General features: G+C 34.2%; 2 protein-coding genes and 1 non-coding gene across 3 annotated transcripts; 2 read left to right on the top strand and 1 right to left on the bottom strand.

The window, feature by feature from the left end:
- The first annotated feature begins 3,228 nt into the window (after window positions 1–3,228).
- Window positions 3,229–3,335, top strand: LOC145077299 (small nucleolar RNA R71). Its single transcript, XR_013693080.1, has one exon. It is a non-coding gene; the product is annotated as a small nucleolar RNA R71 (small nucleolar RNA).
- Window positions 3,336–17,782: 14,447 nt separating this feature from the next.
- Window positions 17,783–20,084, bottom strand: LOC145073294 (tryptophan aminotransferase-related protein 3-like). The gene is made up of 5 exons (XM_079019844.1): window positions 19,564–20,084; window positions 19,055–19,358; window positions 18,688–18,974; window positions 18,271–18,551; window positions 17,783–18,182 (listed from the first exon to the last, which is right to left on the bottom strand). The coding sequence occupies exons 1-5, from the start codon at window positions 19,890–19,892 to the stop codon at window positions 17,968–17,970; spliced, it is 1,416 nt and encodes a 471-aa protein (XP_078875970.1). The 5' UTR covers window positions 19,893–20,084; the 3' UTR covers window positions 17,783–17,967.
- Window positions 20,085–32,461: 12,377 nt separating this feature from the next.
- LOC145075663 (uncharacterized) lies at window positions 32,462–33,913 on the top strand. Its single transcript, XM_079021823.1, has 2 exons — window positions 32,462–33,388; window positions 33,515–33,913. Exons 1-2 carry the CDS (start codon window positions 32,462–32,464, stop codon window positions 33,911–33,913), a joined length of 1,326 nt encoding a protein of 441 aa, XP_078877949.1.
- Window positions 33,914–52,207: the final 18,294 nt, after the last annotated feature.

Genomic DNA, 52,207 nt, shown 5'->3' on the forward strand with positions numbered 1-52,207 from the left:
GTCCACTTGAGCTGTGACCCCTGTGAAACATTGTCCCTGCAAAACAAAGAACACAAAACCCAGAAAACATAGAAAATCATCAAAACGGATTACACCTGGGTCCCCGACTGGACTTGTCGAGTCCATGAACGACTCGGCGAGTCGTATGAACTGCGCGAGTCAGTCGACGAGTCGATCAAAATTCGACCATGAAATCTCAAAATTTCTTCAAGGGTTTTGTCCAGGGACATTACTAAGATGTATTAGGGCAAGAATAATCATCCAAAACAACATAATTGATGTAAAATCAAAACCCTAAAAATCCACTAAAACCCAAAATCGGGTATTCTATGAAATGGACACCCTAGATCATCTAAAAATCATGGATTTAACAGAATTAAGGAAGAAATTAAGTACCTTTGGTGATGGAAATCGAAAATCTTGAAGAAAGAGTGAAGAGGTTGATGAATGCTTGAGAGAGAGCACAAATGGAGGCGCACGGCGAGTGAAGGGGAAAAACTGATTTTATTAGGGTTAAAAACCCTAGTTACCGGTTGTAAAAATAATTAATAATTAATTTCTTTTTCTGTAAATAAAACCGACTCGTCGAGTCAGGGTCAGACTCGGCGAGTCTAGTCGCAATTTTTAAACTCATCTGGAATCTGAATCGACTCGTCGAGTCAAGGTCAGACTCGGCGAGTCAATTGCAAACAATTCAAAATTTATATAATTGTGCCATTCATTTAGAAAAGAAAATTCATTCCACCCCACACTTAGTCCATACGCACTCTCAAGCATTCATGTCTGACGATTTGGAAGATTAAAATCCTAAAAACGAAAATCAAACAAAACTAAAAAGATGAAAGAAAGCAAACTCTAATAAAAAACGGGTTGCCTCCCGCCAAGCGCTTCTTTTTAAGGAGTCGTTAGCTGGACTCCTTCCCATCTACGTTTCTTCATCTTCCTGCATCGGGAATGTACGCCTAATCTTTTGCGGTTTGTACTTCGTCTTGTAAGCGTGAATTTTCTTCTTGTAAGCTCATCTCAAGTCTTCTTTCTTCTTCCTTATAGCATCATCCTCAGCTGCATTAAATTTTCTTTTCTTCATCCTTTTCTTCTTCACCCCATTCTTTTGCACCTCCTCTTGCACTTCCTTTTCCTTAAACTTAATTACTTCATATTTGGTGAAAACTCGTGCTCTAGGTTTGGTAATGAATGGTTGATCAGCATCATCTCTCCTATCCCTTGCCTTTTCCTCTTCTCTAGAGCTTGCCTCATCTTCAAGTGGAATATCTTCTTTTTCTTGTATAATCATATCAAGGCATGCTACATGAGCGTGTTGAAATTCACCATCTACTTCTCCTTTTGCTGCTTGTTCTTCTAAAGAATGAGGGAAAATCTTCATGTCCAGAACATACAGGGAGCTGGTAACAAGCAGATCAAAATTGTCCAAGTTGCTGGTAATGTCGACTGGACTCGTTGAGTCTGGGAAAGCGACTCGGCAACTCGGATCGTATTCCACACTTCCCATTGTGTTTTCCGAGTCGGCTCCTTTCAACAGCTTTTCTATCTCCTCCAAGTCTTTGTCAAAATCTTCATTACCTCCAGAAGGTAGCAACAACTTGCTTGGATCTTCTTCTTGCAAAAGTGCAAGTTCTTTTTGTAGTATCTCATCATCCAAATCAATGAATGGGATCTTTTCTTTTCTTTCTTCTTCTTGCTTGATCTCTGGTAAAGCTTTAAACACCGCTGACTCGTCTTCGACCCTCAACGTTAGTGTGGATTCACATACATCAATTAATGCACATGCGGTGTTCAAAAATGATCTCCCCAAAATAATTGGAATTTCAGGGTCTCCTTCCATATCAAGCACCACAAATTCTACGGGAAAAATAAAATTGTCGACCTTAATGAGAAGATCTTCACAAACGCCTCTTGGATGAATTGTCGTCTTGTCCGCCAAATGGATCTTCATGTTAACTGGTCTTGGCTCCGGTAAATTCAGCTTCTTGAAGAAAGATAAGGGCATTAAGTTGATACTTGCACCCGAATCGGTCAACGCTTGAGTGGCAAGTACATTTCCAAATTGGCATGGAATTATGATGCTCCCCAGATCGCCCTTCTTTTCTGGTAGCTCACTCAATACTATCTCCGCGACTTCAGCTAAATCTTTCCTAGCCGCAAAGAGACCCTTCAGCAAGTTAAAGTACTTGGGTGTTTGAAACATTGTTTCCACAAACGGAATGTTGAATTGAAGGGCTCGAACATGCTCCATGAAAGCTTTATACGCTCTAACTTTTTCACTAGGCATGGCTCTGATTGGGAATGGCAAAGGGGGACTGTAAGGCTTAACTGTTTTGTCATCTGCGCATAGACTCGTCGAGTCCATTAAAGGGACTCGGCGAGTCTGGTCGGGTTTAGCTAGAGCTGACTTTTCTGCCTTTTCTGTGTTCACCTTGGAGATCTTCTGTGCAGGTGTGAGAATTTCTTCATAGCTGGAAGTCACAACGTTCAAATTCTCCATTCTCGGATTATTTTCGGTGTTACTTGGAAGTTGACCCGGTCTTCGCTCGTTCACTTGATGTGCAAGTTGTCCTAGCTGTTTCTCAATGTTGAGAATAGATGCTAGCTGATTCCTTAGCATATTTCTGGTCTCTTGTATAGCAGCATCATGATCATTGTGCCTTTTTTCGGACGCGGCTATGAATCTAGTGAACATTTCTTCTAAATCGGCCTTCTTTTCCATAACTGGTTCTTCCTTTTGATAAAATCCCCTTTCTTTCTGCTTGTATTTCTCCTCCTTAGCCTTCTTGTATTCTTCATATGGGAGCCATTTCTTCTTTGGTTTCTGCCAATTCTCGTCGTATCGATCGCCGCTTGAGTAGAACACTTGAGCTTTCTTGTTTCCATTTTCATCCAAGGCATAATCCTTTGTGAGATGGGGCCCTCTACAATTCTCGCATCTAACTCGAATAGCATGGATTGTTTGATCCATTTTTGTCATCCTTCTATCTAGACTATCGAGCTTAGCTATCACCGCCGCCATGCCATCATTTGTCGAGTTCACTACCCCCTCGACTTACTTCATTTCTTGGATTGTGGTATTCTCTAGAATGCTTAGAGAAGTATTCAATTAACTCCTTGATTACCGGGGGTGCCTTCTTCGTGAGCGGGCCTTGTGAATCGAGCAATTGCCTTGTGGTGACATTGACTCCATCATAGAAAATGGAGACCTCTTATTAGCTATTGAGGTCATGGTGTGGGCAATTTCTAAGAAGACCTTTGTACCTTTCCCAAGCTTCATAAAGAGACTCCCCGGGTTGTAGCTCGAAGTTGGTGATGGCTTTATTCAACTTAGCTATTTTGGAAGGCGGGCAAAAGTGGTCTATGAACTCTTCTTTCATCTTGACCCATGTGCTGACCGATCCGGGAGGAAGTGACTTGAGCCAATACTTTGCAGCACCTTTGAATGTGACTGGAAGCATACGAAGTAGCTGGGTCTCACATGGCACATTCGGTACATTGAAGTAGTCAGTCACATCATTTACTTCGTCCAAGTGCTTGTAGGCGTCTTCGTGGTCTTTTCCATAGAAAGGAATCTCCTTGAGTTGAGCGAGAATATGACCCTTTAGATCGAAAGTAGCGGTAGCGGGAATTGCGGGCTGCACAAGTCCCGTGCCAGTGTCATCGCGCATTCTCTTCTTCCATTCCCCCATGGGGACTTCATCGATATTAGCCATAGTGATAGCTAAATCGTCTTTAAAATCGGATTCGTGCTCGTATGTGGGTTCTTCTTCTTCCTCGGTCTCGTACTCGGTGTCTTCTTTAATTGGGTCTTAGATTGTCAAAGAGGCACTGGATGCTCCTGATTTGCTGCTCCTCTTCTTGCTGAAAACAGATTTGAGGTTCTTTAGTGGCGAATTCTTTGAAGAAGCGGATTCTCCAACGGCTTTTCCTTTGCTCCTCCGTAATGCGGATTCCGGGTCTTCGAGAGGAGAAACCGAAGGTGTATCAGATCCTCGGGTCATGAAACAACTGTAAGCAAAACAAGAAATGTGTAAAAAGAACAAAAAATAAATAAAAATTAAACCTGTGAATCAGCGATGAACTTGCCGAGTTGGCACGAGTGCACTCGGCGAGTTGAAGGCAAAAACAGAAAAAATTTCAAATTACTTTAAAAAAAACGGATTTTTATTAAAACTTATTCTAATTACTAAATTACCTAAGAATTAACTTTGTGTAAGATAAATCCCACACAAAGGATCTATTAAACTAGAATTTAATGTTAATTTTAGAACCGTTCCCCGGCAACGGCGCCAAAAACTTGATGTGTGTAAACTCACTTAGTTTTAAACCTACTTTTAATTAAAAAATAAACACACAAAGGCAGTGGACCTGTCAATTGTGGTAAAACTAAATAAGTAGGGTATCGAACACAGGGAACGGTAAATTAAAACTAAAAACTAATTCTATCTAAATTAATTAATAAGTAGGGGTTTTCTCTAGTTTTACAAGACTAGAAACTTACTAACTATCACGTAATTTAAAAAACTAGAAAAGCAAAGAATTAACTAGATTCAATAATGGGAAGGACTTATGTTTAGTTCAACTCAATTGATCCTATGGTTGATATTATGGTATTAGTGCAATGGATTAACTCTTTTGTTGGTTACCGATTCAAGTGATTAGATTCGCGTTCACTACACTAATCCTTAGTGAATAAACTAACTCAAACAGTGACCAGTTGTCTAATTTAATTAAATTCACTAGATTAATTATTCGGGTTAATTTAGACTTGCAATAGTTAACTAATTTGGTCCTTTAGTTAACTTCTTGTTGATGGTCATCACACAAGCTCACACATGAATTTACCTAATTTTCTTATTAATTCTAGTTTCATGTTCATTAATCTTAGACATGTGATAAAGTGGTCACATAGACATATGAGGTTGATAATCAAAAAATGTTCATACTATTTAATTACCTTCCTATTAACAGAAAATTAATTATCATTCACACACAAGGTTCTTTAGCAAGCTAAAACTAACAAAAATCACCAACATTGAATTAATCCTGCCAATAATCAAACCATAGTCTCAATTTTGTATCCCCAAACAGAAGTTTAAGAGTTTTAGCTCATGATTAAAGTAAATAACAGCAAATAAACGAATTCTAATTGTCTAGCCATAATGGAAAACAAAAGATTAAGTAGAATGATGAAGTTTGCCTCAAATCTCCTTCGGAATTGGATTCTAGGTTGTATCTTCGTTCTCTAGGGTTCTTCTGGCTCTTCAATCGCAACTAATCTCTCCAGAAGGGTTCCAATTCTCTCCATGTCGATCTGAGAAGTTATCTTTATATTTGCGAAACGACTCGTCGAGTCAGGTGCCGACTCGCCGAGTCCATCTCTCAATCCCCATATGCGATAAGTCTCTGGGTCTTTGACTCTTTATCTTCTCGGACTTGCCGAGTAGACGACCCTACTCGCCGAGTAGGTGTTGTTTTTGGTGTTTTTTTCTTTGTTCAATTCCCGAGCTCCCAACCGCTTCTCCTGCTTTCTTTTGCTTCCGAGCTTCACTTTTGGACTGAAAACATAATTCAAACACTTTTAAGTACCTTTTGTCCATGATATGCAATAATTTAGCTAATAAATGATAAAAAAAATTTATACTTAATATGAACTAAATATGCAAATATCAACCCTTATCCAAGATTAGTGGGTAGGATATTTTAGGTAGAGTGTTGACTTTGCCTTAGTGTATGACACAAGCAACCACCCCATACCCACTCTATGACCAGCCCTTGTCCCTCCATCATACCTGGTCATTTCATTGTCCTTTTCCCACCATTTTTCTAGCCACACTCTTGGTCAAAGGCTGGAAAACTCTTATCTCTCCTCACATTTCTCTCATTCTCCACCAAAAGAACAAACTCCATTTCTCTCACTTCTCTCTCGAAATTTGGAGATTCCAAGACTGATTTCCAAGCTCTTCATCTACTTTTGGTGAGTATTATCCTTCATATGATTATTCCACCTCTTTCTACTCAAATCATAGGTTTCTTATACAAACTTCATCATATTTGTGTTAGATCTTCGAATCTTCAAGCAATCTTCTAAGTGTTCTTGAGTTGAACACTTTCCTTCTTCAACATCCATCCATTGAAACCCACAATGTGAGTTCATACCCCTAACTTTTCACGTTTTTCTTAAGTTTTATGGGGGGAGGGGGGGAATACAAGTTAAAACACCAAGAAAACAACTAAACTCTTCCAACAACTTTCATACTAAAAGTTTAACTCCAATCACGGATTGTTTTGGTCAACTTAAACCTTTTAGTTTTCAAAAATGTATTAGGTGCAAGTAGTTCAGGTTCATACCTTTAAAATGACTACTTGCACATCTCCATACGATTTTTCTACAATTTATGGTGATTTTTACAAAACTGCCTATCATTTCAAGAGCAAATCCGGACCAGTCTGAGAATATGGACATTTGTACACAAGTTAAAGGTATTTAAAAATCATAATAAAAATTAGGAACAAACTAGAAACATTTTCCAAACTCTCAGAATTTACTTCTGATTTCGACTTCAAATGATTTTTCTATGATTTTTGTAAGAACAGGAACAAAAAGGTTAAAACTAGAAAAGGGTTAACAAATTCATTTCCACCTTGTAGCTTGTTGAGAAAGGTGTGTATTATTATATATACACATGTTGTTGATAGTACTTATTATTTACCCTAGTTTAAAGGTACGAATCATATGTAAGGGGTTACTACCACTACAAATAATATTAATAAATTATAATATGTATAGTTAAGCATATTATACACCACAAATAGATATGCTAAACTCTAATAGGTATAGTTAGGTGCATATGTATTACAAACACTAGGATAAACTATAATAGGTATAGTTTATATTTCATTTACATTACATACTCACTACAAAAAGGATTTTTCATTTCATACAACCGTTTTTGATAAACTATAATATGCATAGTTCATGTTCACTACCACTACCACTATTTGATGAACTATGATATGTATAGTTTATGTTCACTACCACTACCACTATTTGATAAACTATAATATGCATAGTTCATGTTCATTACCACTACCACTATTTGATGAACTATGATATGTATAGTTTATGTTCACTACCACTACCACTATTTGATAAACTATAATATGCATAGTTCATGTTCACTACCACTACTACTATTTGATGAACTATGATATGTATAGTTTATGTTCACTACCATCACCACTATTTGATAAACTATAATATGCATATTTCATGTTCACTACCACTACCACTATTTGATGAACTATGATATTTATAGTTTATGTTCACTACTACCACCACCACTATTTGATAAACTATAATATGCATAGTTCATGTTCACTACCACTACCACTATTTGATGAACTATGATATGTATAGTTTATGTTCACTACCACCACCACTATTTGATAAACTATCATATGCATAGTTCATGTTCACTACCACTACCACTATTTGATGAACTATGATATGTATAGTTTATGTTCACTACCACTACCACTACTTCATGAACTATGATAGGCATAGTCTCGGTCTTTGGTTTTTAAGACTACGTTCTATCTATAATTGTTAGTTTTCAGCCATAATTACTAAGTGTATATGCTAGAGTTATATATAATTTAGTCGTGATCGACTTAGAATTGGTAGGTCCGCTTTATTTCCTGTTCCTTGTTTGGTTATGGGCCTAGGGCAAACTCATTACATTCGACGGTCTATTTAACTTTAATTTTATATAACTTATATACACTTAGAAATTATAGAAGGAAACTATAGGAAATTCTAGGATGCACTATTTTATAATATAGAAATTTAGAAATTCACTCTTTAAGGAAAATATCGGATTTTCTGGGATAACTTTATCGCTTTTACAAGGAAAACAGTTTCTTTTCAAAATAAAACTCTTATGAACTCACCAACTTAATAGTTGACACTCTTTCAAAACTACTTGTGTTCTCAGGAAATCAATAAACAGACAATCAAGTGCTTTTAAGGATAGGACGTTAAGGTGTCAAACATTTCATTTTTGTCAACATAATGTAATTGATTTGGAAACATGCAAACTTATACTATGGTGTAACCTTTTCAATTATATTTATGTTGGTTGTGTTTACTTTGATCACTATTGCAATTGTTGTCATGATACTTTACATGAAATCCTCCACCCCCGGACGTTTCCGCCATCCTTGGTTTGGGGGTGTGACATACACAGTCAATCCTCATATATTTAATTAGTCTCTTTTGATCACAAAACTAATTCCAAATCAATACTAATCAAATAATATGATTTCATATTAATATATTAGAACTTATAATACATTAATAAATCATAAATATCCTCTTCTCAAAATTCCATCCTTACAAAGTGTTCCGGTGCCATGCAACCCAAATGGACCATGCTACTCTCGGGTCAAGTACATACTAATTATAGTTATGGGCTTAGACACTAAATCCAACAAATAAGGGGATCATTTCACGATGCAGTGGCTTGGCAACCCTCTTATATTTGAACATAAGTTATGATCCTTAAGGTTTATAAAATTTTCATTTTATCTAAAATTGGGATCTTACCCCATAAATTACATAAGGTTTATAACATCTTCATGTAATCACATGTTGGGATCTTACCCCAGAAAATACACACGGATCATAACATTTTCATGTTATCATAAGTAGGGATCTTTCCCATGAAATATGTCACAAGTTGGGATCCTCCCCAGTATATAACATTAACATGTTATCGATTGAATTTATAGTGTTACCCAAGAATTTTGTCAAGGTTCATAACCTAAACAGGTTATCCTAAGAAGGGAATTTCCCCGTATGATCTTATGATTAAGGATCCTCATCATTAAGGATCCCCATCAGTAAGAATCTTATCATCAGAAGTCAAAAGCGATCCTAACTTCTTTCCTAAGTTGAGATTTATCCTCATTAAATTCTAAGATTGAAGAACTTATGAAGCTTAAGGAAAAACTCGAAGACAATTAGGTTCCATCTTGCCTTGTTCTTAACTTTGAAATTTTTTAAGTAAAATTAAGGATCTTAAACTTTTCAAGATACTAAACCAATTGTTGATTTATAAACTTTCATCACTTCGAAGTCATTTATTATTTTAAATTGATATCTTTAAAGAAGTTTTAAAGCACTTAGATTTACCAAAATTAGTTCTTAACAAATTCTTCTATACTTGTTTTATTATAAAAATTATTTGAAACTCTTAAGTATTACAAGTCAGTTATCAAAATTTTAAAGAAACTTTTAACATTTTAAATTGCTTAACAAAGCCAGTTCTTATTATTCTAAGTTATTACTTTTAGTTCTTTAACTAATTCAATCCTTATCAAATCATTTTATCTATTATTTTCTAAAAGAACTTTATCTTGAAAATTATTCACTATTTTCAGGATCCTAACTACTTAAAAATCCTAGTACTATATTTGACACGCAGATTAAACAGGACAAGGAAATAAAGATAAATAAAAGGGAAATACTACCATGTCCTTTGAAAAGTTGCACACCAACCTACTAAGGCAAAAGCTAAATGTCTTAAATAAAGCAAAACTACTTAATTTATCTTCTTGCAGGCCTAGACCTTATTCTGATCATCATTGGCCCCATCTTTCTCTCCTCCCTCCAACAGTTGCGACGTAGGATCCCTAATGACAGGAGCAGGCTTGCTAGTCAGCTGGGCTAATGCCTCATGCCAACCAACCACATTCCAGGATCCTGGGTTTTTAAGATCTTCAGCAAGCCTGGTCTTAGCTTCCCAAATAGCTATTGCATCGCTACTCTTCACCTTAGCAATCACCTCCTCAATCTCCGTAGCATGCTCATGCTCTTTCTCAGATTTCTCTTTACTCAAAAGTTCCACTCGTTTCAGAAGATCCTCATTGGTTGCCTTCCACATCTTTTCCTGTTCCTGAATAGCATGTTCAACTCTCTCATCCTGCAGCCTCAAATCGGAAGATATATGGTCGGAAACCTGAAAAAGATCAAATGACAATAAGAAATAGAAAAATAACAAAGAATGAAAGAAAAACTACATCGGAAGGAAAAGCCCCAATGGCTTTCAACGATTCCATATCCTCATCATCGAAGGAGCAAACCTCATCATAAGATAAGATTGCTTGATCACTAAAGTCATTCTCGGGAGAAGTAACAACACTAGATCGAGAACGACTAGTTTTCTTAACCATGCCGAGGAAAATCGGAGGAACAGAAGAGAACAAGTAAGAGGAAAATTTACCTTCACAATAAGACGATGACGACTGAAGAGAGCAAAGAAGAAATTACCGGAAGCCCACATTTATTGCAAAGAAGAGATAAGAAAGATGATTTGACTGCTTCTCTGTTACCTCGAGATAGATAAAACTTATCCATTAAAGGACAATTTTTAAACTCTTCTTTATCTCCTCTTTTTAATTTATTTTTAAGTTATTCCTTTAATATTCTCGAAATTAACTCCTATATTTTCATGAATAACTTGGGGGCAATTGTTAGGGCTAAGATCCTCAAAGCATTCAGGAGGATCCTCAGACCTCATCAGATATTCAAGATCCTCAACTATCTCAGGATCTCGACTATTACAGTTATTATTATTTACTAACATTTATAACGATTATATTTTGTACTTAATTAACACATGTGCATAAATAGTCAAGAGAAGACTTATTCTCAACAGCGAGTCGTCTCAACTACGCTAAAGACTCGGAATACCAAGTCAAACAACGTTCACAAAGCTGGTCATAGAAGATCCTAGGAATATCGGACATCTTGTTAGCTAGTTTAGACTATAAATTGACACATGTCTCTCGCACACGACACACTCTACTTACTCTTAGCTTACTATACGAACTTTTTCACTTATTCTTACTGAAATATTCTCTGTAATCATCATTTTACATTAATAAAATCATCAAGGCAGGTGATCATTATTAGGCCTGGCAATCATGTCGTGTTCGGGTTGGCGTGTCGCGGGTTGGCGGGTTGACGGGTCAAAATATGCCAACCCAAACACGACCCATTTAAATATACAGGTCACGGGTTGGCGGGTTTGGAACATAAACCCATATATGACCCGCCAACCCATTTATTTATACGGGTTCACAGGTTGGCGGGTTCGTGGGTCAGATTTGGGTTTGTGGGTCCAAATTTTAGACATTTAAGTCTTAAATATCCAAATGAAAATTAAAAACATTCATAGAAACATGTTACAGACTTAGCCTTATAGGTTACGACTTACGACCTTAGACCATCCTCCACGAGTCAAAATGTCAAAACAGTCAAATGGTCTATGAATCAATGGTATATATTATATAATACTTATTAAATATTAATACTTGATACATAAATACATTTAAAAATAAAATAATTTTTTATTATGAATATAAACGGGTTGGCGGGTCAACCCGTTTATTTTTTGAGAAACCCATATATGACCCGTTTAATAAACGGGTTAACGGGTTGGCGGGTTGAAAAACTCAACCCAAACCCATTTATTTCATGCCGTGTCGCGTGTCGTGTCGAGAATTGCCAGCCCTAATCATTATCACCTCCCAAGGTTGTGTCGGAGATCCTAGCAAGAATCAAGGGTTTTCCCTGTAAGCAACGTTTCATTCTCTTTACCTTCTTTTATTGCACAATTCGAACATCACAGCCTCTCATTCAATTTGGTTGATTTATACTTGTGTAATTTTAGATCAAAACACTTACTTGCCTCATTATTAGGCTAGGGCTTAGAGAATTACTTGTAGTCTAATTGGGCAATGACAATTAGGATTCGATTTTTGCTACTCACTTAACAATGCAGCCAACAAAAGAAGATGAGAATTAATCGGCGATGCAGGCAACAAGAAGAGAAATCGACTATTGACAGGAAGCAAGCAACGATAAGCGAACATAGGAGGTCACATACCTCGTTTTTTCTTTTCTTTTATGCTTCTATCGAATTAGTGAGCCAATTTGATCAATAGATCCAATTATCCAAATATCATTGGTCTATTTTCCCCATTTCTTATTTTTTTTTTTGGGGGGGGGGGGGGGGGGGGGGCAAAAATTAATAGGATTAAAGTTAAAAGCATTGGGCTTGGTTAATCCAATATGTCAACATGTTTTCTATATAGTTGTGGAGTTTTTTTTCGTTGTTGCCAGTTTTTTTATGTAGTGGCACAATATGTAAAAAAAATCGAAAAAATTTCCACTACATACATGAGTTTTAGGTATTGTCAGTGCCACACCGGGCAACTCTTTAAAACCACCCTTTAGAATATGAGATTCCAAAAAAAATAGCATAACTAGTTTTTATTACTATAATCTAATAACTTTTCATATTTTTATTTCTAACAAAGACTTGATATAGTTATATTTTATTTTTATTTTTGTTTAGAAATGGAATATGAATGTTTAAAAAAAATAAATGGTGGATTTTTATATGTAACACCTGTTTCCCAGAATGGATCAATGGATGGTATAAGGGAGTCAAATGCATGGTTTTGAGGAAAACCATGTGCCACGACGTGACATACAAGATGGAGAATGCGTGTTTTGGGTATGCGTCACGACGTAGCGAGCACTGTAGCCCAAACCAATGGATTTTTAGGGTTTTCTCCATATTTAAGCACCTTAAGTTCAAGTTAGGTCATTCTTTTCAGCCTCCAACCTCTCCATTTCGAAAACCCTAGCCCCTTTGAGTGTTCTTGGTGTTCTTGGCCATTTGAAGACTCATTTCTCATATTTTGATGTGGAGCTTGAAGATCAAGTTTCTTGCAAAGTGTTTTGGTGAAGAGTTCAAGTGTAGATCTAGCAAAAGGACTTCATTTATGGACCATTGTGAATAAAACGCTTCCATCTTGATCTTTAGTTTTCTATATCTTATAGTTTGATCATGTATGTCCCTTTTTGGTCGTTGTGAGCTTGTGCTTTGGAGTTGAGTGAACTCTAGCACCTTTTGAGCTTATTTTATTATCTCATAATCTTGTTGGATTGGGAAAGTTTGCATCTTGATCTTGTTCTTGAAGCCATGCATGTTTTGAGGAAGGTTTTATGCTATTAAGGACTTAAGCTTGCACATCTAGTTTTGGGAAGGATTCCTCATGGATAAAGTTGGAAACTTTATCCATTAAGCCAGTAAAAAGAACTAGATATGAAATTATGGACCTGGTATGAAGGAATTAAGCACTTAATGGAGATTTTAGCATTCTGCCAGAAGGCAGAAGCCACGGCGTTTCCTAGGGTTTTCCATGATGCGGCGATGCTCGACATCGCAATTGTTTCGTCCTGGCATAGACACGACATGACCAAGGAGGGCCCACGACATGGCAATGTCCTGCATGTTGACCGTTTGACCTTGCATTCCCACGACGTGGCCAATGAGGGCCTATGATGTAACGTTGTCTTTGACCAAGTTGATCATTGACTTTGTGGACCTTTGACCGTTAAGTTTTGACCAATTTGTCTTAGGGTCATACTTAGAGGATTTGGGTTGTTGATTGAGGATTCATCTCTTTTGGCGATTAGTAGGTGCGCGGGATTGAATGACACAAGGTTTGAAGGAGTTGCTTTGCTTATTCATTTCTTCAGTTCAGGTGAGTTTCTCACTATGCTACGTATCCCATTGTATATCCTTTGCATGTTAGGATAGCGGTGTTGTTAGAGCACAAGTCTGTTAGAAGTAAATATAACTCCTTTGCATATATATATATATATATATATATATATATATATATATATATATATATATATATATATATATATATATATATATATGTGCAATATGGGACACTTAGTGTCATTGTATGCTAGACTGGTAGGGTCTTGCATGTTGATCGTATGGTACGATTAGGGTTTATGTTTGGTTAGCGTAACTGGGGTAGACCAATTTTCAGGATTATACATGAATGGACAACGAAGGACTTAATTGAGAAGTGACCAATGACAGGGGAACTAGGGAAGACTAGTTGCTAAAGGTATGGACATACTAGTATTTGTTATGTGCTTATGTTACATGTTTATGTGATTGTGATAGCTTGGGTTCTATGTATTTTAAGTTGGATAACCTGATAACTCTTGGTATAATACCTAATTGTGATGTTCTTGTCTGATTGTTCGCTCTTAGGTGGGTCATTTGTTCGACTGCCTATCTGATCCTTGACTACATATGACTTTATGAACTGATAGGAAAGACTATGGTTGGATCACAACACTGATAGGAAAGAGCGTTGGATCACAACATTGACAGGAAAGAGTGTGGTTGGATCACAACATTGATTGGAAAGGTTGTGGTTGGATCACAACATTGATAGAAAAGACTATGGTAGGATCATAGCAATTGTATGTAAGACCAGTGGAGTCAGGACTTGGCCTATACACTCCCTAGGGTTGGGGCCGTTACGCATGATATGTGTATGTGGATATGAAATTTGATTGCTCGGTGCTAGAGCCAAGATCTTGTGTGGATGCATTGTATGTATGATGGAACTCTCTAAGCTTTATACTTACAGTTGTGGATTAAATTTGCAGGTCGTTTGCAAGAACTCAACGGGAATATACACACGCATCGAAGATTTTCGTTTCCATAATTTTGTAAACTTAACTCTGATATTGTATGATTTTTTAATCAAATGGATGTTACCTGATGGTTTTTGAAACAAAAGTTTTAATTGGTTATTAAAATTTTAAAGTAGAAAATATCTTTGTAATTTTTGAGACATTACATTATAGGATATTTTAGAAAGACGATGATAAATTAATCAAATTCATATAAAAAATGAATTAGAATATGTCAATATTGGGAGAAGTTATTTAATAAATGATTAATCTTAATATAACAACAGTTTTAAGTCGGAACACATATTAACTATAGTTTATTTTGAGCATAAAAATAGCAAAACTTTTTGGCTTAGTTTTTTCATGCCACCTCGTCTAAATAAAAACTCAAAACAATTTCACAATAGAAAAACGTTTTTGCTTAAGTTTTTTCATGGATTAAAAATAATAAAATATAGATATGATCCTCACAGAATGATTGAAAAAACTATCAGTTATTTATTTATTTATTTATTTATTTATTTATTTATTTATTTATTTATTTATGAAAAAGCTCTTTTTCAAAAAGCTTGTAAATTAGCCATTCATTATGAAAAAGCTCTTGTAGTGATAAGTTTTTCATTTTAAAAAAGCTTTAAAAAATCTTTGTGTTGTCGTCGTTTTCCATCCCCCATTTCTCACATATAACAAATTTAATAATTTTTGTTAATTTGGTTTATATGTTCGGTTAGGCCTGGTAATGGAGCGGGTTTTGAGTTTTGACCATGATCCGATCTAAACCCTTAACAATTATACGGGTTTGAAGCATAGTTATTGATCCGTTTACCCGTTAACGATCCGTACCCGCTAACCCTTTCATTAAAAGGGTCGGGTATGGATCATCACCGATCCGCTCCATTTATAACCCGCCCAATATAAATTTTAGAATTATACGGTTATATTTTATACTGCCTAAATTTTACATTAAATTTCAATCGAAAGTCCAAAGAGAAAAGACCAAAGACTAAACTATTTATACATAGGACTCGGGGACTCAACTTCTAGACTCTCAGTATTCTCCCAAGAATCATGATGTCATTTGATTTATATTTCATCATGTAAACACCAATTTCGTTTATAAATCAATAAATTCATTTATCAACTGGAAGAAAGTTTGTAATAGTTATTCTCTATCAATGCAATCGATGGTCAAAAACCAATTGTGATTTTATTTAACAACATTTGTTTTATTTAATGTGTTTTCTAAATCAACATTTGTTTTATTTAACAACTATGATTTTATGACTTAAGTAAAATGTTTTTTATTAGGGTTTTTGACATAAAAACCCCCAAATTTACACAAAATGTTCGGTTATGTCTCAAGTCGATTTTTTGGTGCGTTAATGCCTCAAATACCAGAAAAATTGTTCGTTTTTGCCCCCTGGTCCGTTTTTACCTTCAAGAGTCGGTTACCCTTGTTTGACATTGACGAGTTGTTACCTTGGAGCTAAGTCAGCAATGTTGTTTTGCCCCCACCAAAAAATAAACAGACAATTGAGGATGTCAGGTTTCGAACCTACGCCTCCCACTATACAAACAACAAGATTACCAACTAAGCTGTAATGTTTTTTGGTTATTATTGTCTGAAATAATTTATTTAATGTATTCTACTAGAAAATTTTACTAATGTTAATATTAATAATAATAATATTAGTAATATTAATATTAATAATAATAATAATAATATTAGTAATATTAATATTAATAATAATATTAGTAATATTAAGATTAATAGTAATAATATTAATAATATTAAGATTAATAATAATAATAATAATAATAATAATATTATTATTATTATTATTATTATTATTATATGTAAAAAAGTATAAATACATATATGATATTTTTATATGTAAAAAAGTATAAATGCGTATTATAATTATTATTGTTATAACTTTTTATATGTATAAATACATATATGATATTTTTATATGTAAAAAAGTATAAATACATATATAACGTTTTGAAACATATTTATAACGGTACTTTCATTTAAAAATATAAGATTTAATTTCATTATAAAAAATCATATTTGAAGGTATATGTAAGCTTTCAAATGTATAAATACTTTGTTAAACGTTTAAATACTTTTTTAAATAAATGAAAACACTTTTTAAATATATAAATACCTTTAAAAATATATTATATATATGTAAAGCTTATTTTTTACCTTTAAAAATATATTTTTACATTTAAAACTTATTTAAAAATATATGTACAATTTCATAAATAATAATAACAATAATAACAAAATGTTGCAACGATATATATAATTTGTCTATAATCTTTCAGCAAACTGGTAAATATGCTTGGGTTGGAAGTTCAAATCTTGTAGACTTTGTTTTAGTTTCCAATAGACCAATGTTATCATGATATATTTAATAGCACAACAAAAATACAAGAAAATATAGACAGCTTAATGGTAAGTCGTTTGCAATATATGGAGACCCAAGTTCAAACCCTTTTAGTCCCATTTCCTATTTCTAATTTAATAATTTTTAGATAAATGATTTAGCAGTTGATGTGGCAGCCACCTAAGCTCCACGTCAGCATGAATGGGCCCAGTCAACGCCACCTAGCTTGGGTACCCGGCTATTGAGGGTAAAAACCGGTCAGGGGGCAAAAATGAAGAATCTTTCCGATATTTAAGGCATTAACGCAACAAAAAATCGACTTGGGACATAACCCAACATTTTGTGTAAATTTAAGAGCTTTTATGTCAATAACCCTTTTGATTATTCAAAAAACATACGGGTTACGAGACGGGTTTGGATATCTGCTGATTCGGTGGATAAGGGTATGGATTAGATTATTCAAAACCCTGCGGGTTATGGAGCGGGTTTGGATCGGGTTTTGGAATTTGTTAAAAGAGTTTGTATCAAGGTCGATTCGCTCCAAACCCGACCCATTGTCAGGTCTATGTTCAGTGACATTTGTCTTAGATTGTATATAAGTAGAATCCTTGACTATGTGATTTTTTTCGGACTTTTGGTAAAGTATTACAATTAAGATTTAATTTGTTTGTTTCTTTTTCTTTCTTTTTTTTTTTTTTTTGCCAAAAATGATTAATGACATCCAACTGACATTAGTAATTTTCTCGTGTATCTAAACTGGTTTATAGATCCAAACGTGCACATTCTAATACCCATGTATTTAATTATGTGTACATATATATACTTTTCATGTTATACTTTTACATATTATAATCAACCGATTAATTCTTTTCCAGATTATATCTTTCAGGCAACGAGATGAAATTGCCCGAACAATGACCCTACAATTATGTATACATATACACAATTTATGCCTTTTTAAATTGTAATTTCTTTAAACCTTCAAATTGACTCGAAGTTACCATTTTCAAGAGACACTAACTCAGTGAGTCGAAGCATAAGCAAGTCAAAGTCATTTTGACTCTTGATAAGACTTAGTCTGACATAACGATCTTTGGCATTATACGTACTTCCAGTGCGACCTATAATTTTTCCTGCTTCTAATACCGCACGACAATCGTCCTCTTCTTCTCGCTCACATTTTACCCATGCATAAGCTACAATGATTATCATAAGTCATATTATATATTCTTCTAATTGTTTCATCATAAAAGTCAAAATTACACAAATAAAAGGTAACATTACCTGGTGATGGTAGTCTAGTTTCGTTAAAAAAATTGCAATGCAATGGATCTCTCTTTTGGATTGAAAATCTTGTTGACTTGGAGAAGACAGAAGTCAACCTATCCCAACGTTGTCTCATTTTATCATAAGCAAATTTGAAAAGCTGTTTACCATCGCCTTCAACGGCTACTTTTAGAAGCTTCAAAACTCTTAATTGGGTGTCCTTTGAAATCCCCAAATCAGCCACTGTGATATATCTCGAAACTTTCTCATATACATCCTTATCTTTTATCACCGCCCATCTATAATGGTATATATATATATACAAACTCTCATTATATAAAATCCGTATGACAAACAACAAGTAAAAAGCTTATATAAAATATAAAATATATGTGGTGTCCTTATAAAATATTGATACACTAAAATAAAACCTACCCAAAACGCGCACCAGCATGACCTGTGAGTTTTGAAAGTGTAAAGATCATGAAATCGTGATCTGAAGGGGCTGGAATGGGTGTAAAATGTGGCCAAAAATAAGCATGATCGTATATAGTCTTCCCTCCAAGAACCGATGTCTTTAACTCCCCATCTGGATTGTTTGGTGAGGTTACAAATTCAATCACATCCATGTTGTTTGTCGCATTATTCAATTTCCATGAGGTCGTATCTCCTTTAAATTGAAAATCCTCCGAATTAAAGAACAATGTTTGAGCCTCATACATCTATAGAACATCAAACAACGAATCCAATCAATAAATCAGATAATATGGAGTTTTTATAGTGATTAAAACTTGTTGTTTACCGGATAATATGGAATTGTAGCCACGACATTTGAAGGTGAAGAAGAGTTTTGGGAGGAAAGAGCATAAACAGCTGCACTAAGGAGTTGAGATGATCCGATACCAAAAACCAAGTATCGATCTTCAGTGATTGCATTCCCCACAAGGGAATGTATTTTACGGATGTATTTTTCCACCTCCAGTGACATCGAGGACATGGAAGTGTAGTCAGCATAACTGTAACTCATTCGATGCCATCCTGATACAACAATCGCACTCTTCTCTGCATTTTGCATCCAAAATGGCTCCAAAAATATAGGATCACCACTGCAGAAAAACGATCGTAAGCGTCATACTCAAATCCAATTCATCGTGAAATCTATTCAGTTTGCAGAATTTAGGCGTTTCTGTTCTTTCAACAACCGTATACAATTAAACAGATCGAACCTTGAACTTTAGAACAAGTATTAGCAGTTTGAATCACAAATTCATGTTAAAGTCAACGAAAATAGAGTATGGAAGAATCACGCACCTATCAGCGTCGGCAGAACAACCGGGAGAGAATTCAGAGCAATCAATACCGCCATAGCAAGTATAGCACTCACAAACAGTTTGACCATCAGAAATCAAACTATCAAGGTAAGCTCTGCCATGGCCGGAGCATGAGATTGCTGCAACCGCTTCCGCATCCGCAGCTGCTTTTTCACTCCAAGTCAATGAAGGTCGATAAACAATCTCATGCTTCTTCTCTCCCCGCTGTAGAGCTCCTCCACCTAGGTACAGATTTATGCTGAATAATATATTAATCACTACCGAACTAAATAAACAAATTCCATAACAATATTTCTTCGTTTTCCCCATTCTAGTTTTGCCGATTCATGGAGGTTCGTTGATATTTTTGTAGAGGCTGAAATTAAAAGAGGAAACGTTTTAGACGTTGATATCAATGGTCAGGTGCGTCCAGAGAATATACCATTGGCCTACTGTAATTGAAATGAAACGTATTGTAAGCCTCGTATGATACTGGCTTCTAGAGACGAGAGCTTCTAGAGGCGAGAATTCTGAATATATATATATATATATATATATATATATATATATATATATATATATATATATATATATATATATATATATATATATATATATATATATATATATATATATATATATATATATATATATATATATATATATATATATATATATATATATATATATATATATATATATATATAACCCAAAGTTGATTCTTTTGGTTATATATTAAAAATCAATGCAATACTTGTCTATATCAACTATAAAGTAAAGACGTAAGAGAAAATACAACTGACATTTGAATAATGAAAGATATAAGGCTGTGAATATTCAATCGTAATTTAAAATGTGAGTGATCGATTTTCATTTGAATATGAATATTAGGAAGTAATTATAAAACGAGAAAAAAAAATCATTTTTAAACTTTTTTCCCAATAAATCTTGCAAATAATATCTACAAACCATAATTTTACAGTCATGTGAATGATCCTTATGAAATGTTCAAACGGTACCGTTTTTTAGCATTTCATGATGGAGATCTCTATTTCGTAGGACCCCTATGAAATCCTTTCATTCCTTTGTGAAATTCTCATATTCCTTGCGGAATCCCTCATCCTCTACGAAATCTAGCATATGTATTGTAAAATCCAACTATATTGTTCCACATCTTGTGATTTATTTTGATATGATATGTGGATTGATACACCTGTTTATCTGGATTTATATGATGATGTATTTGGGATATCGGTTTTATTAAATTAAAAATGAAATTTTTGGGTCTTATTTTTGAGATGTTTCAAGTTGGTATCAGAGTCTTAGTTTGAGAGATTCAGACATTCTATCAGGTGTGTCTAAACTCAAACTGAGGATTTTGTAAAGTTTTAAAAAAAAAACTGATTTAAAAATAAAAATGTATTGTATATAATAAAATATAGACAAAACTTCAAAAATGGTCCCTATGGTTTTCGAAAATATCAAGTTTAGTCCCTAAGTTCAAAAAATCCTCAGAAATGGTCCCTGTGGTTTCAAAACTTTTAACATTTGGTCCTCCCGGCTAACTCCGTTACCATTTAGCCGTTAATTCGGCTAACTTCGTTACCATTTAGCCGTTAAGTCAGGGACATTTTTTGGCATTTCACTACACAGGGACCATTTATGAGGTTTTCAATTACTATTTTTAATAAATAAATAAATAAAACTTAATATGCAAGGGTCCCACCTCTGTGTGTGTGTGTGTGTGTAAATACTCACAAGAAAAACAGAGTAGTGACAACCATGGCAGCCAACAAATTTGCAACCATGGTGCACACGAATACAAACAACATCACACTCATTCTCATTTATGTTGTTCTTAAATGGACGCTCATACTTCTCCTCCTCCTCAACTCTCTCTTCTCTTTTCTCATCATCAAATTTTCCTAATTCTTTGCCCTAAATCCACCCTGTTTGTGGTGTTCTACCCTCCATCGTTTCTTAGACCCGAAAATAGCAATTCCCACCGCGATCTTCTCTACGAACTACATTCCAAAGAGGTTTCCATCTTGGGCTTCTGCCCAAATCACAAAAAATTGGCATAAATCAAAGAATTATGTGAAGATTGTTTTTCATCTCATCTGGATTTCCAATGCCAGGTGAAACAGAGTGACGGGGAAGATGAAAATGAACAAAGTGTTATTGCTGTGGTTTGAAGTTTCATAAGAAAAGTTTTGATAGTTTTGTAGTGATTAAGAATTCTTGTGATGTTTTGGAGGACACTAAGAGCGAAGGTTTGATCAAAAGTTCCAATGATAAAGTTGGATCAGATTCAATGGAAGAAAACCTTAAAATTCAGAGCAGAAAAGAGACTCAGATGAATTATGGCGGGAAAGATATGTGGGATTCAAATACTTTTGAAATTGAATCAACTTGAAAAGAAGGAAGATTCAACTTCTGATTTTCTCCCACAAGATCTCGAATTCTTCTTTGATTATAGTGGTAATCAGTTAGTACTTATTGAATTAGTTGATTCAACAACGGAGGAAAGTCAAAACGTTTCTGAAGCCGATGAAGATCATGTGTCTGGAGATTACGAAAAAGCTCTAGTAATCCAAAACCACCAGATGACAAGGCTTGAATCCATGGAATTGAAAGAAACTGATAATTCTCTTGTTTTACATGCAAGAAACAGTGAAGTCATTTATGAAAAATCTGATATGTATTTGAGAAACCCCAAGTTTTTGCAGTCGATATCCAGAAATGATAGGCAACAGATCGGAGACGGTAACTTGTCAATGCATATCGAATTTTGAGGAAGAAGATAGAGAATATAAGTTGCTGGGGGGTTTTCTTATGAGAGAAAGAGAGAGAGAGAAAGGATGGGACCCCTTGCATATTAAATATTATGTATTTATTTATTTTTTTAAAAAGTAATTAAAAACCTCATAAATGGTCCCTGTGTAGTGGAATGCCAAAAATGCCCCTGACTTAACGGCTAAATGGTAACGGAGTTAGCCGGAATGACCAAATGTTAAAAGTTTTGAAACCACAAGGACCTTCTGCGAGGTTTTTTGAACTTAGAGACTAAACTTGATATTTTCGAAAACCACATGGACCATTTTTGAAGTTGTCTAAAATATACAACACTTTGAGTGTGTGTGTGTATATATATATATATATATATATATATATATATATATATAGAGAGAGAGAGAGAGAGAGAGAGAGATAGAAAGAAAGAGATAAAGTGAGAGAGAGAGAGAGAGAGAAAGAAAGAAAGAAAGAAAGAGAGGGAGAGTTAGGTTCAAAGGTTTCTACTATCTATTGTGTGTATGTATGATTAATTCTTGACCAATCATTTTAGTTATTTTAAGAAAGTAATTAATGCATATTAAATATTGAATATTTAATTAATACTCATTATATCTTCAACATGTAATATGCATTAATTAGTTTCGTAAAATAACTAAAATGATTGGTTCACAATCAATCATACATGCACACAATAGATAGTTAGAACACAATAATCTAACCCTATATATATATATATATATATATATATATATATATATATATATATATATATATATATAGACTTTGGTTATTCAATTCAAAGTAATTATTGTATTATTATATGCATAAATATGGGTCAATCATTTTACTTATATTAAGAAAGTGATTTACCTATATTATTAAATAAAAGAAAAATAGCATAATGTCATTTAATTAAAAAAAGGGTAATATTGTACATTTTCATTGTCTTAAAATTAAGAAACCCAAATTTAAAAAAACAAACTTTCACATTTTAATGGATCTTTGATTATCTTAATTTTTGAATTTTGATTTTTTTTAAATTAATTTAGTTTAAATAATTAAAACATAATTTTTAATCATATCCGGTTTTATTCTGTCAGAATGACATTCTTTTTATAATGATATTCTATGAAAATGCAAGCCATAAACTAATGAAGAGACTTACTGCTCGCAGAATAAACAAATTTTTAGATACAAGTTAAATTTTTTCTATCATATCCTTCAAAAAAATAAAAAACTTTATATTTTATTATATAATAATCAAACACTCCCTAATAACAAACAAATATAATATGTAGATTATTCAATTGAAATATACTATTACATATACTCTTATCATTCTATTATAGATTAATCTAACAGAATATGACAATGAGTAGTGCATTTTTCTGGAAGATCGGTGACCATTGAGGATTGTTCATGTCTATCTCACACGCATTCATCCAACCTTCGTGTCATTGATCATCATGTACTTCATTCATTCTATGAGAATAACTGTCATGAAAATGAATTATGTAACAATAAAACTATGTGAGAATGGTTTTATATGACAAAAATAAAACAAATTTTAGTAATTCTAAGAGAACTCATACTACATGTTAAAATCAAGTAACACAAATAACGAACTCATAAATTATTTTTGTGTTCTTCAAGAATTTGAACATCAAGTTCTCTTGCATACATTTCTATAAACACCTGGTGTGCAATATTCTCATAAAATTATTTTTGTGTTCTTTAATATTCTGAACCGCCATGACTTGTTAGAATCACATAATTACTGTTCACGAGAAATATTTACATGAAAAAAATCAAAAAAATAAGATGAAAATACTTACAAAATCAGAACATGAAAATACCATAAATCTTACCATGTATTTCTTCTTCCTCAACACCAGTATACGTAAATGCTTGTATGGTGATTTCTATCCTCGGGAACACGATCCTAAATGGGACATCCAGACTCCTGTTAATCATTGTGTTCTATTTTGTGTCGGAGTCATGGTTGTGCACTAGTTTACAACATTTGAAGCGTTTTTGTGCCCTTTTCATTCATTTGAACATTCGACGGGAAAAAAAACGTGGACGAAGGTAGTCAATCAATGGAAAATATGGAGGCTAGAAAGAATCGGAGGCATAAATCAGTTGAGGGGTTTCGATCCTCGATTAATCGAGTGATAAGGAACGAATGTAGGTCAGAAATCAACACATGAATCAACGATCGCCTCGGGTGTGGAGTTGATTTGAAGAAAGGAGGACGACAAAGCAACCGTAGTCGATCTCGGTGGGGGAAGCAATGGGCTGTTTAGCAGCTCTCGGCTTACTCTCTTCTAGTTCTGGCGGCACAACTTCACTTAATTCTGGCAATCTTGGGATTTGGGGATTGATAATGTTGACTGTGTACTAGGAGTGTGTACGAGCAGGAACTCCGATGGCCATCCCGCGCCTCTACGTCGGTGGGATTGAAGTTAATGAGGAAGAAGGTCGATGTTTTCTATCTAGGGTTTTAAAACGGTAAATATAAACGATTTTGCCTAAATTAAAGGGTTTATGATTTGAATAATTAATTATCAAACTTAATTAAAATCTAAGATTACAATTTTACCCCTATCTATGTTTTTAAATTGATTGGTCCACATTTATGCATACAATAACACAATAATTACTTTAAACATCTAAACCTCTGTCTCTCTGTCTCTGTCTCTCTCTCTCTCTGTCTCTCTCTCTCTCTCTCTCTCTATATATATATATATATATATATATATATATATATATATATATATATATATATATATATATATATAGGCTTAGATTATTCTATTCAAACTAAATATTGTGTTATTGTATGCATAATTATAGGCCAATCATTTTACTTAATTTTGGAAAGTGAATAATACATATTATTAAATTAAATATAACTAAACAATACTAACAAATTTCATTCTAAGGGTATTTTAGTCAATTAACATAAATTTAAAAAAGGAAAATTTCATATTTTAAGGAAAATAGATTCTATTAATTTTAAAATTTTGATTGTATTGATGATAATTCTCCTCATTCGAAAATTCTGACGGAATATTTTTATCAATATATTGAAAAATAACATATATGACTGAACCATACAAGAATTACACATTCTGACATAATATATATTTTGATCTAATGAACTTTTTGAAGAATAACAAAATTTGGGATACAAGTTAAAAAAAAATCATTACATTCTTAGAAAAGAAAAAAAAATTATATATTATTCTATACGAATGTTACACTTATTAATAACACAAAAAACACAATATATGAATCATTCTACCAGAATATACTGTTACATATATTTTTTTCATTATACTGTATATTATTCTTGTAGAATAATCTATTCTTTTTGGAAGATTGGTGGTCATTGTTCATCTTCATCCCATACATTGTTCATCTTCAAGATTCTATTCTCAAAGAATCCGAATTCAAGATTACATCACAGTAGAATGTTGTAAGTTTCATATGTACCATGTTTTGCTTTGATATCTCTCATTTCGTACCTACAAAAATAATGGTATTCGACACTTGATCATTATAAACCAACAATATAAGATAAAATTCAAGCATAAAGAAGCAAACCAAAATAAAGTCACGCAAAACCCATTAAAGAGAAATGGATTCGTGATTCCATTCCAACAGAATTAGAATTCATGATTTCATTCCAACAGAATTGGACTCGTGATTTCATACAATTCGTGAACAAATGCCAACAGAATTAGAATTCATGATTTCACTCACCCCTCTATTCTACGTTTCCTCTTAATGAACCCCATGTTTCCTTTCATTCTACATGGATTCCAGTCAAGAAATACAAGAACAATCTTGTTCTTGCCCTTATGTACCCAACAAACCAACAAAAAAAAAGGGCATTTCCCCCATTCATTCAAAAAATATATATATTTTTATACCAAAGAAAGATAAAATTGGATTTTAATTTTAATACGCATGCTTCATAGTTCATAGTTCATAGTTCATACCCAAAGGAAAATTAAGCATACCCTGAATAACGTTCTTGAATAAAAATTAAAAAGGTTGGTTCAAGCATTATCGACCAGTTGGTGTGCATCCTAAGAGCTACAATCAAATCTCATATCGAAGGCAGCAAAATATCCCTTATTCATTTCATCTTTACTGACCAAAATCACACAAACTTCAATAAAAATTCAAGAAACGCTAAACTGAGTCTAGAGGCTGCTAGAACAAAAAAAACTAATTTCTTCCTTCTTCATTTCTTGTGAATCAACAAACCCAAATTCCCTTCATAAAATTGATATTTTAAAGATGAATACAATGTAAAACAGCACCCAGAAAGACGATACATTAGTCTACAACAACAACATTAGTAAAAAGAGTTGAAATTAACAGTATGAGAATTCGAGATAATGATTAAAAGCATCCGAATGTAGGAAGAATTAAGAATTCGATCAAATTAGCACCAGGGAATGCTTTTCTCACAAGAAGTTAAGCTTGGAACAAAAAACATGGAAGAGAATCACAAATACATTAATTTTAGAGTATAATATATGCATCTATGAGCGAGATATGTGTTAATGGCTACACGAACCCGTCTGGGAGATTGTCGACGAAGGTGAGTAACATCTCAGAGGCTAAACCACTTGCCTTAACCTTCCAACTGGTGTCAATGACACCTCTTCGAACTTATCCAACACCCTAACGACAACGGTAATTGAATGAGGCGGTGACCTGCTGCTGGTGGCGGAGTGGTTGGAAGACATCGATGAAGGTGTATATAAGAAAAGAAATTAGGTTAAAACTGAATGCTAGCGTGATTACAAGGACTATTTGTAGAAGCTATTCATCAAATTACTAAAATACCCTTGTTTATTTATTTAATTATTTAAATATTTATTTAATTTTGATAGGCCTACAGTTATGCATACAATAACACAATAATTAGTTATAATACCTGAACATTTCTCTCTCTCTCTCTCTCTCTCTCTCTCTCTATATATATATATATATATATATATATATATATATATATATATATATATATATATATATATATATATATATACTAGGGAAGTTTAAGGGTCGTAGCACGACCCAAGAAGGGTATTTCATGCATTTCTTTTAATAAATCTTTGAAGAAATGTAAGTGCATTGGTATTACGAGTAAGAATTTCTAAGTGCCTTGCTATTATCAGAAACAACCAAGTACATGTTATATTCGTAAGGAAATAAAAGAAAGACTTAAATAACATTGCTATATTGGTAGAAGAATAAAGTATATTTCTATTTGGTGTAATTCTTTCCTTGAAATGTGAAGTCGCATTCATAATCTCCTTTAGAATGTCTTCTATGCATATAGCTCCATGATCATTCCATGTCTGCCACAACACCCATAAACTGACATCTCTTTATCATCTCAATCTCAGTAGGATAACCAACGCTAAAATAATAAATAAAGACAAAAGTGAGAATGAAACTGATATTAAGAAAATCATATATAAATAAAATAGCTAAAATTTAATTGAAATTAAATGACTCAAAATCTCCTAACAAAGAATGAAGACATATACTTATTAAACTTTGTACAGATTAATATTATAACTTCTCAACAATGATATCTAAATAAAGTATAACAAACTCAAATTAAATTGTAATAAAGAATTTAATAAGTTTTAGTTAGAATAATGATAAATAGATTGGCAATATTATGTCTTTGAAAAGTAAGATTGAAAAACAAACGATTTGACATGTGTCATTATATTTTATGAAAAATTGATCATAACCAAGATTTGCACATATACACCACTTTTTTTTAATCTAAATCTAATATTGGTTATCTACTATTAATTAGCTGAAGCACATATTTAGTACCAAAGATATAAGTATGCAGTTAGTAGTTTCACTATTTGGCAATGATTACAAAATAAATAGAGACAACATTAAGGAAAACTTCACTTAAGCATTTCACCAAACATCTAATATACACCTGCTGATTTATGTCAAAATGTAGGAATGGAAAGATGAGTTGCAGTATATGACCAAGTACATTAGAATTATGATCCAAATAATCAATATCCAGCTTTAAAACGGTTAAAAAACAACCCTCATCTTTGATTGCTTACCAAATAACGCTACTCATTTTATCTCTTGCATCTTAGAACCTAATACATTCAGAAAATATAAACAATGTAAACTGATCTGATATAGAGGATTGGTTGGTCAAACTGAAATAAATGAAAACCAATAATTATTTTTGGTTATTGCTTCTTAGATGAATCTTGTTTAGCTCCTTTGATGAACTTTGAAGTCTTAAGGCCAGGCCCGACCCAGATACCTGGGCGAGTTGGGCGGAGGCCCAGGGCATCAAAAAATTAAGGGCATAAATTTAGTCCAACTATTAATACTATATATGGTTTTGGCCCAGAAAATTTAGCCCAAAGATATAACATAAGTCTGATTTCTATCTTGCCGTAGGCGTGGGGGCAAAGAAGTATAAATTTTGAACCGTCAATCATATATAATGCCTAGAAAAACTAAACGCCCATTCCTAGAAACATGCCATTTGTTGCCGATTGGAGAACTCAACGCCTAGCACGCCCATATATTTCGAATGCCTTGATTACTTTTCAAGTCGGTGATGTCTCAATGCCTCGAAACAGGATGATGCGAAGGATTCAGTTTCTTCTTAGTATGTACGATTTCTGTTTTTGTTTTTATTGCTTTGGGTAATTTTGGCGTTTGAGAGATGTTTAACTAATATAATTTTACAGCTTCCAAAATCCATTTTTCTGTAAGTGGCTCGTCATTTTAGGGTTTATATTTATTGTTTTTACTTGGTTAATTTAAAGTGTGAGAGAATACATACTTTTATGAGTGTACTAGAGGGATGTTTTTCAATTATATTCATTATAGTTTCAAGCTAAAATTAGAGTATACTAAGGTAATTCCGTTAGTAACTTACTAAAAATCTAAAATTTGTGATGGGTAGGTTAGATTTATTAGCTTGGAAATGTATTGATGTTTTTGTTGCACTAATACTAGCTAGTATTGTTAACGGTTTTTGAACTATGATACATTGATACTTGACAGCCAAGCAGTGCCTTCATATTAGATTCATATACCAACATTGGAATTATGATTGGTCAACCAAATTTTGTTCATGTTTTAAGGTTGTCTAATGTTTTTCACATTTGTGTTTATCAATTTATTCATAACTGGCAGTCACTGGATGAAGAGATAACTAGACTCGCAAAACCAAAACATGGTGGTGGAACAGAGGTTATGGAATTATAGGCTGGAAGGGCTTATGCCACACTCTCAATGATGTTAGTTTGAACTGATAGTACGGGTCCCTTTCATACCATATGCTTATGCCACATTCAGGTTTATTGGTGCAGTTGTTGCAAGTTCGAACAACTTCATTATGCTTTGCTATTGTAAATATGTTTGGTGCTACATCGATGCTTCAAACTTGAAATCTATAGCTATAATTTTCTTCATTTCTTCTTTATATATATATATATATATATATATATATATATATATATATAAGAAATGCGTATTGACATTATTTTAGTTGAAGTTTGTGACTTTTAGCTCATAATGAATGTGTTTTTTTTTCTAAAGTTTTGTTACATTGCCGCGTCAATATTTTTGTCTTGCATTGGTTAGTTCAAGTCCAAAGATATAAAAAATGAGGGCATTAATATATTGTTTCACCCAGGGCAAGAAAAAGCTTAGAACCGGCCCTGCTTAAGGCCATCCTAAGGACGGTCATGGGCAGTCCCGGCCCAATACATGGGCGAGGTGGGCTTAGGCCCAGGGCATCAACAAATTAGGGGCATAAAATTTGTCCAACAAGATATACTATATATATATATATATATATATATATATATATATATATATATATATATATATATATATATATATATATATATATCGGAACTTTGGCCCAGAATTAAGTCCAGCACCAACAACAGTCCAAGAAGAAAAAAGGCGTGACTCTCTTGAGGCGTCTATACGAGAGCTAAAGCGGAAGCGGCGGCCAAGCGGGAGATTATTTCGTGAGCGCCAAGATGCTGTCGAGAACTTCAATCGTCAATTTTGTAACGGGAACCCTTGAAAATCGTGGAGATCGAGACTCTTAATCGATGTCTATGGTCCGATTTCTATTCACCTTTTTCCATTTCTTATTCTATCTCTCGAGACTCTTAATCGTGGAGATCGAGACTCTTTCAGTCTCTACCATTCGATTAAATTGGATTTTTTTCCTTCATTCGGAGTTGTATCAACGATTCATAGGTGTAGCAACGATTTGGGTTCGATTTTTTTTCTGTCTAAAGCAAGAGGAAAACAGAATCAATATATAAATCGTAAAATCGGTGAGTTCTTTTTTTCGTTTGTTTGTTTCTTATTTCTTTCTAAAATTTCCGACATGAATCATCAATTCATCATATTCATATCTTCACTGTATTTGATTAAATGATTGGGTGATTAGGTCAATGGTTGATTACTTGATTTTGTGATGTGAATACAGAATACAGGAGGCTTGAAGGCATATCTGAAAGCTGAAAATCAAAAAAGCATGGTCTGATTTCGTTTTTTTTTTTAAATTTTGGTGAGTTCTTTACTTCTCTACTTGTCTTCTGAATTCTGATTATGTATTTCATTATTTATGATTATGTATTTCATTATTTCTGATTATTTCTGATTATGTATTTCATTATTTCAGATTTTCAGAAGGCATATATGAAAAGTGAAAGCTGTAAAACGAAAAAGAACTGTGATTTTGATTTTTTTTCCTGATTTAGGTGAGTTCTTTACTATTCTTCTAATTCAATTTTACCATTTTCTGTTTCATTTTAATATATGTAATTTCGTTTTTGTAAACTTTTTGTGTTTTTGTTTCTTGTTTTTGTGATGTGAATCAAGATCAGGAGGCTTCTTTATTCTGATATTTGACAACTGTGAAGCTGTGAAGGTTGCTCAAATTTTGCTGCTGTGTGTTATTGTTCAGGTTGTATCTTTCCTTCATTCCTTGTTTAGTGTTTATAAGTAGATTTGTTTTGTTTTAAATATGATTCCCCGAAAACAACCATCTGGTGCACAAAATAGAAAACGAAAAAAAAAGGAACAACAAGAGGCTAATGAATTAAGAGGGTCTTTGAATAAATTTTTGGTTAGAAATCAAAATGTTAGTGATTTTGAAAAAAATGATAATTTTAATATTCCACCAAGTACTTCCAATGATTCGGTTGATCTTTCTAATGATTTTGATAAAAATGACTTTGTTGAGAAAGACAAACCAAGTGATTTTAATATTTTTGATCCTAGAGTATGGGATGATTTAGATTCAGAAATGAAAGATTTACTAATAGAAAAAGGGCCAAATAGAGAAATTGATACAAACATAATTTTTCCAAAAGACGCACTTGGTAGACATTTTTCTTTTGATTTTTATACACGTAAATTAAAAAATGGTGATTGTTTTGATAGAAAATGGTTAGTGTATTCAAAAGAACTTGATAAAGTTTTTTGTTTTTGTTGTAAACTTTTTAAAACCGTTCGAACTAAAAGTAATTTGGCAACCGAAGGAATTAAAGATTGGAAGCATCTTAGTGAAACATTAAAACAACATGAAAATAGTTCTGATCATATGGTTTGTTTAAGAACATGGACTGAAACACGTATTAGGTTAAATAAAAATGAAACAATTGATAAAGAGCTATAAGAAATGATTAAAAAAGATACCGAACATTGGAAAGAAGTTATGGTTAGAATTATTTCTGTTGTCAAATGTTTAGCAAAAAAATAACTTAGCTTTTCGTGGTTCAAATGAAAAAATTTATGAAAACTCAAATGGTAATTTTTTAAGTGTAATTGAATCAATTGCTGAATAGGATCCGGTAATGAAAGAACATTTTCGAATGATTAAAGACAAAGAAACACATAATCATTATCTTAGTCATAAAATTCAAAATGAATTAATTGATATGTTGGCATCCGAGGTAAAAAGTGCAATTATTAAAAAAATAAAAAATGCAAAATATTTTTCTGTAATTCTTGATTGCACTCCGGATGCTAGTCACCAAGAACAAATGACTTTGATTATAAGATGTGTAGATTTGGAAAACGTTCCACTAAAAGTAGAAGAGTTTTTTTTAGAGTTTTTAAATGTAGAAGATACATCCGGTCTAGGTCTTTTTAATGTTTTACAAGATGCTCTAAAATCTCTTGATTTGGATATTAATTATATTCGTGGTCAAGGGTATGATAATGGGGCAAATATGAAAGGAAAACATCAAGGTGTTCAAAAACGATTGCTTGATATAAATAGTAGAGCTTTTTATATGCCTTGTGGATGTCATAGTTTAAATTTGGTTTTATGTGATATGGCAAATTCTTGTCAAAAGGCAAAAACTTTTTTTGGTACATGTCAAACGATTAATAATGTTTTTTCTAATTCAACAAAAAGATGGAGTGTTTTACTTCAATTTATAGATGATCTAACACTTAAATCATTATCATCTACTCGTTGGGAAAGCCATATTGAAAGTGTTAAAGCAATAAAAACACAATTTTCCCAAATAAGAAAAGCTTTAAAAAAATTATCTATAGAAAGTGATAATGGACAAGTGTGTAGAGATGCTGATTCATTAGTAAATGGTGAATTTTCTAGTTTTGAGTTTATTTTAAGTTTAGTTATATGGTATGAAGTTTTGTACAAAATTAATTTGGTTAGTAAAAAGTTACAATCCAAAGAAATGCTTATTGATGTTGCTGTAAAAAATTTAGAGGGGTTAATTAATTATTTTGAAGGATATAGGGAAAGTGTGTTTGACTTTGCTATTAGTGAAGCTAAAGAAATAGCAAATACTGTTAAAGTTAAACCCGAATTTTTAAAAAAACGTGATTATAAAAGAAAAAAACAATTTGATGAAATTCCAAATACCGAAAGAGAACACCAATCTTCTCAAGAAGCATTTAAAAGAGATTATTTTATTGTTATAGTAGATATGGCTCTTGTTCAATTGAAAAATAGATTTGAACAAATGCAATATTTTGAATCTATATTTGGTTTTTTATTTGATGGTTCCAAATTAGTTTCTTTAGATGATGATAAATTAAAAAAATGTTGTTTAAATCTTTAGTCCAACTTGACAAGTGGTGAAGAATGTGATATTGATGGAATTGGTTTATTTATTGAGTTACAAATTTTGCAGAAAATGTTACCTAATGAAGCATACAAATGTAAAGGTCCTTGGACATCTATTCAAATAATGGAGTATGCAAGAAGAATGGATATGTTCCCTAATGTTTTGGTTGCATATATGATCTTATTGACAGTGTCGGTTACGGTTGCTTCCGCGGAAAGAAGTTTTTCAAAATTGAAGCTTTTGAAATCGTATCTCCGAAGTACTATGTCTCAAGAAATATTGAATGGATTATCACTTTTAAGTATTGAAAGTGATTTTCTACAAAATATTGATTATTGTAAAATAAGAGATATTTTTGCTTCAAAAAATGCACGAAGACAACGGTTTAGATGATTTTTGTAGGTTTCGTTTGTATTGTATTGATTGTTTGATTATAAAATTTACTATCTTTTTGATTTTCTAAATTTTTTATATATAAGAGCATAAAATTTTTTATCTCGCCCCGGGTAGCAAAAAACAATGAACCGGCCCTGATCATGGGTAGTCTTAGATGAACGACTTTTGGTATCAGTTTATTGCATATACTTTTTTGTTTCAAGCATGTGTGATGTTTACAATAATAGATGGTGCTTGCAAGTTTTGGATATAGAAATCAATAAGAATAGCATCACGTCAAATTATATTGGATAAGTGTGCTAAAAAATCGCTAGAATAGGTATAAAATACATAACATCTATCTACAAAAATGGTCACTCACATACCTACACTTCATTGGTTTCTTCGCCTGCACTTGATCAAGCAAATACCCGACCCAAGAAGAAAAACCAGAAAAAATACAACAAAAAATCAACAAAATCCCAAATAAAATAGCTGCTAAATTCTAAGGTCCCCTTATTTCCACTTATCTCAAATTTTAAGGCATAGGCCTAACTTTTATATATATATATATATATATATATATATATATATATATATATATATATATATATATATATATATATATATATATATATATATATATATATATATATATATATATATATATATATATATATATATATATATATATATATATAATACAATACTTTGAGTATATCTATATCTTCGTTTGTTTGTCCGTGACGATACAACATTACCAAAATTGGGTATGATTAAACTGATATAGTACTTTTTAATATTTAACAACCTGTCTGTCTTTTCACAATAGAGATAAATAATTTTATTTCGAAGATGCCTCGTGAGATTGTGACAAAAAAATGTAACAAGCATATCTGCATATGGATCATCATGATAGGACATCATGTAGTGTTTTAAAACATATATTTTTAAGTTACATATATTAAACTTGTAATTTAAAAATAATAGGACATCACATAGTGCAGTGGAACCAAATCATATCACACTGGACGTGAGAAGCATTATCTGCTCAACTGGAAATTGACCTTTCGTTTACTTGGGGCTCCCTAACATTATCCAAGGAAATCTTTCATTCTAGCATTTGTTTTACACGTCAAACACTCCTATTTTTATAAAAAAGGTAATCTCTCTATAACTATTAAAATTGGTAATTTTACTTTATCACAACTAACTATAACTTATCACTAGGTAATATCTAATTGCTATTTGTTGAAAGTCAAATTGTTAATTGTTACGCCATGTAACTTGGATTTTTTTTCTCAATCCATAAATGTATACCACTTTCACTCCCAACTCTATCCTGAGCTTAAATATTGGCGTATCTATTATCTCTCTTTTTTTTTATGATATTTTTAGGCACTCACTAAATTTGTCAAAATACAATATATTTACAGAGACAAAGGCGTTTTGAATTTTGATCATTTTCATAATTGAATCATGGTTTGGCCAAATGAAATGGAAAATTAGCTTGTATGGGAAAATATGTATTCCTAGCAAACAATTTCGTGCTCACAAACAACCATAGCTAAAGCTATTGCGGTTTGCCCTAACCATGGTAAACTATTTTCAATTCTCAAATTTGCATTTTTTTTCGTTAAAGAGGACTTTTGTTTGTGTATTTTGTGGACCGTACCTTTCATTCATCTCCACACATTCAAGCATGGTCAAAATCAGATTTTAAGAAAATTCAATAACGTAAAATTATTAAATATCAAATAGTCTAATATGTCCTTTTTGTATCACTTTCGGCTTATGTCATGGATGAGTTCAAAAAAAAAATCGGGTTATGTCTTGTTTTCAATGTTTAAAAATCATTTTTTTAGTTGAACCAATATAATTTATGTTTCAACCGATTTAACCAGTTCGACCGCGGGATCAATCCAGTTTTTAGAATTCTCATATTTTTTTACACACACATACAAACATTAAAAATACACATAAAATCAAGTTTAAACATTTAAACTACACATAAAACAAGTTGCAAATCACTTCAAATATATTAAAAAATAGCCATAACTTTTCAATTAATCCACATAAAATAGTATCAGATAAATACAAATGGAAATAAAATATAGTTTTGGATAAATACAGATACATCAAAAAGCTTCACTATATATATATATATATATATATATATATATATATATATATATATATATATATATATATATATATATATATATATATATATTCAATTTAAGAAAAAGTTAAATAGACGTAAAATATCACCAAAGTTTGTTATTTAAAATAGGGATAATGACTTAAAAGGGTAATATATTTTTCGATTTGTACACATTTAGTTATTGAGTTTTTGTCGTCCATATTTACCCCTTCAACTTGTTAAATTGTACACATTTAGTCCTTATGACTGGATACTCCAGGTTAGCCGATAAAAATGACTTAATAGGGTAATATATTTCTCACTTTGTACACATTTAGTCCTTAATATTTTTGTACACATTTAGTCCTTAATATTTTTTTTGTTGCAAAATAAGGCAATTATTGTTTTTGTATTAATTTAGTACTTATAGATGATTTCTGTAAGTTTTTCTCACGACATCTTATGTGGGGTAACCATATGGTAGTGGGATAGGTTGAGGTGGTCCTGCTATATGCTGTAGACCAAGATACCTTGTGTGAGTCGGCTATAAGTTATAGCCACAGGGACTCGAGAAGAACGGTTGGGTTAAGGCGGCATGCCAACAAACCCTGGGTATTCCAGTCTGATGACTGATTGGACCTGTTGTATGTTGGTGTTCCAGTATGATGATTGATTGGGCTAAGGTATTCCAATCTGATGAGTGTGGGTCCGTTATGCATGATAATATGTTTGTTGTATCGGGTATTTTGGGGGATACTGTGACAACCCGAAACTTCTATCTTGTACACTTAGTCAAATTCAATCAATTTTAAACTTGTTTTGTTGACTTCTTGTGTTGTTTAAGGGTTCATTTAAGTGTTCTAAGCTTGAGTATGACCAAGGTTGAGTTTAGGAATAAGTCAACAAGTCGTATAGTGTCAAAACTGGGCCATACACACACCCTTAAGGGAGTGTACGGTCGTACACATGGGTGTGCGGCCGCACACTCACCTCTTGGCCGCACACTCTCTTTTAGGCAACATACTTACCCCTATATAAAGGGTAGCCCCCTTTCCTTCCTTCCCTTAACACCTGGGCATCACATAACTGTAACGCCTGTGTTTCTGGGCTTGTCATCAATGTTGATGTAATAGTCTAGGTTAACCTTTGTAAACCGTTTTGAGATAATAGAAGTGTATTATTTGAGTATTATGTGTTTTGTGCTTAATTGTGTGTCTTAATGTAATTAAGAATAAAAATAAGCGTCAAAATAAAATGTTAGATAAAGCTGATATCTATGTATAATGTTGTGGTAGTTGAAACGAGGTTCCGAATATATAAAGAATGTCAGAATCCGAGTTATAACGAAGAAGTTATGACCTGTCGAAGTTTCACGACGGAACCGACAACGCTGAATGACGTAAAAAGTGAAATTTACGTTAGAGCGATATTTATCCCTAGTGATCTAAATGAATGTCATAGAGTTCGTTAAAACGAGAGCGTGCATAAAAAGATCGTCCAAATCTGACTTCATATGAGGAAGTTATGATTTTCTGAAGTTTCGACTTAGCAATATGCAGTCCGAATACTCGATTTGAGACCGAGCGGTTTTTAGCCGAAACAATCTAAACGAGAATCGAATATCTCGTTAATTGTAGTGAAGCAATAAAAAGATAGGCGAAACCGGACGTCGGATGAAGAAGTTATGAATTTATAACGGAGTTTTCTTGTCCCGGCCTACTAAATATAAATAATAAAAAATAAAGTCAAAATTAGACGACGGAGTCCAAACGAAAGTTGTAGAGCGTAGTCACACCTACGCGTGGACATAAAGAACGTTGTAAACGGAGTTCGTATGAAAAAGATATCAATTTTTGAAGTTTATTAAATAATTAATAGATAAATTTAATTATTAATCCGATATTATCCGAAGGGGAGTCACCGGACTTATCTGGGTTACGCCCAGCGTACAGCGAAGCATGACGCGCCTCGCACTCGAGTTCTTCGGATATGTAAGCAGTGACGAATTTTCGAGGCGTACGCCCCGCGTAGAGCATTACGCCCAGCGTAATGCGAGGCCTCAGCCTCCTATAAAAGGCTTGCAAGGGCAGCCAACTCCATTTGCCAAATTCTCTCCTCTTTCTTTCGTTTTGCATCGTTTTGCGTGCCAGAAGTATCCCGAAGCCCCAGTATTAATCCTGAGCCCCGAAGCAAGTCTCGAAGCCCCGAAGATCCCGAGAAGTGAGATTCCCGAGCCAAAGCTCTGCCCGCGTGAAGCCAATTTTTTGTGAAGATCTTCCAGATCTACCGAAGAATACTACTTCGACAAGTCGTAGTGTTGTCCGATCATCTTCTGATCAAGTGAGTGTGTAGTTCCTTTCTTCTAACACATAATTATGAAGTTTTTTATACGAAATACGTGTTATGTGTTTATTTTGTTGTTATATGTTTGAATGCATATTCACTTTCTTCCATCTCATAGATATGATTTATTCTCTATGAAATACGTGTTATGTGTATGTGTCTCATATGTTGTTTGGAATATATTGATGGGTTTTGGCCATATGAACATTCCTATGTGCACATGCAAACCCTAATGCTTGGATCTAGGTTTCTCTAATTAAACATGCTTTGAATCCAAGACTTCTAATGACTAATTAGGTATAAGAACAATACAAAATCAGATCTAGAAGTTTACCTTTGAATCTCTTGTTTTGATCTTGTTGTCTTGGAGCTCTAGAGTCACAATTGTCACTCCTCTAATGGCTTACAAACACCAACTAGCAAGGAGGATGATTTGAGAGAGAGGAGAGGGATTAGAAATCGGCCAGGGTTTCTTTGCTTTAGAAGAGGTGCCGATTTCCCTTGCCCTAGGGGTCTATTTATACTTGTAAGGCTCCTAGGGTTTCACCCTTAAACCCTAGTTGGATAATCTTTCTTTAAAGCAATCCAAATCCTTTCCATGATAAGCCTTGGACGAATTTGAGGCTATCCCAAGCCCTAGAATTCGTCCATCCTCTATCCAAGAAGGATGTACAGCCCAAAGTGTAACTATCAAACAATTGACAGTTTATACCCTCTTATTTAATTAATCTCTTTAAGTCACCAAATTAATACTAATTAATCTATGACTTATATTAATCAAATAACAATATTATTATTCCTTATATTATTCTCATAATATATTAATAATATTTATTCTCTCATAATAAATCATCCTGTCAAGTTGCTATGGTGAAGGCAACCCAAAAGGACCATGCACAATCGGGTCAAATACTTGCCTAATATAGTTGCAGCCTTAGACACTATTCCAACAGTCTCCCACTTGGATAAGTCTAGTAACTATATGCACAAGTACAATTCGATTTGCAATCGTAGGTCTCAAAGACGTTGTCAAACTCTGATCTAATCAATCTTGTCCTTTAGATAAGGGATCGTACAGTCCTCTGTTAGATATCATGCTGACAATTCTATGGAATGATTAGTCAAACATTTTGGTTTCTCGATCTCCGATTTATTTGACATAGAACTTAATCGAACACATCAATTCAGTTCTGACCGGGCCCGGCACATAAGTCAAATCAAATCATCGAGCGGCCGAGATATCGCTTTTACCTTCTTAGGATAAAAGTTATAGATAAACTTCGACTTATATGCATTTACTTATTCATTAATCAACTATACACAACAATGTGTTTTATAACATCGAGTTACCAATGCGTTTTCGCATTATCAATTTACAATCAATTAACAAATAACAAACCATATATCTAGGTTTTAAGACTATATGATATTATCGTCTTGCGATCACCCTTTTATATCATATTCCATAAGGTGATTCCAGCAAGCGCGGGTTTGTTCCAATGCTCAAAACCAGTTCATAAGCACTCATGAACGTCGCAGCAATCTTTTGCCATGTCTAATACCATTTAGACAATCTACGCACCAATTCACGATAATCTTCATTCATATCTACTTCCAACATATGAACGATTGTGGACAATTTGAATAAATCGATTATTCTTAATAAATTCAATTATTCTGGAAGTCAAAACATGCAAAATGAAACAATAGTTAAACAATTAACATAAGACAATAACATTACTCATAAATAAAACTCTTTTATTTAATCATCAAATGTTAATTACATTTATCTATTACACGTTTCTAATACTATCTAATCTATGCTAATATCATCCTTCAGCCCAATACTCCTAGCATGTTGCAAGTGCTTAACCCTACTCAGTCCCTTCGTAAGCGGATCTGCTAGGTTATCTTCTAATGATATCCTCTTCACTACGAGTTGTCCTTCTTCTACATGATGTCTAATAAAGTGATATTTTCTGTTGATATGTCTAGATCTACCATGATCCCTCGGTTCCTTGGTCAAGGCAACCGCTCCTTCATTATCACAGAAAATCTCCATGGGCTCTTTTATGGCGGGTACAACTCCAAGATCACCGATGAAGTTATTCAACCATATTGCCTCCTTCGACGCTTCACTCGCTGCAATGTACTCTGATTTGCACGTTGAATCAGCTACGGTTTCCTGCTTGTAACTTTTCCAAGTCACTGCTCCTCCATTCAGGGTAAAGACCCAGCCCGACTGCAAACGGTAGTTGTCCCTGTCGGTCTGAAAGCTGGCATCACTATACCCTCGCACCTTCAAGTCATCACTCCCTCCGAGGACTAAGAACCATTCCTTCATCCTCCGAAGGTACTTAAGGATATTCTTCACTGCAATCGAATGAGCTCTGCCAGCGTTCCCTTGATATCTGCTAACCATACTCAAAGCAAAGGCTACATCAGGGCGAGTACAAGTCATAGCGTACATGATTAAGCCAACTACGGAAGCGTATGGTACTCGGCTCATTTCATCTATTTCAACTTCGGTACTCGGACTTTGAGTCTTACTCAACTTGGCATTACTTTGTATCGGTAATTCTCCTTTCTTCGAGTTTTTCATACTAAAACGTTTTAGTACTTTCTCTAAGTAAGTGTTCTGACTAAGTCCTATTAGTCTCTTACTTCTTTCTCTTACTATCCTTATTCCCAAAATGTAAGAAGCCTCTCTGAGGTCCTTCATATCGAAGCACTTCCCGAGCCAGGACTTAACCTCCTGCAGAGTCGGGATGTCGTTTCCTATGAGTAATATGTCATCGGCATTTAGAACGAGGAAGCTTACTATACTCCCATTGGCTTTGACATATACACACGATTCATCTTCACTTCGTACAAATCCAAACTCTTTGACTTTCTCATCGAAGCAAAGATTCCATCTGCGAGATGCTTGCTTAAGTCCATAAATGGACTTCTCAAGCTTACACACTCTATTAGGATGCTTCGGATCCACAAACCCTTCTGGCTGAGCCATGTAAACATCCTCAGCCAACTTTCCGTTAAGGAAAGCGGTCTTGACATCCATTTGCCAAATCTCATAATCATGAAATGCGGCAATAGCTAGCATCACTCTAATAGATTTTATCTTCGCAACTGGTGAGAAGGTCTCATCATAGTCAACTCCGGGAGTTTGAGTAAAGCCCTTCGCGACCAATCGCGCTTTATATGTGTGTACGTTTCCATCCACGTCGGTCTTCTTCTTGAAGATCCATTTGCACCCAACGGTCTTACGTCCGGGCATATTATCAACCAAATTCCAAACTTGGTTATCATACATGGATTGGATCTCGCTATCCATTGCCTCTTTCCATTTCACAGACTCCGGGCCTTCCATGGCTTCCTTATAGCTATTAGGTTCATCAAGGTTTATTAGTGTACCATCACTAATATACGTGTCCCCTTCGGTAGTAATATGAAAACCATAAAACTGGGGTTGAACTCTAACTCTTTCGGAACGTCTAAGAGGTAAGGACTCGTCAATCGGTTCAACCGGAGTTTCCTCCTCGGGTTGAGTGCCAGCGGTAGAGGTTCCTTCATCTATCGACTCTTGAATTTCTTCAAGCTCGATTTGCCTCCCACTGTCTCCTTGGCCTATGAGTTCTCGCTCTCGGAAAACTCCTCTCCTCGCAACGAAGACAACATTGTCCTTAGGTCTATAGAAGAGATATCCAAAGGATTTCTGCGGGTAGCCGATGAAAATACATCGCTCACTATGAGGTTCGAGCTTGTCGTGAGTATCTCGTCTTACGAAAGCCTCGCAACCTCAAACCTTGATATGTGCCAACGAGGGAGCTTTCCCTGTCCACATCTCGTGAGGTGTTTTGGAAACCTTCTTAGTAGGGACTCAGTTAAGGATATGGGCGACAGTCTCTAAGGCATACCCCCAAAAAGAGATAGGTAGTGAATCACGACTCATCATAGAGCGAACCATATCCAATAAGGTTAGATTACGCCTTTCTGCCACACCATTCAACTGCGGTGTCCTAGGTGGCGTCAATTGTGAAACTATTCCACACTCCTTGAGATAATCGTGGAATTCAAGACTTAGGTACTCTCCTCCTCGATCGGATCGAAGCATCTTGATTTTCCTGCCCAATTGATTCTCCACTTCATTCTTGAACTCTTTGAACTTTTCAAAAGTTTCTGACTTTTGATTGATTAAATCGATATACCCATATCTACTACAGTCATCTGTAAAAGTCACGTAGAAACGGTTCCCATCCTTTGTGGTTGATCTAAACGGTCCACATACATTAGTATGTATTAGGTCCAATAGACCCTCGCCCCTTTCACACGTACTTGTGAAGGGTGACTTGGTCATCTTTCCAAGTAAACAAGATTCACATGTGTCATCTTCCTTAAGATCGAATGACTCCAACACTCCATCCTTTTGGAGTTGGGCTATGCGTTTCTTGTTGACATGTCCAAGACGACAATGCCACAAGGATGCTCTATCCATACTATTGGAAGAATCTATGTTCAAAACATCATTTCCTAAGTTATCAACAATCATAACAGTTTCATAAATTCCATTACACGGTATTGCTTCAAAATAAAAGACACCATTTAGATAAGCCAAAATAGAACCATTCTCATTATTAAAAGAAAATCTAGAACTTTGTCTAAACAAACCATGAAATGAAATGATGTTTCTAGCCATTTCTGGCGAATAGCAACAATTGTTCAAATCTAAACTTAAATCATTCCTAAGCACTAAAGAATATACTCCAATCTTGGTCACAGGCGACGATCTTCTGTTCCCTATGATTAGATTAATTCTTCTAGCCTCCACATCCCTATTTCTTCTTAGTCCCTGCACATTAGAACAAATGTGGTAACCACAACCGGGATCAAGAACCCAAGAAATAGCATGAGATGAATTGTTAGATTTAATTGTGTATATACCTGCGAAAGACGAATTGATCTTTCCTTCCTTGATGGCTTGCAGGTACTCTGGGCAGCTTCTCTTCCAATGTCCTATTTTGTGGCAGTGGTGGCACTCTGCCTCCTTTGGGTTCGGGCAGGGCTTAGCAGGATCAAATTTGGTCCCACTAGAAGAGGCACCATCTCGGGCTTTAACCTTGCGATAGTTCTTAGACGAAGCCTTCCTCTTCTTTCCCTTTCCTTGTCCAATAGCCAAGACAAGAGCAGCGGGTGGATTGGGAGTTGGTGCAACAGACTTGTCCTTGAGGTTGCTCTCAACAACCCTCAAGAGACCTTGGAGTTTGCTTAGGGTGACCTCCTCTTTATTCATGTGGTAGGTCATCCTAAATTAATTGTAGCTTGGAGGCAAAGAGTGAAGCACCATGTCGGATCGCCAAGTCTTCCCCAAAGTCAACATTCAACTTGCGAAGACGGTCGACATACCTTTGCATCTTCTGCAGGTGCACGGTAAAAGACTCTTCATGACCCATCTTAGCGGAAATCATGTTAGTGGAAATCTCATAATGCTCTTGTCTCGCGTTCTGGTGGTATCTCTCCAATTAGTCTTGATGCATCTCGTACAGGTACATGTCCTCATAGGACTTTTGGAATTCGGAGTTCATAGTGGCTATCATGATGCAATGTACCTTCGTTGCATCTCGCCCGTGAGTTTCAAAAGCGGTCATTTCAGCCGGAGTAGCGATTTCAGGGTTGATTTTCTCGAGCTTCTCATCAAGGACATACTCCTTATCCTCATAGCGAGAAATTGTGCGAATGTATCTTATCCATTCGCTAAAGTTTGTCCCATCGAAAGTGACCTTTTGACAAAGGCACATCAATGTGAAAGAACTAGCAGCAGCGTTGTTCGCGTTCGACATCTACAAATAGAAAGGACAAAGATAGATTAGAATATGAATCCCTAATTATCACCCAATAAGAAAAATTAGGGCTAGGATCCAACAACAATATTTACATATTAGAAAAGGGATGCCGTAATCTAACATGCAAACAATTTGAAGGTAAGTGAATGACGATTCACTAATTCTCCACCATGAAAACCTAACTTTAAGTTCTAAATGAATTTGAGAATTCCTAGGTTTAGATGAGATTCATTGAAACATTTCAATGGCATGTTTAAATCTCGATATGCCCCTCTTGTTTGTGACTAGGATACCGAGGATCACAAAGCGGGTGTGAATTACCATGCAAATTCACATGGTGCCTTCATTATAACGATCACCCATTCGGAGTGCCGGTAAACCACACACGCTCCATCGAACAATGATAAACAATGAATCACCCTTTGCCACCTTCGCTTAGAACCAATTAGTGTGCCGGTAAACCACACACGCTCCACTAACTTCTTAGCAAGGTGCAAAGTGCAATTTCATGGGATTGCATCAATTCACTTTTCCTAAAGTAACTAAGATTGGGAAATTTTCGAAAAACATGTAGTTACTTTGTATTTCATATTATACTTTTAATGAGAGGATGAGGTTGCCCTATCCTACCCGTTCGGCTAACGACCCTCCACCGATCAAGCAAGCGGTGGGTGTGAGTGTACACCCATTAAACGCCATTTTATAGGTCGCAACCTTATACCCACCTTATAGATCGGCTTTGTGAATGAGGCCTACTAACGGTAAGACTAGCATTTTAGTTATATATATATATATATATATATATATATATATATATATATATATATATATATATATATATATATATATATATATATATATATATATATTAATCTTGTAATATTATATTAGTATAGGGTTGTATTTTAAACTTGTAAAATTCTAGGGTTTGAAATTTAAATTTTCTAAATTAAAAACTTTTAATCACAAAAAATAAATTTCAAAACTTGAGGACAAGTTTTAAACATTTAAAACATGGAGGATCAAATAACAAATAATCTCGATTAACAATTAATTCCATAATTATCCATATTTGATTTATTTAATGATTTCTTGCAAGATAATTATCAATTTAATCAAAATAATTAATTAATTATCACATAAGGAAATTAAATATTTTATTAATTGATAAATCTCTTTAATTAGATCAAGATTATAGTCATATATATCAAAAAATCGGATTAGGGTTGATTTAATATGATAAAGGCAAGTTTCCATAAGATAAATATCAAAAAATCCCGAATCTGGCACTTCCTGACGCTTGGACTCGCCGAGTGCACCATGGGACTCGTCGACTCAGGCCAACTCGCCGAGTCCACAATGGGACTCGCCGAGTCCATGACTCAGAAACACAAAATTCGAATTTTGCAGGTAAGATTCAAACAAACAAGCAACAATTTAATAGAAACAAATCTAGGCTTTGATACCACTGATGGGTTTTGGTCATATGAACATTCCTATGTGCACATGCAAACCCTAATGCTTGGATCTAGGTTTCTCTAATTAAACATGCTTTGAATCCAAGACTTCTAATGACTAATTAGGTATAAGAACAATACAAAATCAGATCTAGAAGTTTACCTTTGAATCTCTTGTTTTGATCTTGTTGTCTTGGAGCTCTAGAGTCACAATTGTCACTCCTCTAATGGCTTACAAACACCAACTAGCAAGGAGGATGATTTGAGAGAGAGGAGAGGGATTAGAAATCGGCCAGGGTTTCTTTGCTTTAGAAGAGGTGCCGATTTCCCTTGCCCTAGGGGTCTATTTATACTTGTAAGGCTCCTAGGGTTTCACCCTTAAACCCTAGTTGGATAATCTTTCCTTAAAGCAATCCAAATCCTTTCCATGATAAGCCTTGGACGAATTTGAGGCTATCCCAAGCCCTAGAATTCGTCCTTCCTCTATCCAAGAAGGATTTACAGCCCAAAGTGTAACTATCAAACAATTGACAGTTTATACCCTCTTATTTAATTAATCTCTTTAAGTCACCAAATTAATACTAATTAATCTATGACTTATATTAATCAAATAACAATATTATTATTCCTTATATTATTCTCATAATATATTAATAATATTTATTCTCTCATAATAAATCATCTTGTCAAGTTGCTATGGTGAAGGCAACCCAAAAGGACCATGCACAATCGGGTCAAATACTTTCCTAATATAGTTGCAGCCTTAGACACTATTCCAACATATATATTGAATGAGAATGCTATACAAGTTTTAAACTATGTATAAAAAATATATATTTTTATCTACTAATATGTTGGGTAGAACATGGGTAGATAGTTGATGTGTGATAAACAGATGAGAGGCCTCGATGTTGTTGTTGTTGATCTAGTTATTCAGCGGAGTATGGATAACGACCACACACTCTTTGTAGACAGTCATGTGGAGCGCTAGCAGGTTCATAACCTGTAGGTGTTATGAACGATGTGTTCACCGGTGTACTCTATCCCCCTCATGGTTGCCTTTAGGATATCTATTGTTGAGGAAACCCCTTTGTAGTAATGTCCGTCCCGATAAAAATCCTAGATTAGGTCCCTTGAGATAGATGTTGTTTTAGGGACATAAAGTGAGGATAACGGGAATGCGTAATTGGGTTATTGTTTGTTGGTGAAATTAAATATAATTATTTATTATGGGTGGAAAACCCTATATACTCACCTGGCTCCCAAGCCTGACCCACTCAGTTTTATTTGTATTACAGGAAGTGGCGCAAGGGCATAAGATGGATAAATCATCGAGTTGTTTTGTTTACAAGTCTGTATATGTATATATTTGTTGAATGACTTGTAATGTTATCGTTTATGCTTTATGGTCTGTATCGGAACATGACATCCCGAGTTTTGATTATATAATGAAAAATGCATCTCTTGATGAAATGCTTTGATAAATATTATTTTATCATATTTTGTTTTGGGAACAAATTCCGCAACTCTTTTAAATCAAAAGGATTTACTCTGAAATTATTTTAAAAACAAACATAAATGAAATCGGTCTTTTCTGGTCGTGATTTTGGGAATGTCACAACAACACGATTTCTCTAGAGCTTCTTTAACCACAAACCCTCCAAAGCTTCAAGAACGTGAGTAATTCATCCTCTAACTTGATATCCATGAAAGACCACTCTATCTAAGCCTTAAGTGTGCAATATTCGTCATGTTCTTCGAGTTTGGAAGTGAGTGCGGCCGCACACCCCCTTAAGGTAGCCTCACACTCATAAAATACCCTCCAAAGTGAGAGTTTGACTTTTATACTCGAAATAGACATGACCCTAGCCTTGTTGCACCTTGGAATTAACATTTTGGACATCATCATGTGGGGTGTACGACCGCACACACCTGTGTACGACCACATACACCCTTGTGCGGTAGCACACTCCTTATGTGCGGCAGCACACTCCTATGTGCAACTACACACTCATCCTAGGGCCGCGAACCCACTTCTAGGACCCTTAACTTGCACTAAAAATGAGTATAGACCTAGAACACTTCGTGGATACAAGTATGGACCTTGAGAACACTTTAAAGGCACCTTCTTTCATGAGTGTACGACCGCACACCCCTTGGGCCGCACACCCATGGCCACACACACACTCAAGGTGGTCATACACTCCCCTCATGCAATCCTACAATGTCCTAACACTTAGTTCAAGTAGTTCCAAGTCTCTAGAGTGGTTCTCCATCACATCTAGTGGTGAAATACCTTCATTTGACTCTTTTATGTGTCATTACGTGTTAATTAGGATCAAATCGTGTTCAAGGCTTCACTTGAACACCCAGCTCTTCGTATCGATCCTTCAATCAAAACACTTACCCGAGCTGAGTTCATACCCCTACCTTTTCCGTGTTTTTAATGTTTTTAGGGGGGATACAAGCCAAACTCGAAGTATTTTATTAAGTTTTAAAATTATTAATACAGTCCAACGATTTCCACGTTTAATAACATATTCGAATATTTTATCCCTTTTTGTAATATGTTGAGCATAAGGGAAACTTTTATTTTGGAAATCTAACTTCATAGTTTTCAAAAAGGTTTTTACAAAGCATTTTCCATATCAATTCTAATAAACTATAACGGGTATAGTTTGGGATAACCCTCTAGGCAGTTTTTACCAAATCATATTAAATGGATGAATATGTATAAACTATGGTAGATTTAGTTTATGTTATATATTTTCTCACGAGTATAAAGTATTATTATTCAAGGATAATTGTTGTTTTATACAGTTTCTAGCTAGTAAACTAGATTATACAGAATTGTGAGGCTCTACTTCAATACTGTACCCTTAGGTGTACAGGGTTAAATCCTATCTCAGTATAACCAGAGTCTCCTGGAGGGAGAGCGTGAGATTTATGAATAGATCTATTCAGGAGTGACAATCTCACACCTGAACTGCTAGCTACAGTTAGGCATACATGCCTAAGGTGAACAAATGTCATTTAGCTTAAACGCCTGAAGAACGTTATAAAGGTCTCTAGGTCATATCAAGTATGGTTATACGACTCGTAAATAAGTTATAAAGGTCTCTAGAACGGATAACTGTTTTTAGGAAAAATATGGGATTTTCCCAGGATAACACCGACATCTCTTAAACTGATGGTTCATTTTCTACTAATAGATATTCATATTCATTCCATGATTCCTTGGATTGTACATATCTTGTATGAATCTGGAAGTCATGGAAGGAATGGGTTTTCAAACATGCTTTTCATAAGAAAATATTTGATTTTCTTGAGGAACACTCTTCAAAAGGATTCAAAGAAACATTTTTCCACCAAAACTAAATGCTTATGAACTCACCAGCTTTTTGTTGATATTCTTTCAAAACTGTTTGTATTCTCAGGAAATCAGTAGGTAAGTACCTTCCAAGCATTTTGAAGAAGTCGTAGCAAATAAGATGAAGTCTTTATATTTTCCTTATACTCTTGATGTATTCGAATCAGATTTAAAACCGATGTAAACTTATTTAATTTTCATGTATGCATTGTTTGGTTGTGTTTACTATGATTGCTATTATGTACTGGTTGTGATGCTAAAGATGACGTCCTCCACTCCGGAACGATTCCACCATTTTGGTTTCGGGTGTGACAGAAACTTACTAAACTTTATGCTTACCCAGTTGTTTATGTTTACAGGTTCTATCATTGGTCGTGGGAATGAGAATGCATGACTGTACACACTCATCAACAATATTGAGGATTCCACATTTCTTATATTACTCTGATTTTCGATAAATGTATTTTGGAATAAACTTTTTTTCTTAATAATGGATTTATAATTAGGTAGTTTTGCCTTATTTAAAAATGAAAATTTTTTGTTGTCAAAACGAGACATTACACATAAACATCCACAACCCCACACACTTCATCAATGATTGTCCTACATAAGATGTCGCGAGAAAAACCTAAAGAAAACATTTATAAGTATTGAATGTGTACAAAAACAAAAATGACTTATTTTGAAACAATAACATATTATGGACTAAATGTGTACAAAAATATTAAGGACTAAATGTGTATAAAATGAGAAATATATTACCCTATTAAGTCATTTTTCCCGACTACCCTGAAGTAACCGGTCATAAGGACTGAATGTGTACGGTTTAACAAGTTGAAGGGGTAAATGTGGACGAAAAAAAAAACTCAGTGACCAAATGTGTACAAATCGAAAAATATATTACTCTTTTAAGTCATTATCCCTTTAAAATATTTTATTTCCGTGTGTTTTTATTCAGTTCAACCGGTTCAAATATTTTTTTTTTTTTTTTTTTTGTAAAAATCGGCCAGTTTGTTCCGGTCCAAAATATGCATAAAAGCGGTGCTAGTTGAACTATTCTCTTCTATGGCTCGCGGTAAGAACTGGTTTTTAAAATTTTATTTATTGGTTGTCACATACTCTCTAATTTAAAGTATCGAAATAAATATAAAGTTGAAGCTTTGTGTGTATGTGTGTGTGTGTGTGTGTGTATATATATATATATATATATATATATATATATATATATATAAAATAACCAAACATAAACAAAGTTAAATGAATCTTCATGAACATAAATGATCAAAAGAGATCATTGTTCATTTTTGTTTGTTTAACTAAATGAACGAAAATACTTGTTGGTGTTCATTCATTTATTAAATAAAAGAACATAAATGAACTTTCCGCCGAACGGTTTACAAACATTGAACATTCAATTCCTTTACAACCCTATAAATATCACCCTAGCTAATGGGAGGTTTCAATAATACACTCATCTACTCTTCAATATTTACTCTCTTACATTCTCTAAAATTACTCATCCTAACTTGGGCTTGAAAACATACTATCGGGCTCATGCTGGATTACGACCAACTCTAGGTTTCACTTTGTGATCATTTTCGGGACTTGGTTGTGTAATACACCGAAGGGTCGGATTCCAATATGGCAATTCAGAACACTTGGATACCGAATTATAACATGAGAATATGAGAAACTATTAAATTTGTAACCCAACCTACACACCAAAACACCCCCACCCCATGTGTGCATTCTAAGGGTACAAACACACATACACGGTAAAATATCTCATATTCAAAATCGGATTATGTTTCGTCCATTACCAAAAGGAGCGCATCAAACAGACCTGCCAAAAGCATATCTTACCAACCATATTTTTAGGCTAAAAGATAGGTCTTACCCCCACAACAACAATAATATAAATGTCACCTAGCTAATGGAAGGTTACAATAATACATACATCTAGTCTTTAATATTTACTTTCTTATATTCTTTCAAATTTTGCATCCTCACTTGGGCGTTGTTACGTAATATCAAGCACTTCATGGATTACGCCTGATTCTAGTTTTCACTTTGTGATCATTAGGGGGACTTAATAGTGTAAGACATCGAAGGGTCAAATTCTAATATGACAATTTAGAACACATGGGTTCCAAACTGAACCACAAAAATACAAAAAACGACTAAAGTCGTAATTTGGGCGCTAAAACAACCCCCCATACGAGTATCAACACCAATACATGACAAAATATCTCACAGCCACCCCCCCCCCCCCCCCCCGGCGCACATTTGAAGGATACGCATACACGGAAAAATATCTCAGAAGCCTAATCGAATTATGTTTCGTCCATTACCAAAAGGAGCGCATCAAGCAAACCTGCTAAAAGCATATCTTACCAGTGACATATTTAGGCTAAAATGCAGGTCATGCCCCCACAACAACAATAATATAAATACCATCCTAGCTAATGGAAGGTTTCAGTAATACATACTTCTAGTCTTCAATATTTACTCTCTTATATTCTTTCAAAATTCCCATCCTCACTTAGGCATTGAAACGTAACATCAGGCACTTTATGTAATACGACTGACTCTAGTTTTCGGTTTGTGGTCATTAGGGGGCTTAGTAGTGTAAGACATCAAAGGGTTAGATTCTAATATGACAATTCAAAACACTTGGGTTCCGAACAGTAACACGACAATACAAGAAATGACTAAAGTTGTAACTTGGGCACTAACACAATCCCTCATGAGGGTATAAACACTCATGTATGGCAAAATATCTCACAACCAACAACATTGTATTGTGTTTCACCTGTTCCCAAAAGGAGTGCTTCAAACAAGCCTACCAAAAGCATATCTTACTAGCAACTTTTGTAGGCTAAAAGGGAGGTCTTACCTTCCACGACAACAATATAAATACCACCCTAGCTAATGGGATGTTTCAATAATACAAACATCTAGTCTTTAATATTTACTCTCTTACATTCTCTCAGATTCCCCATCCTCACTTGGGCTTTGAAACGAAATCTCAGGCTCATCCCATGTTATGGTTGACCCTAGATTTCACTTTGTGATCATTAAGGGGACTTAATTGTGTCACACACCGAAGGGTCAAATTCTAATATGACAATTCAAAACACTTAAGTTCCACACTATAAC

This window comes from Lactuca serriola, chromosome 9 (genome assembly GCF_051521515.1).
Source record: "Lactuca serriola cultivar US96UC23 chromosome 9, Lser_US96UC23_V15, whole genome shotgun sequence".
Taxonomy (NCBI): Eukaryota; Viridiplantae; Streptophyta; class Magnoliopsida; order Asterales; family Asteraceae; genus Lactuca; species Lactuca serriola.

Coding starts and splice junctions, on each gene's coding strand:
- LOC145073294 (XM_079019844.1), bottom strand. CDS start 19,892: ATGGGGAAAACGAAGAAATATTGTTATGGAATTTGTTTATTTAGTTCG. Junction 19,359..19,563: donor TGTTCTGCCGACGCTGATAG/GTGCGTGATTCT, acceptor GTTTTTCTGCAG/TGGTGATCCTATATTTTTGG. Junction 18,552..18,687: donor CATGCTGGTGCGCGTTTTGG/GTAGGTTTTATT, acceptor ATACCATTATAG/ATGGGCGGTGATAAAAGATA.
- LOC145075663 (XM_079021823.1), top strand. CDS start 32,462: ATGACTTTGATTATAAGATGTGTAGATTTGGAAAACGTTCCACTAAAA. Junction 33,389..33,514: donor TTATAGTAGATATGGCTCTT/GTTCAATTGAAA, acceptor TTAAATCTTTAG/TCCAACTTGACAAGTGGTGA.